The sequence below is a fragment of the Oenanthe melanoleuca genome, chromosome 21 (assembly GCF_029582105.1).
Source record: "Oenanthe melanoleuca isolate GR-GAL-2019-014 chromosome 21, OMel1.0, whole genome shotgun sequence".
Taxonomy (NCBI): Eukaryota; Metazoa; Chordata; class Aves; order Passeriformes; family Muscicapidae; genus Oenanthe; species Oenanthe melanoleuca.
Genome location: NC_079354.1, coordinates 5,333,497 through 5,399,446, shown reverse-complemented (window position 1 = coordinate 5,399,446; position 65,950 = coordinate 5,333,497). Strand labels below are relative to the sequence as shown.

Below are 65,950 nucleotides of genomic sequence, written 5' to 3'. Positions count from 1 at the left end.
GACATTCACTCCATGTGGGCTCTTCTCTTCTGGCAGAGCCCAGCTGGTTTCACCCAGGTGTGGGATGCACAAGGTGATCTTTAAAGGTCCTTTCCAACCCAAACCATTCCATGGTTTTGTACCTCATGGGACAGACAAAGCTCCTGGTTCTGAGCTCAGACCTACGACCCCCAGGTTTGTAATGAGTGCACCAACACCCTGACTATTAGGTTGGCTCATCTTTTTTCTGAGCTCACAAGGATATTTCTTCTGGAATTCTGCCCAGTTCTCTCTTTCAGGCACCTGGGGAATAAGCAACAATCACAACAGCTCTTCAGCAGCGGTTCCCCTCTAAGAATCGTGCATGGTGGATTCATAAATGTTAATCAAATGAGCTTTACAGCACTGCTGGGAATTAGTTGAGTGGCACTTCTGTCACCCTCATTTGTCATCAGGAAAACTGAGGCACAGTGTTCCTGTGAGGTTATGATTTTTTATGGTAGTATATTTTTCACCCCCCTCAAGCATTTTAAGTGGATTTGGTGGATTTGCTCTGCCAGACCTTGGCTGAGACTCAGCCTGCTGGAAATGGGGTGATTTGGATGATGGTCCTGGCTCTGGGTGCAGCTTCCACTGAATATTACAGGCTTTCCTTAATGAATTAACTGATTATTGCAGCTCTGAAAACCAGAGTAGCACTGATAACATGTTTCATGGCAGCATTTCTCTGCCATGGATTGTGTGTGTGTAGGAGCAGGGATAACCTCATTCCTGATTCCCAGATATTCAGTTCAAGACACTCCACTGCACCAGACAGATTTACTGTCCAACTTTACACAAATGCCCAGCCCTGGGGGTTGCTGAATGCTCCAGCATCTCTTCAGGCTGCTTGTCAGGAGCTGCAGTGTCTTGTCTGCATCCTGAGGACTGAGCAGTGGGATGAGGGGTTTCAGTCTCAATTTTGCCTCTATTCAGCACATTCTTTTATTTATTTTTTTTCTTCTCTCCTGCACTCGTTAATTACTTCCTCATGTGCTGATTCCTGTCTGAGGAACACTGGGAGTTTTTGAGGTTTTTGACAGAGAGGACTCTGAAAAAGGTTAAAATCTGGATTAGGGAATGTTTCTCAAATCACAGAAAGATTTGATTGACAGAATTTCTATGAGCAGACACATTACATTTTGTAATAAATAACTTTACTCCTGCAATAAACTCAGGTTTAGATTTAACTCCATATTTCTGCACCAGATCTAGGGCCAGTGAGAGCCAAAGGCTTTACTTCATGCTTGTGCTTTACCAATATTTATGTGATTCAGAGCATTCTTCCTCATGCAAATTCCCACAACATCCCACATCTCTAAAGGTCTGCAGGGGTATTTTTAGGAAGATTCAGAGGAGGAGAGACCTCTGAGCTAAACAAATTGACCATAGGTGACAGCTCCCTTCAAATCCAACTCAAAATGCTTTGTGCCTCAGGGATTATCTGATCATCTCCTTCTGCTCCCTCTAATCCAGTGGGTGATCACATCTGATGACAGCTTTAAAATAATAATCTGAACAAAACAAGCAATTCCCATGGGAAAGCTCAGGGTGGATGTACTTGTAAAGAAAATGCCACTTCCTCCCCTGTAGAACAAGGGAGTATTAACCATCTGTGCAAGCAGTGCACTCCTGGAAAGCTCCAGCCTTTTAATCAGAGCTTTGGATTCCATAGCAGGCATTTAATGGGCTGTGGGAGGGTTTTCAGCCAGGTTATGTAAATGCTGTCAAGAAACCAAATGGCTGAAAGAGATGGATGGAAGGAATGTGCTGGGAGGAAGGCAGAGGGGAGCTGGATTGTTTAGGGGGGTGCAGTTTTATCAACCTGCAGATAAATGGGTGATATCCAGAACCCTTTCACACTGGACACATTGAATCCCACAAACCTGGGTTATTTGAGCTTTCTGTGCTTTTCTGGTACTGAACCCCTGGAGAACACTGCTTTTGATCTGAGGCATTGGAGAAAGGTCTAAATTTGAGTGATGGAGTGAAAATCACAGGTGTGTAGCTAAACAGAAGTGTGTGATTTCACATCATAAAGGGTTTTAAATCTGAGGTTTTATAGTACAGTAATAGGTATGGGATGAGATGGAAGATTTTGGGTGATGTCTCAGTGTTCATCTTCCTTCTTCTCCATGGGTTTCAGGCAGTAATTTCTGGTTGGTCAGTCAGTGTCACACTGAGGGTCATGAGAATTTAACTATTGGGTTAAAAGTATCAATAATATAGGTGTTAATTCTCTATTGGACTGTTTAGCTTTGAGAGACCCTGTAGCAGCTGGGTCTGGCTCCATTTTGCTCACTTCTAGCTGGTAGCTAGAGGTGCTGCAGAACTCTGGACTTTTTGATAAGATTTAATAAACAACCAAGCCTGAACACTAGAAAATCTGTTTCCTTCGTGTATTTTTTAATCCTGGCTCTGAGTGAAGGCAGAAGAGACTGAGACAAGCAAACTCCCACTGCTCTTACATGGACACTCACCCTAAAGGCTTCATGAGGTTTCATAGGGAAACCCACTCTGGGAATCCAGAACAGGCTGAGCAGGGGAGGAGTTTGGGGCAGGAGCACAGAGGATGAGAAATAACAGGCACAAATATTTGGAAGTGCTCTCAAGTGGGCATCTTGATGTGCATGGGTTTGGAGCATGAGGGGAACCAGCACTCCTGGAGCTGCCTGCCCCTCCCCACACAGAAATTCCCAATTAATTTCCTCCAGGAGCAAAAATGCCCTGAAATTTAACCCTTCCTGGGGACAGATCTCATCCTGGTGTCTCCAAGGTTAAAGGGGTGGGAGAGCTGAAACATTCCTGTCTTCCCATAACAAGAAGTGACAGCTTCTAATTAGAATTCATTAGAGGCAGCCCTGGGGAACTGATGGGACCATTTTTCAGGACGTGTTGTTGAAATTATTTTTCATCTGATGATGACACGTTGGCTCAGTGCTCTGAGTTCTCTTCCCCAAGCCTACAGATGTCCTTTGAGTCATCTGTGCTGTGCCTAAAACTGAGGAGATGAGATCCCAGAACCCTTAGCAAATTCTGGGCATGGCCATGATACAAGAGAAGGGGAATGGGGGAGCAAAATGAGGGTTTTTGATTTACAAGGTAAAACTCATTGTCTAGACCAGCATTCCATAGAAACTGGAGCACATGGAGACCCACAATTACTGAATGTCTGGATATTTTGGCAGTTATTTGGTACTTCCCTTAAAATATCAGCTCCCAGGATCAAAGTATTCTGAGAGAAACTCTTTATTCTTAAATTAAAAAAAAAAAAAATTACTCCAAGAATTTACAGTGCAACTATTCCATCTTAGATCCTCTGGAAAAAAAGACCCATCTTGGTCTTTTAGTTCCACCTCATCTTTTACAGTTTGGACTGGGAATCTTCCTTGCTTTTAGTCCTGGAGCAGTTGAGATTTGGGTTCGTTTTTAATCAAAAAGCAATAAAAAATGGTTTCAGAGGGATTAAACCAAAGAAGGAGCCAGGAGCATATTCTGCTTAGAAAATGCATCACAGTACACTCAGAGCCTGTGCCTCCATTGCCTGTTTGCTTTTACTGCTTTTCCAAGGTTCAAACATTTTTATTAGAGCCAAGGAACATTCCAACTTCCAAAGGTAATAAAAATGCAGCGTGCCAGAAAGCAACAGCAAACAATAGCAAAGGGATTTTTTGGTTTGTTGAGGTGCTGCTGGATTTGCTGTTTCTGCCTCTCTCAGGGTTCCAGCTCTACCCCCCTTATAGGACAGACACCTGGTATTCCCAAATTCCTGCCTGGCTTCATGCCTGTGGGGCTCTGAGGGGTTTAATTAATCTTTAATTAAGGATTTTGAGCCCCTGCCCATGAACTGAAGGACCTGGGGGTTCCAGCTGTGTGCTCTGCTCAGCCCTGAAGCATCAGGGAGCCAATCTGTGGTGGCTGGAGCTCCTCCTCTTCCTCTGCATCCTTCAGCCCCAGTGTCAGGGTCAAAGCAGAGATGCCAGGAGGGGGTTTTGCACATGGTTAGAATGGATAAAGCCAAATGGATAAAGGACAGATAAAGCTGTCCATTCCAAAGAAAAACAGGTGGGAAAAGATGGCTGAACTCCTGGCCAGGGGGGAAAAGCTTGGCAGGACTGATCACAGCCATGGGTAAGGGCCTTGCTCACCGTGAGAGTGGAGGAATTTCTCTCTGGGATTTGAGTTTCCTCCTGGCTGGAGAGAAATTGTGCCACAGAAAGACAGAGAACTCTGGCTCCAGCACAAAAATCTTTCTCCCTTCATGACCACTGAGCTTGATGAAGTCCAGTACCCCATCAAAGCATATTCTACAGGACTCTGCTGCCTGGATTCACCTTGCAATAAAATCTGCCTCAGCCCCTCCATCCTGGCTCACCCAGCTCCTCACACTATCACCAGGCAGGGCTCTGGAGGTGCAGACATTTTCCCTGCTGTGGGTGAAGTGCATTTGTCACCGTGGTGTTGTGAGGGGGGATTTCTGGGGAAGAAAAAGAACTTTTTAATTGTTGTTAATCAGGCTGGAGGCTGAGCAGGCAGTGCAGGTGATGGTGGGAGGAGAAGGCAGCAGCAGTGTGGAGTGACACAGAACACTCAGCACAGATCTGCTCTGCTCCCTCCTCCAGGATGTTCTGCTGCTCCCTGTGGCACCTCGGCATGACAGAGATGAGCATTCCTCCCGATCTCACTGCAGTGTTTTTCCAGGGGAAGCTTCATGCCTGCACAAGCATTCTGTGGGATCAGCCAACCTCCTCCCTTGGACACAGGGCTGCTCTGTCTGAGTTTGTGCTCTGCAGATATCCATGACACATCAAGCTGGAAAGATCATTTGTGAGCAACCCCAGCTGGCATTTCTACACATGAGGTGTCAGCCAGGGAGATTTCAGTCTGGTTTTTAATACCCCCATAAGCCAAGAGCTTATGTCATCCCTGCTTTGTCACTGTGTGTTAACTGTAGCCATCGACAGATTTAGGCTGAGATTTTAGACGTTGCTTAATCATTGTTGGTTTTAAATAGAATAGACTTTCCTGAAGCATGCATTTGGGTTCTGAAAATGCCATTCAGCACTTTTCCTGCACATGGGTAATGGGAACACGATCCAAAGGGTTTTGCCAGAGAGATGTGGAGTCTGAGGCTCACATCTGTTTTCAGAAGTGATAAGAGGATCTGGGACTATCTGGGAATCTTCCTAAGGTGGATTCAGCAGCCTCCTTCCAGGGATCCATCTCCAGCTGGCAGGAGTGGATGTCTTTAGTAGCAAGACTTTGATAAGGAGAACAACACAAAGCCATAAAAATGGAAATCAGCTCCTGTTCTGCTAAATTAACCTGTCAGAAATTCTCTCTGTGGCCAAAAATCAAGCTGACAATGAGCTAATTACAAAGAGACCTCTAAACACAAAAAGTATTAGACTGACTGAAGTTGTTACCTCCTGTATTTTCCTGTCTGAGCAGCCCAGGACTCTTGAGGCACAGGGTCGATTTGCCTCCTTGTGCAATCCCAGGGCTGTGTGGGGAGATAAAATCTGCAGGAGGATAAAATCTCCATCCCGTGGCTGGGGGCACAGCAGCCAATTCAGCTGCACAGGAACCCTCCTTCCAGCCAGCACTGCCTGCAAAGTCAGCCTCAAGGAGCTCCAACTCCTTCTTACATAACACTCCACAACAAACCTCGTGGAATATATTATTATTATACCATTTAGACAAGAGAAAAGCCCCTTTAGGGCAAAGTAATTCAAGCCCCACTTGATGGGTAGTGCAGGCTTAGTCCTACAGAGCATTTAAACACCCTGAGCAGCAGAGCACAGCACAATCATGCTGAAATTCCAGCTTTTTCTCCCTGAAACTTTGCCAACTTTCCCCTTTTCCCTTTCTCCTTGTTTACTTGCCATTGGCATGTCCTCCCTGCCTCCAGCTTGGCACAAAGGGACCTGCAGTGTCTCACATTGCAGTTTGCTCCCAGATTGGTGTGTGGATAGAAAATCCAAATTCCTGTGAGGGAATGGCAGTGAATTCCCTTCCCTGGGCACCACAGGACTCTGGTAGGGAATGAGCAGCTTTGCAATATTTGCAATATTTCCTTCCTCAGCATCCTGCAGCAAAGATGGGATGTCCCTCCTTGTGACTGTCCTAGGGCTGCAACAGCACCAGGATTTCATCAGCTGGGTTTTCAGCAGAAGCCAGTGATTGTAAAAATCACCAGACCTGGGCTTGCCAGAATTCATCAAGGACTGGAAGGGTGGGGTTGTCGTGTGCAGGTTCACTTTTAAAAATGAATTCTGATTTAGGACAGGACCTGACTAGAATTATAGCAAGGGCACTGTTCATCAAATCCTTGTGTGTGGTTGCTGTGTGTAGGTTCATTTTTAAAAATGGACTCTGATTTAGGACAGGACCTGACAAGAATTACAGCACAAGCACTATTCATAAAATCCTTGTGTGTGCACCACAGACAGGGAGGCACAAGGACCCAATTCCCCAGGAACAAAGCCAAATATTCATTTACAGCCACACTCAGGTACATGAGTGAGTTGCTTAAATAACTGCAGCAGCAGGGAAAAAAAAATAAAAAAGGAGGATTGGTTTACTTGTGCAGCCTGTGGCTGGGCCCAGGTTCAGGGCTGGTGTAATCCCACTGATTCCAGGATCACTTTGGGATTTTGAAGGCTCTGTTAAAGCAGCAGGGCTTCCCACCATTAGCATTCTGGAATGATAGAAACTCATCCCATCACACAGTGCTGAGAATTTTAAAATAATAGAGAAGCCAAGATGCCTGCTGTGACCACCACCAGCTAATTACAGCAGCATGGACTGGCTTCCATTGCAGAATTCCATATTTTGTGCTCCTCCTGCACAAAAAATAAACCATATTACAGAGGGAGGGCTGAGAAGTAATTTCTGATTTTGAAATCCTCTATGGCCAAAGTCAGAAACACATGAAATAATTGAATGGGAATTTGCCTTTTTTTTTTTTTTTTTTTTTTTTAATATGTGCTTCTGGGTAAGTGGTCAGAGTGCAGGGGCAAAACTTGATATTTAGCAATTTATTATGAGTTTCTTTTCTCTATTAGACTCCTACACAAAACCTCAGGTTTTAGATACACCATCCCAGAATTCAGCCAGTTTTCCTCCTGGCACTGCTGGGACACTCAGCAAAGGCCAGAAGACTGATCAGTTTTCCCAGTTTTTCAGTGATGCTGAGCATTGGAGGGATCCTGCCTTAGATATTGTGTGGAGCAGCCACAGGAGGAAGAGGAGACTCCAAACACCCCTCAAAGAGCAGAACTGCTGGCACAGGAGATTATCCCACTCTGGCTCTGGCACCTGCCTGCTCCTGCTCCCCTGGATTTTTCCTTTTGCTACATTTTCCAGTTGTTTTTCAGTGCTAAAAGCTGCTGGGGGAGGGAATAAAGAGGAATCCCCCACGGGCTTGGATTTTATTAAGCTGTGGTTCCATTTGCTTCAGATGAGAGAGAACTAAATGTGGAACTGAATTTCCTCAAAGTGAATTCCCAAAGCTGGGCACTGGAGGGATGTAGGTCACTTTGCTTTGTTCTGAGGCTGAGCTGGGCTATAAATAACATCAATTTTTCCCTGAAAAGTGGGAGAACACTTTTTCTTGCTGCTTTATCCAGGTCACTGCCTCTGAAGGTAACACCAGTGGCTCCTGCTGCCACTTCCAGCCTCTGCTTTTAAGGACAGGATTCTCCAAATTTTAATTTTTTTTTCTGTATTAAGCATACAAAGCAGCACTTGGGGGGGATTATTTTCCTCTACAAATCCTGAAAACACATTTTTAGCAGCCTGTTTACCCCTCAATCACCAATATATTTTTATCCCACCAAATATATTTATGTACCATGAGATGTTCACCTTCGAAGAACATCAGGAAGGGATCAAGTGGCCCAAGTTCTCCACGTGCCACGATTGGAAGGTGCAAAATATTAAGGAGATTTCTTTTGGGGGAAAAAAAAAAAAAAGGCAGGTTCACAGAGATAAATCCCTGGAGTGGCTTCCATGGCTGACAGAAGCTGCAGAATCCATGAATATTTCTGTGGAACAGCGGCATCCAGTGGGCAAAGAAGGATTCCTGCTCATATCCCTGGAAAATTGGGCTAGGGCCACAGAAAAGCAGAGTTTTCTCCCCAATATTCAGCGCTGTGCAACTCCAGCCCGTTGCAGTAAATGTTGCAATACCCAAATTTTCCTTAACATGCAAGCTGAGTTTTCATTGCTGCATTTTGACCCAATGGTTTTGGGTTGATGATGCCTGAGAAGGTAACTTTTATTTTTAGTCAATTTTATTTTTAGTTTTATTTTTAAAAGAGAGAGCAGCTTGAATTTCTTTTTTTATTTTTTTTTTATTTTAAACAATTTATTTTAATTTTTGTTTTTAAAGAGAGATTAGCTTGAATTTTAATAGTTTTCAATTTAGAAATATTCAGCTTTTAATTTTTATTTTTAAAGAGAGATTAGTGTGAATTTTAAGGTTTTTAAAAGTTTTACAATATTTAGTTCTTATTTTTGTTTTCTTAGAGAGAAATTAGCTTGAAAAAAAACCCCTCAACCTGACATAACTCAACCTGGATGTGCAAGCTCCTGTTTAGAACAAACACTGGCAAAATTAAGGCCTAAATTATCTTGGTATTTATCGAGTGAGGCCAAAACTCTGTGAATGGGTCTTGTAGGACAATTGGTGTTGGCTGCACTCATTTTTATATTTACATTTACATTTTACATTTGTATTTACATTTTTATAACCTGCCTCTAATTAATTTTTATATTTACATTATTATTTGCATTTTTATATTTATATTATATATATGTATATATGTGTATATATATATGTGTATATATATATGTGTATGTGTATATATATGTGTATGTATATATATATGTGTGTGTATGTATATATGTATATGTATATGTATATGTATATGTATATGTATATGTATATGTATATGTATATTTATATTTATATTTATATTTATATTTATATTTATATTTATATTTATATTTATATTTATATTTATTTACACAGTTTAACACTTGTTACCAATCTGCCTGGCAAAAATCAGGCTGAGGGAGGGAACACCAGAGCACGTTCAGACCCACTGGCCACATTCCAAAACATCTCCTAGCACTTGCTTTTCCCCTTGTGGCCCAGGCTGCCATGGAATGCAGCTGTGGGGGAAGCAGGGCAGATCAATTCTCCCATTCTGGGCTCACATGTTCACATTTCCCCCGTCTGTGTGCTCAGCTGGCCTGGCCAACATCACTTTTACGCAACCCAGAGGACAAGGGACACCGAGTCCTGCTGTTTGGCTTTATCAAGTGGCAGTGACAAGCTTGTTTTTGGACAGGTCCTTTGTACCCTGCAGCCACAAAACTCAGGGGAACAGCTGCAGTGCCCTGACACTGTCTCAGAAATTTGCTCTCTTCAGTCTCCACCAGCCACAGGCGATGCTGCCCAATGTCCTTCCTCCCTCTGCTTCAGTTCCAGGGCTGGGCTGGCACCAGGGAGGATTTTGTAACCTTGCTGCCACATCCCTGCAGGGCATTAATGCTGGCAAGGTTTTACGTCACTTAAACCAGAGTTTTCAAGGTGTCTCTGAGCTCAGCAGGGGCAAAGGCAGAGGAGTTTTGTGTGTCCTGCACCTGACAGGAGAGAGCCACATGAACACTGTCACCACTGTCATCATCACAGACATGATGCAAACTCCTGAATGGCCTCTGGAGGCAATTATAAAAGTGGCAGTCCCATGCTTTAGGGTTCAAGGCCAGGCTGGATGGAGCAACCCGGCCCAGTGGAAGGTGCACAACAGGGGGTTGGAGCTGGGTGATCCTTAGGGTCCCCTCCAACCCAACCCATTCCACGGTTCAGGGCTGCAGATTCATGTCTGGTGGCACTTCAGCCACCCACAAACCCATTCCAGGCAGAAGGCTGGGATTCAAAGGAGGATTTCAGAGCCCACCTGCTGAACAGAGACACGAATTTCCTTCATGGAACCACAGTTTGGGCTGGCAGGGATCTTGAGGATCATCCCATTCCACCCCCTGCCATGGGCAGGGACACCCTGCACTCCCCAAGCCCTGGCATTGAACATTTTAGGGATGGGTGATTACACAGAGAGGTTACAGAGTGCCTCACCCCTCACAGCGCAGAACTTCCCCTCAGTATCCAATCCAAACCCTCTCTTATAACATCCAATCCTGCTAAACCCAGGACTTGTTGGACTGAGCCATCCCAAAAACCTCAAATATGAAACCATTTACCCACGAGCATCCCTCCCCATCCCTCCCCATCCCTCCCGCGGGCGGCCCGGCCACACCGAACCCTGTGTGAACCTTCCCCTCAGAACCGAGCCGGGCCGGGCCTGCAGCTCCCTGTGGGTTCTGTTATAAATGAGAAACAAAGTCTCGATGTTCAGCAAGATTTAGATTGGTTTATTTTATACAGACAGAGCAAGCAGCACTGGGGAAACGTGAGGGGTCACAGCCCGAACTTGGTTTGCAGCTCCCTTTTTATAGTCTGGTTTTCCTTGTAGAAATCAATAATTGTTATTGTTTTGTTGTAGTAATTCTGCAAGGTGAGCAGTGGTGGTCAAAGAAACTTCCAAACTTCCGTGGGACAGCTCTTGGGACAATGGGTCATGGAACCATCTGGCCTTGGTAGATAAAAAACAGGAGAAGTGGGAACTTGATCTTGATAGTTTGTGATTGATTACACAAAGGCAGGAGATCTGATTCTGCAAAAAAAAAAACCCTTTCAGACTACGGAAAACATCATAACGCGGATTTAAACAGAGTGGGTTTAATCATATATTTCCCTTTATCTAGGTCCACGTTCTTTCCTTATTTTAAGCACTCTGCTTTACACAAACCCCAAAGCGTCTACGATCAACACGAATCATTTACCAATGATCGCAATTCCCTTCCCCGCGGGCTCCCCGCGGGCTCCCGGGAGTTGTAGTCGCAGCGCCCGGAGCGGAACTACGGCTCCCGGCTGCCCGCGGGAGCGCAGGCGGGGCGGCCGCGGGGCCGAGCTGCGGCTGCGGCAGCGGCGCCGCGGGGACACGGCGCGGCTCCGGGGACGCGGAAAGGCTCCGGGAGCGGGGTTTGCCACAGCCACACCGGGGATAAAGGCGGATCGCAGCCCCGGCGCCCGGCCGAGCCCCTCACCCGCGTTCTCCGCCCGCCCGGGCGCGGCTGTGGGGATGGAGGAGGGCCGGCGGCGAGAGCAGAGCTGGGCTTGTGGCTCTGGGGATCCTCGGCTCTGCCTTCGCGCTGAGGTACGTGCCTGCCTTTTGCTGGGGTTTTCCATCAGTGTGGGGCAGCTGAAGCGGCCGGGGTGGTTCTGGCAGCTTTAGCCGGGGTGATTCGAGCCGCTTTATGGGGGTGATTCCGCTCCCCTCAGCGGGATTGAGGCCGCTTCAGCCGTGGTGGTTCTGGCCCCCTTCAGCGGTAGTGGTTCTGGCCCCTTTAGCCCGGGTGGTTCTGGCCCTTTAGCCGGGGTTGGGGCCCCTTTAGCCCGGGTGGTTCTGGCCCCTTTAGCTGGGATTGAGGCTGCTTCAGCCAGGGTAGTTCTGGCGGCTTCAGCCGGGCTGGTTCCGACACCTTTAGCCGGGATTGAGGCCGCCTTAGCTCGGGTCGTTCTGGCAGTTTTGCTCCGGGTGGTTCCTGCACCTTTAGCCGGGACTGAGGCCTTGAGCCTGGTTGGTTCCGGCAGGTTTAGCCGGGGTGATTCCCACACCTTTGGCAGAGATTGAGGCCCCTTTAGCCTGGCTGGTTCTGGCAGTTTTATCCCGGGTGGTTCTGGCCCTTTAGCCGGGATTGAAGCGCCTTTAGCCCGGCTGGTTCCGGCCCCTTTATCCCGGCTGGTTCTGTATCCCAGGGGGTTCTGGCAGTTTTATCCCGGGTGGTTCCAGCCCTTTGGCCGGGGTTGGGGTCCCTTTATCTCGGCTGGTTCTGCCCCTTTAGCCGGGGTTAGGGCCCCTTCATCCTGGCTGGTTCTGACCCTATATCCCGGCTAGTTCTGCCCCTTTGGCCGGGTCGGGGCCCGCCGGCGCTGCTGCCGCCCCAGCTCGGGTGGTGTTTCCCGGCTGCCCTGCCGGGCGTGAGCCCCGTCCTGTTCCCCAACAGGTACTGCAGGTGCCCGGGCTGGGGCGGTGATTCCTGCCGGGAATTGTCCCTGCAGCCTGTGGGGAAGGAGGCTCCGAGCTGAGGCACATGTGGCTTTTTCTCTCCTGTGTTTCTGTATTTCCAGTCTGCCTGAATGGAGGCAGAAAGGGCCAGACTAACCCCAGAGAAGTTGGTGCAGCTGCACTGGAGGCACTGAAGGTGTTTGCTCTCATTTCACTGCCCGTGCTCAGCTGCAGAATTACTTTCTGAATGTCACAAATTCTGATTTCTACCTCACTGAGAGGCAAGGGAGCCCTGGCTCACCTTCATGGAGGTCACTTGAGCTTGGCTTTACTGCTGAACCTTCTCTCTTTTTGGCTAAGAGCCTCATGACATCCTCTGCACTTTTCTGTCGCTATAGAAGGAGTGTATTTGGCTCAAATGAAATACCATTTTTATTTTTCCTCTGTTTAGCAGCTCCATGATTTCCTGAAACTGCTTGCTGTGAAGAATGATGCAGTTGTGCATCCTTCTAGGCCTTTCCTTCATGCTTGATTACCTGTTGATTTTTTCATTCATGGTTTCAGAATCTGGAGGAGTGAATTGTTGAGGGATGCAGCTCCTGTAAATAACCCACATCCCACATTTTTATGATGGAAGTGATGCTGTGTGACAAGTAGATAATGGAGATGGGAAAGGAAAACTTCCACAGCCAGAGCTGGAGAGGTTCTTGCCCTGTTTTGAGCTTTGCTTTCTGCTCTGAGTTGTAGGTGTCTAAGTTTGTGTCTGGAGCAGGTGACATCTTTGGGGCACACGGTGGTTCCTTTAAAAGTTCTTTTCTAACTTAGAGGGCAGTAGTTTGGTATCAGGTAACTCTCAGTAGTCTCAGCTCTACCACTGGTGTATCCTCAGTACCTTGTACCTGTTTTTCAGACTGATTTAATTCTGTTGTGGAAGGGAAGGGGTTCCTTTAGGGTGCCTGCAGCATTATTAGCAGCTGTCATTTAACAGCCTCACCACAGCTCTGTTTCATTGAAGAGTTATTCCCTTTTTAGGCTTCACAAAGGTAAATGTGTTTCCCATCCCTTCCTCTTTGCACAGCACAGCTCTGTGAGTCACTGCCATGAGAAGGAGCTTCATATTTGTGTGATATTTGGCTCAGCACAATTCTCTGCTTATTCTGATATTGCTGTATGGCATCATATGTTTTGACATTTATTTTGAGTGCATGTTTGGAGCTCTGTGGCTGTGAAAATCCTGTGCCAAATTCGTGTGTGATGAATCTGTTATTCTCCTGCTTTGGTCTGCAATGGCCACTGCTGCGATTGTTTGGAAGAACTGGGATGCCTTTTCCACTAAAACTTTGTCAAATGTCTGGGAAACTGCAAAAAACTGTGGGAGTACTGTAAGTGTGGTGGTTGCAGTTGTCTCCTTCCCTTCTTCTTGGGAAGGGCTGTGTCCATGGCTTTTTAAGCTGCCTTGATCTAGAAGTGGGTGGCTCCAGGAGCACAGGATGCTCAGAGCTGTGGCTGCAGCCTCAGAAACGAGCTCATCTGTGCCTTGTGTTTGTGCACGTTGGATTTTGCTGCTCACACAGGCTGGTCCTGGTTTCTCTGGAGTTGAAGGCTTTCTCTCCAACCTAGTTCAGCTCTCTGAGGTCGTGTTGTCCCTGCCTGTTCCCATCAAATCTGTTTGTCTTGCTCATCATCTCTGCTGCAGGAGTGCTCCTGGGCTCTGGCAGGATCCAGGGCTGTGCTCAGTGTGACTGTGCCAATCACAGCAGCTCTGATCCTGCCCTTTCCCTTCAGTTGCTCTTTTCCAGGGATAGAATGGAGAGTCCTGTTTGAGTCCTGGTTGTTTTTCAAGGATTCTAATTCATGGCTTGTCAAGGGTGTTTTTGGAGGGGCCAGAATTGTAATCCATTGTTCACAGAGGAGATCAGCACATCTTTCCATACACTCTCCCTGGAAGCTCTGATGGGAGAGAGATCACTGAATTCTCCTTAAACGAAGTGGAATCTGTTCTTTCTTGGGAGACTTGCAGAATTAAAATATTTCTTTTCCTTCTGTACTAGTGTTTGAAATTTCCAAGGATCAGTGAAATTACATTGATGTGCTGGCAGGATATTCAGCTGATTGATCACAGACCTTAAGCCACATTCCCTGATGGAATCCCAAGGGAATTCGGGATACATGCTGGATCAGGGCTTGAAACTTCCTGCTTTTCCTTTGACCAGGCTGTGGAGAACAGAACTTGGAGTTGGGATGTGTGAGCTTTGTCCCTGGCTCTGCCACAATCCCCTGTGTACCTATAGTTCCATTTCCCATCTGCAGAGTGCACGTGGATTCTCCAGAGTCCCCAGAGCACAAAGAGAACATCTGGACTTGTAAAATGCACAGAGCTGGAGGTGAATTGATGGACATGCTGACCCTCAAACCTTGGTTGAGTGAGACAAGAGCTCCTCCTCACTTTGCTCTGCTCCCACAGGCCTGCCTGGCCAAAGGCATGTCAGGAGAGATTAGACTTAAACCTTGTGATCTGCTTGCAGAGCACAGAAAGGGCAAATTGCAGGCTGAAAGCAGGCAGGAGTGCAGGGCTGACCCTTCTGGAGGCCTGAAGGGGAATCTCAAGTTGGTAGGATGAGCTATCAAGGCTCATCAGGGATCCAGCAGGTTTTATGCTCCAGCTCCCTCCCTGCCAGGCTGAAGGAGCTGCTTTTGGAAAAATTGAAAGAAGGAGGAAAAATTGTGTTCCTAACTGAGAGGATTTGTTAATCCCTTTGTACCAGCAGTGCTGAGGGTCCTGGAGTCTAAATATCTGTGAGCAGCCCTACCCAGAGCTACAGCTCTGTGTTTCCCCAGCCCCACTGTTCAACCACCTATCAGGACATCAGAGTTTATTCTTAATTCCTCTTGATTTTTTTCACTCCTGCAGTGAATCAGGATTTTGATTCTTGAATGACTTTTGGGGACACTTACTGACTTTATGGACAGGCAAGGCAATCATGCCATTAGATTGGGGTTTTATGAACTTTTAAGTGCTTGAACCCAGGTTTTAATGGTAAATTGGAGTTGATAGCTGGTGTGGGAGAGATGCAGACCTGAGCCTTAGCAGGGCTCCACACCATCAGCTCTGGGCCAGATGGTCTTGCCTCTGAGAAATATATTAGAGCAATGTCAAGGAAGAGCACAGTTGAAATCTGCGGCCAAGACAGATTTCTCACTGTTGGAATATGTTTCTGTCTGATCCTCTATTTCTAGATGATTGAAAATAGTTCTGGAAGGGATTTTGCTGAGGCCACCTAGTCCATCCTTTTCCACAAGGCATGATAAGTGCACTGAAACCCTTCTGATACATCTGTTAAGCTTGTTCTTTAAGCAAGTGGAGATTTTCCAGCTGTCCTGGTGGGTTGTATTTGACTTTATTAGACTTTTTTTTTTTTTTTTTTAAGTATTATTTTAATATTATTTTGTCACTGTTTTGGGCACAGAAACAAGGGATGCTTGTGGTTGATTATTGACCTCTTAGTGCCAAGGGCCAGAAAAGTGATGGTGATTCCTGGCAGGAGAGGGAGAGAAATCACACAATGCAATAATATTGAGTTTTGGTTCATTTTCCACAGAGATCTTCCATGGAAAAGTTAAAATACCATTCTCCCATTTTTTTTTTTCATTCAAACTTAGAAAATAATTGGGTTTTTTTTTTTCCCTTAAACAACATTACCTAGTGGTTGTGTGTGTGGGCAGGGAGTGTTTGTTTTTACTGTAAAGCAATGTAAATTTAACTTGGAGATCTGCTGTTGAGGAAAAAGTGGATTCTCATCAGCTGCTGAGCTTTTTCAAGGCTCCAGGCTCAAATCTGCAAACTGTCAGCTCCAATTAAAGCAAATGGCTGGAGCTGTTTTTTTTCCCTCCTGGAAAGAACACAGTTCATCAAAAGCCAGAAGGAAATTTCATCAGGCTCATGAGCAATTATCTCATGGGATGTAATAAGAGAGATCCACGAGATGCCCAGTGTGAACTTTCACTTGTAATCACTTTTAATTCTCCACTGGGCACACGAGCACTGATCTCAGCAATTTGAAGTTTTCCTGTGGAGTAGAAGCTGGTAGAGGGAACTTGTGTTTTCACAGGGTTTGAGTGATGTTGATGCAGAAATGTGAATTTTGAGAGTCCCTGAGCTGGCAGAAGATATTCCACCTTTCTGTGTAGGGTGGGTTAACCCTGGCAGGCAGCTCCCTTTCAGCCCAGTGGGACAGGGAGCAGGACTGGAGGGGTAAAATTAAACCCTTAAAATTACCCTTAAAAATTAATTAATTAATGAAATTAAGGAATTCCTCAGGTGCAAGAATTGCTTGGGAAGGCATAGAGACTCTAAATATTCTCCTTTCTTATTTCTTCTCCCAGTTTTTATTGCTGAGTACCTGTGGTCACTCAGGGTCAGCTGCCCTGGCTGCTCCCTCCCAGATTCCTGTGCACCCTCAGCCTCAGTGGGAAAAGCAGAAAAGGTTTTGATTGTTCAGCCCCAGCTCCAACCCCCCTGTGCAAAACCAGAGCTGCAGGGAAGGAAATGAGGTGAATCCCAGCCAAACCCAGTGCCCTGTGGTGTGCCACAGCTTCTGGTGGTGGCAGCCTGTGCCAGCTGTTCATTATTTTATTTTATGGTGGTGTTTCCTAAAGATGGTGTTTGCATTTCAGTTCTTTAAAGCAAATATTGACCATTGTGCAATGCAGGTTGGTTCCATGATTTAGTCCTGCAGTTAGCACAGAGCTGATTCATGAAAAACACTGTGCTGTGTCTTTGGGTGGTCACTGTCACTTTCTGTTTAATTAATTTTGTTATTCACTGCTGACAAAAAGCCCTTTTCAATCCACAGCTCTCAGTGACAAAGCCAGTTTGGATTTTGTGCAGATCAGTGTTATGTTTTTGGAGCAGGTTCACTTTTCTGTGCCTGTGGTCATCACAGAGGGGGTTGAAATTTGAGTTAAATTGAAAGTTCAAGGCCAGCTCAGTTCAGTTCTTGTGTCCACTGTAGCTTTTGGGTCCTGCCATACTCACACACAATGAACCCAAAATTTAAGATGTGTAACTTCTCTCTAACTTCTTCAACCTTTAGGTGGAAGATCATTTATTCTGAAGTTGATATCCATTTTTTAGGAAACCAGAATGCTGGAATGAAGTGTTTGCACAAAGCTTCTACTCCTGAATATTAATAAATTTACTGGTGCTTCCTTTAGACCTTCATCCTTTAACAAGATGAAGGAATAGATGGAAAAGCTGAGTTGGGAACCACTCAAATATTGCTGAAAGGGAAAGGAACAACTCAGTGCCAGAACACAACCAGTGTAAAATGCAATGTAAAATTCAGTTTGGACAAAACAGATCAATGGGCTGGCATTTGTAAAGGCCAAGTGTTGATTGCAGAGATAAAATGCTCGGTGGGGACTCTGAGCCTGGCTGGTTATTTTTAGCATTTCCTCCCCTGTGTTTCAGGATGTGCCTGTGCCTGCTTTCATGCTGGAATGACAAGATATTAATCCCTGAGCAAAGGCCTATTAATCACCTGCTTTATTCTGTTTATGTAATACAGTTAAATATACTCTGGGAGCACGTGAGGTTTGGGCCTGGAAATGATTTCACCTCATGCAGACTTTTCTTTTTTTTTTTTTTTTTTCTTGATAGATGGGTTTCACTGCCCCATATCTGATTTTTTGGTTTCAGCTCAGACTGACTTATCAGTAAAATGGCTTATTTTATCTGCTGTTGGTAATTAAGCCACAAAAGCAGCATCTGCTCCTCTCTGCCTCCCTCCCCTGTGCCAGTGATGTCATTTTGCAAAATTTTAGACTGAACAAAATTCCTGACTGCACAAGGAGAAGGGATGAAAAGTGTCATTGAGAATCATGGAGATCCAGACTGGTTTGGGTTGGGTTTGGGTTTTCCATCCTATTTCCACTGTCCCAGGTTGCTCCAAGACCTGGCCTTGGACACTTCAGGGATGGGGCAGCCACAGTTTCTCTGCAGCAAGGCACTGTCCATGGTGGTGGTGGATCAAAAATACTGATTTTCTGTGTGTTTTGCTGGTTTTCTGCTCTGATTTCATCTAATAGTGGTTATATTTGTGTGAATTTAAGGTTTTTGGCATGAATGCTAATTTTGGTAATGAACTTAGCAGCTGTAAACCTTGAGCAGAGGTATTTGATCTTGGTTGTCTGGTATTAAAGAACACAAAATTATTTATTTCTGGCTTGCAGGTAGGAAAACAGGTAGGGAGCAATTCTTGATGGTGCAGGTGAGCTCTGGGCAGGCACTGAGCTGTGAAATTTGTCAGGAAAGGGGGAAAACCTTGCTGAGCCTTTTTTCTGTAGGGAAATGCTCACAGTAGTGGAGAAAATGCTAAGAACTATCAGTTTTTAAGTCAACATGAGCTGGCTTAATTCAGCCTTTACACCAAAATTGTGTCTGTGTTGATATTCTTGATGTGAAGATATGCAAAATTAAGTCCTGAAGTTTTACAGTGGTTGTGGCTGATCAGTCTACACTTTTAATGGCTTGATCAGACTTTATTTAATGGCACTGGAAGAGTCAAAGAGAATGAAAAGAGTAAGAAATGGACAATGTTATTTTCAAAATGTTCAGTGCAGTGCTGGCTGTTTGGGGGCTGATCAGTGGGGGAAGTTGGGAGTTTTGGAGAAGTGTGATCTGCAGTTGCCTGAGGAAGCATCTCCTGCATGGGCAAACCTCTCTGAAGTGGAGCAATTCCTTTCAGAAGACAATTCAAACTGAAAAATATGTGTGAAGGGACGAAAAAAAAAGCTGTTTTTTTGGTTTTAAACACTTCCTCTGTTTACCATGCTGTTCAAATAATGTGATCAGCAGGTTCCAGGCACTGATTTTTGTCAGCTGCTTACAGCACTGGGTTCTGTTTGCTGTGGGGCCAGACCAGCAGCAACCTTTGCCTCCCACGAGGTGGAAATGGGGCTCTCACAGTTGAATATTGCCACAGTTATTGCAGCTAAAATGTTGTGGGATGAAAGCTGGAGTATTTCTCTTTTTTCCAGTTAAGTTTTAGTGGGATTTCCTAAAACTGAGATGTTACATCTAGGCTGCTCTTGCCTGTGTCACAGCAGGCAAGGTCAGAATGTGAGATGAGGATTCAGAAATCTGCTTTTCTTATGATGGATTATTCGTTCATGGTTACTTGAAATTCCCATGGGAAGCTGATGTTTTCTCTGTGAATTATTGCTGGCAGCTCTACCTGTCCTTCCCTGGAATAATTACAGCCCAGGCAGCATCAGGGGAGGAGTATTTGCTTCAGTGAGTGAAACATTTCCACTTAGGAAGTCAATAATGCTGCTCTGGCAAGGCTCAGACCACAAGAGCACCATAATTCAGTTTTTGAACATCCCTTTCCTCCTGCTCTGCATCTCCCCTGCAGAGGAGATGGGAATGCAGGATGCACTTGGTGCCTTCTTGTGTGGAAAATGGAATTATTCACATCAGGAAAGAATCCTCAGATCAGCCAGCAAGGGGCTGCTGGTGCTTTTTGCAGCACTGACAGCTCCTTTAAAAGCATTCAGCATCACAAATGTGCAGCAGCATCCCAGATTTGTGGGAAGGTGCACAGGGCAAGTGTGGGTTTGCCTTTCTGGGGCACAGGGCTGGCTCTGCTGTGGGGATTCTCTTGTCAGGATGTGTCAGTGGCAGCCTGCTCTGCTCTTTGCAGGTAGGGAGGGGTTATCCTTCATTTTATGGGCTTGTGGGACAGCTGGAATTGGTCAATAATTGCTGGAACTGGCATTGCCTTCCTTGGAATACTGAGAGTTCTAAGCCTGTGGTGGTTCATTCATTCCTGGGGAGAGGAAGAAGCCCCAGTGAAATAAATGGCAGAAAACTCTGAGGGCTGGCAAGTGACCCTCCATCCCCTCCCAGAACCCTGTGGAATTTGTTGCTTCCTTCCTTAAGCGTGGAATTCCTTTTCCTTCTGTTAGTACCCACCCCCAGTTGCCTTGGATGAAGCAGGAAGAGGTGGTAATGGTTCTTTTTAGGGAAAAGCCCTATGACAGTAATTGAATTGTGCTTTATTTTGCATTGTTGGATGTTCCCATTTGTTTTCTCTGTTTGACTGCCTTGACTGGCTCATAGCAGCCTTTTAAAAAAAAAACAGTTCTGCCTCTTAGTTGAAGCAATAAATAGTCATTTTATTCATCTCTGATCTGGAGGAAGAGGGAGAAATCTCACTAGGCTCTGACAAGGATATTCTTTGATTCTTGCTCTCATCAAGACAGAAAACACTGGTGCACCTTCAGCTCAGCAATGTTCCATCCACCCCCACAAAAACAAATGAAAGAGTTGCCCTGGGCACTTTGAGTGCTGCTGAGGAGGGAGGATGATGTGAAGTTCAGGAGGACAGCTGGGTTTGATGCTGTTCTCCTGTGGCAGCTGTTGGGATGTCACAGCACCGAGGACAGGGGGAGGCTGAAGCTGCAGGGGTGCTGAGGCTGAGCAGAAATCAGGCTGGAAATGTGGGTTTGCATCAGACAACTCCTCCATGCATTCAGGAGGGGATGTTTGGCTGGAGGATGGGTTTATTTTTAGGGTTTGGTGGTTTCAGGTGCTGTTATTGGTGGGTGGGAGCGTTGACAGCACATCCCAGGGCCCAGAGCTGCTCGTGCTGCTGGGGCTGAGCACATCCCTCAGCTGGACCAGCTCCTCACCCTCTGTCGTGGCACTGGGGGGCTCTGCTTGTGCCATCTCCATTATTCATCCCTTGGCACCCTCTTGAGCCTTCTTCTCAATTTTTGAGAAAATCTGGATGTCATGGATAGCTCAGAAGGAAGAGGGAGACCCAAGGATGCTACAGGAAATTTTCCCAGGCTTTACATGCTGAAAGCCACATTCCTCTTCTCTGTCTTGTTGTGCTGGTAAAGAGAGAAACAAGGATTTGTGAATCTGCTTGATTGAAGAATCCGATTTAATTCAGAATTGAGGATGTGCTGCATCTGTGTGGTGTTCACCTCATTTACCCATTGTCATGGCAACAGTTGGGAAGGCTGTCCCTGTCTCACTGATCCCAGCACTAAATCTGCTGGGTTTATTGCAGATTGAACAACAGCCCTTCCCTGTTCCTGCTCTAGCTCATGGATAAATAACAGGAAAAGGCTGAAATTAATCTGACATTGGCTGTGGTTTTGAAAAACTGCCGTTACCTGGGGGAAACGGACAAACGCTTCTTTCAAGTTTTAAAACTTCCTGTATCCTCAAATCAAAACCAAAACTGCCTTGAAGGGCAAGTGAAACTCAACAGTGCTGTATTCAGATAAGATGCATGTGAGGAGACTTCCTGAAAAATAGGCTAAGATTGACTTTTATTGCTAAAATCGTGCTGCTGCTGGTTTTTTTTTGTCATTTCTTTCCATTTTATTTACTGTGGTGGCTCTTGTGCTTATTCTTGAGTTTGGAATTGAGGGCTGGTAGTGGAATTTTGTAGACTCCTTGCTCAGTTCTTTTCCCTCATGCACAGCTCTCGGGAAGAAATTTTGGGATATTATTATAGATGCTGACGAGCCTTTCAAGCCTGGTCAGTTTTTATATCAGTGCTTAAGCTGTGAGAATCCCAGTTCTGACTAAAACAGATTTATCTCCTCAGCAGGACAGGCATTTTCAGATCATTCTGGGGGGAATTGTGCTGCATGGAGTAAATTGCTGTTGTGTTCCCAGGTGTGCTGACCATGCTGCCCACGACGCCGCCAGCGCTGCCGCTGATCCCGCCCGTCTCCGAGACCCCCGTGGAGGAGGAGCTGTAGGGTTGGCAGTGCAGATCCATGGAGCTGGACCCCCATGCCAGCATGCAGGTCGGGATGAGGGTGGTGCGTGGAGTGGACTGGAAGTGGGGCAGCCAGGACAGCGGCGAGGGCAACGTGGGCACCGTGGTGGAGATCGGCCGGACGGGCAGCCCCACCACCCCCGACAAGACCGTGGTGGTGCAGTGGGACCAGGGCAACAGGACCAACTACCGCACGGGCTTCCAGGGGGCCTACGACCTGCTGCTCTATGACAACGCCCAGATAGGTGAGCAGGGCGGGGACAGCCACTGCAAAGCCACCTCCTGAGCCAGGTCACACCTGCCCCGTGAGCCAGCCTTGGGCACCTTGGCCTGCAGAGCGGTGCTGGGCCTGGTTCGTGGCCAGTATGTTCCTGTTTCATTCTGTGCAAAGCTTGAGCAGGGCCTGGGCAAGGGCACAGCCACAGGCACAGCCATGTCCTGTCCCCGTCCCTTGTGCTGGGACTGCCTTTGATACCACCTGTGCATGGCCAGGATGTTCCTGTTTGCCTATGTTCAAAGGCTCTGCTTGAGCAGGGCCTGGGCAAGGGGACAGCCATGGGCACAGCCACCTCCTGCCCATGTCCCTTGTGCTGGGACAGCCTTTGATACCACCTGTACATGGCCAGGATGTTCCTTTTTCCCATTGTGAAAAGGCTTTGCTTAAGCAGGGCCTGGGCAAGGGCACAGCCACCTCCTGCCCATGTCCCTTGTGCTGGGACAGCCTTTGCATGGCCAGGACATTCCTGTTTCCCTCTGTGCAAAGGCTCTGCTTGAGCAGGGCAAGGGCACAGCCACAGGCACAGCCACCTCCTGTTCCTGTCCCCTGTGTGGGACACCTTTGGCACCTGTGGGCAGAGCACACTCAGCCTGTGCACAGCCAGGACATTCCTGTTTCCCCCTGTGCAAAGGCTCTGCTTTCTTATTTTTTCCATCTATGAGCTGAACACTTTCACTGACTTCATAATGCTGCAGAGAAGCCCTGAAATGGGTATTTCAAATTACACATATCACTTCACATTGTATTATTGCATCACCTACAATACACAATTTTTTCCCCTTTAAAACATGCATTCATCAAATTTCAGTCAAATCTCCTTTACAGTTGTGTGTCCTAATTCTGTAGAGTGTGGATTAGAGGAGTAGGTTCATTCAGAACAGCTGTGCCAGGGTTTTGTAGCCTTTAAATAATTTCTCTTTAGAAACAGAGCTGTGTCACTGCCCAGCACTAAGTGTGGCACTCTCCCATGAGCAGTAAGTGCTGTAATGAGCAGAAATATTTACTTTAGACATGTCTGGGATTAAAAATAGGAATGTTAGAAGCTGTAAAAAAAGGTAAACACAGCACTCACAGGATTTCCAGGTGCATTGTGTTTGTGTGTGAAGCACTCCTGTGAAGTACTTGGCTCAGTGAAAGGTCTTTTTCTGGAAGGGTTTGGCATTCTGCAGTGCTAGGAGGGTGATTCTAAGCTCCTGATTTTCCCTGGAATTTGTGTGGATCTCAAAGGACTTTTCTTGGAAGGGTTTAGCATTCTACAACGCTGGAAGGGTGATTCTAAGAGCCTGGTTTTCCCTAGAATTTGTGTGCATATCGAATATATTTTTCTGGAAGGGTTTGGCATTCTGCAGTGCTAGGAGGGTGATTCTAAAAGCCTGTTTTCCCTGGAATTTCTGTGGATCTCAAGTATCTTTTCCTGGAAGGGTTTGGCATTCTGCAGCTCTGGAAGGGTGGCTCTTAGAGCCTCATTTTCCCTGGAATTTGTGTACATCTCAAAGGTCTTTTTCAGGAAGGGTTTGTCATTCTGCAGCTCTGGAAGGGTGGCTCTTGGAGCCTGATTTTCCCTGGAATTTGTGTACATCTCAAAGGTCTTTTTCAGGAAGGGTTTGGCATTCTGCAGCTCTGGAAGGGTGGCTCTTAGAGCCTCATTTTCCCTGGAATTTCTGTGGATCTCAAGTATCTTTTCCTGGAAGGGTTTGGCATTCTGCAGCTCTGGAAGGGTGGCTCTTGGAGCCTCATTTTCCCTGGAATTTCTGTGGATCTCCCTTTCCCTTTTGCTCCCCCAGGTGTTCGTCACCCCAACATCATCTGTGACTGCTGCAAGAAGCACGGGATCCGAGGCATGAGGTGGAAATGCAAAATGTGCTTTGACTACGACCTGTGCACCCAGTGCTACATGAACAACAAGCACGACCTGTCGCACTCCTTCGAGCGCTACGAGACCGCGCACTCCCAGCCGTGAGTGCTCCCCCAGCTCAGTGGTGGGGCTCAGTTCCACCCTGGGGCTTCCCAAAACCTGCTCTGTGCACCTCAGGGTGTGCAAAATAACCCAGTAGAACCCAACTTTATACATGTCTGTGTGATTTATAAAAAAATTAAATGTATCGGGCAGCTCTCGAGTTTTGCTGATTGGCTTGCTTGACAAATAAGATTTTTCTATAGACTAGTTCCAATTTATGGGGCTCAATTCCTACCTAGGATTCTCCAAAACCTGCTCTGTGCACCTCAGGGTGTGCAAAATAACCCAGTAGAACCCAACTTTATACATGTCTGTGTGATTTATAAAAACATTAAATATATCAGGCAGCTCTCAAGTTTTGCTGATTGGGTTGCACGACCAAAAATGTTTCTTCTATAGAATAATTCCAATTTATGGGGCTCAGTTCCAATACCTAGGATTCCCCAAAATCTGCTGTGAGCATCTCAGGATATGCAAAATAACCCAGTAGAACCCAACTTTATACATGTCTGTGTGATTTATAAAAAAATTAAATATATCAGGCAGTGCTCAAGTTTTGCTGATTGGGTTTTCAAAAATTTGTTCTGTGGAATAATGCTAAGTTTGGTTAAGTTTTATGAAGCTGCTTAAAAAAGAGGCAGCAACCACAAATCTTCAGGGAGTTTTTATAAAGTGACAAAAAAATTATTTCTGCTCTGATTTTTCTCTTCCTCAACCCCCCCACAATTAAATAACATCTCAAATCTGCTTTACTATTTGCTGTTCTCAGGCACAGGGGAGCTGACAGGGATCTTGCACTCCCAAATTGTTAATTTTTTTCTTGGGGTCTGTTCACTGAAGAGCAGCACTTTCTCACTTACTCCTGCTCTGCACATGAAATTTTTTGGAGGTGACTGCTGCACTGATGCCTGTGGAACAGCATCTGTAATTTTATACTCCTCCATGATTTGCCAAAACATGGGAAATCTGTTCTCCTGTCCTGAGGAAGAACTCAAAAATAGTCTCACCAGTACTTTTATTTGCATCTCCTAAAGTGGGCATGGAGATGAATCATGTAATCCTCTTGCCTTCAGGAGAAGGAATAAGAAATCAGCTTATCTCTATCATCTATTTTCTTTTTTTTTTTTTCTTTTTCTTTTTATTTTTTTTGCCTCCTTTGAAAATATCACTGTGCTTTGCATCCATCTGTGGAATGAAAAGTGTAATTACTGTGCTGAAGGCAGTGGGGTGGGATTTGCAGCTGCTTTTCCTGCCATGTGCCTGGAACTGATTTTGCCAGAGTGGTGCCAGCCTTGGTTGAGCCAGAATTCCAATTCCTGGCAGAGGAGGGATGTTGCTGGCCAGAGAATCTCCCCTCTGAGCTCTGAGATTTGTGTTTCTCCACCAGATCAGGGTGTTTCTGGAGCTTGTGTTAATATGAGAAGCCAGCCAGATCTTACTGTGAAATGAGCTTCACAATTTGGTGTATCTATAAAAATAGACACGAGGGGTTTCTTTCTCTTCTATTAATAACAGAATTATCTCCAAGTAGTTACTCAGGGATGCCTGCCTGTGTCTTTTATTTGAGCTTTAAGGTACATCATTTTACTCACATTTAAATTAAAAATAAAAAAGGCACTGCTGCAGAGCAGCCCCAATTTTCTGCCCTGTGCTGAGGATTTCCCAACCCTGCAGGTGGGAAATGCCTTGGCCAGCAGGGCCTGACCCTCCCCAGGAGCACCTGGGTCAAAAAGCAGATTCTAGGTAATTTCTCCCCAGGACTCATCCTCTGCAGAACTTGTTCCTTTTTTTTTTTTCTTTTTTTTTTTTTTTTTTTTTTTTTGAGGAGTCTGAGTGGTGGAAGCTGTAAATAGAGCAATTTTCCCTTCCAAGCCTTGTCTGTGCCTGTGTCCAGGCTCTGCTGGAGTTGGGCAGTGCAGTTCTTGCTGTCAGGGTGAAAAAGGGAGCTTGGAGAGCATCCAGGAGCCCTGCCAGGGCCAGAGCTGTGCTGGGTGAATTGTTTGGCTTGTCCCAGACACTGCAGCACCATTCTGGAAAGTCCTGGAAGCACAGGGGACTCTGTGCAGGTAGAGCAGGATGTGATGTCTGATGGTGCTTTGGTGGCTTTTTGACTGGGTTGGGTTTTTTCCCCCCTAAATTCTTTCACCTTTTAAATTTTTTTTATTTTCTGTAAGTGTGGCTGGTTGAGTGGTTAAAGAAAATGTGATATAAATTAACTTTATTTGACAAAAACAACTCTAGATAAAAGTCAGAGTGCCCTGATACCAAATCTTTATAAAACCAGCACTATTCTGATTTACATTGCTGTGTGTTAGCAGGAATAAGGATCTTCAGAATAACAAGCAGCTGATAAAAAAAAAAAAAAATTTAAAAAAGAAAAGGAGACACAGCATGAGCCTGTCAGGTGTGGCAGTGATTTCTGGGATCCTCAGTAAGGGGCAGGCATAAACCAGCAGTTTAATTGGATCATGGAACACTTTTCCTGCTGTTCCTGCATGGCAGGTATTGATTCCAGCTGAGTTTTGTGATGGAGAGGAATTAGAAATTTTCCAGGAAGAAGCTCCCTGTTGAGGAAAGCTGCAGTTTAAAGCTGAATGAAAGGTTCACGTTGTGCTTCTTGGAAGTCACTCAGCTTTTGGAGCAAACAGGTTGTCAGAAACGGGTTTGGTTTCAGGATTGGACTGAGGGTGCCACAATAACTCAATAATTGTGTGTTTTCTGCAGCTTTCACACAGGGAGCTGGCAGGTGAAATCCCTTTCACTCAGAAATGCCTTGCAGGGCAGGAAGCAGTGGGAGCATCTTTGCTTTAATGCAAATGTGATTTATTGTTCAGAGTTGTGAGAGTGCTGTGCATTAAGGATGGAATGTCCTGTGTGAAACAAAGGGCACAGATCACCTGAACAATGCCATGGAGAGGATTTCTGTGCAAAAGGGGAGCTCTGAGCTCTGGAAATACTTTCCCTTAGGCACTGCAGCATCCTTTTCAAGAACAGAAATTGCCTGCTTATGACTCACTGGGACTATTGCTTATATCACTCATCTCTCTTTTTTCTTTTTTCTCTTTTTATTTTTTTTTTTCTCTTCTAAATAAAGTAGAAGATAAAACCTTTGGCAGTTCCCTAAGGACAAAAAGAGAAAACCAGAGTATTTAAAAAGCTGGTAAATGCTGTTTGTTGTTGAGTCTCCTTTAGAGACCAGGATTCTCCCAGCTCCTTTCTCTGGCAGGGAATGGGGATCCTTTGGTTTTTTACAAATTGCTGCTGCTGCTGCCAGAGCCATCCCTGGCCTCCTGAACCAGGCAGGGCCAACACATCCCTGTTTGTAGCAGGTCACTAATCCCAGGATTTAGGAGGATTTAACCCCAGACAGGCACTGCAGAGGGTTCCCAATCAGTTTTCTAAAGAGGCTTTGAAGACACCTTTACCTGAGAGCTATTTCAGCTCTTCAAATGACCTGAGTTTGAACTTGAGGTGCTGATTTTTTTTAAATTTTGCTATTTGAGGTCATCTCTTCCTGACCTCCTATTTCGGTTTTTTTAATTGGTCTTGTTTAGTTTGAGTTTTATGGCTGTTGTGGGAGAGACTCTCATCCTTGGCTTAGAAGGATGGAGCAGCTCAGTTTTACTGAAGAGCTTTTTTCAGAGTTGTTGTATCCATTTGCTGAATATGTGCTTAGTAATTGGAAGATAAATCAGTGTCTGTGAGCAGGGCAGCAAAGCAAAGCTCATCAAGTTTATATTAGGGCTGGAAAAGTCAGGCAGACTCTGGGGAGTTCTGCAAATAATCAAACCTGAGATAGTCTCATACAAAATATTAATGTTTTATATTCCCATGCAGCACCAACATTTTGCTTGGATCACTTGCTCAGGGCTGGGGCTGAGTTGATTCAGATGTGGTGCATTTTACCCAGGCTATTTTCTAGCCTTTTCTCACCAATAAATCACAACCTCAGTAGTTTTTCACAAGCCCTGTTTTTGTTTGTTTTTTTTTTTCCTGGCAAACAATGGAGCTGGAGGAGCCAGCGAGCTGCACAGGGAAATGTTTTGTATAATCAAGCACAAGAAATACAAATATTTTCTCCCATTGTGTTTTATCCTGTAGTCAAAACAGAAATTGCAGTTATTTTCATCTGTAATTCTTGAACCAGCTCTGTCTGGTGGAGTTACCAGCTGGATTTGGAAATCAGATCCAGGAACAAGTGCGTGCTCTGATTTAGGTCTGTGCAGTGCAGACCCATTCAAGGCAGTTTAATAATCCATCCTCCCATCTGTGGCTGCTTCTGCTGAGAGCTGAGCTGATCCAGCAGCTGAGTGACAACTGCTGGGTGTTTGATTACTGGGCAATAAAGGGCTGCAGGTTTATTTACATGGTAACCTCCTCAACAGGTTTTATTTATGCAGTGGCAGTTGAAGCTAAGAAATTTGGGTGAGGAATATTTGGAATCAAATGAATTTATTAGTATGAATTTGTTATTTTTTTAGCTGTTAATAAATTTTTCTTTAGGAAAAAAACCACCATGATTTGCCAGATAAATTGCCTGTGCCTCCTTGAAAAACCCCAAACGTGAACAGCAAGGTGTAATGTCATATTGGGGCTTCTCTTGTGTAATTTGGGTTATTCTGATTGATTTCTAGAACAGGGATTGTTTCAATGACATATTTTATTTTTATCTTTTCTGGAATTACAAGATCAAAACTGCAAGCAAGAGAAACCTTCACTGAACTAGCTTTAGCCTGGGTTTTGAGCTAATAATGATGTTTGGAGGATGATAATGAGACATTTTCACTCTGTGTGCTCATGGTGTTTCTGCATCTCCTCAGTGCAATATTCTGCCTTGAAATGCTCTGCATGAACATCTCTGAGAGCACAGTTGTGAAAAACTGTCTGCAGGAACCTTTTTAGTGCCCATTTAGTGTCCTTGGTCTGCAACCTTCCCTGCTGTGGTTTTCCAGAGCAGGATTTGATCCGAGTTACTTTGGGGATTACCAAAAAACCACAGCTTTTACTTATAAAGATGTGATACAAAGATACAGCTGCTTTTGTCAAGAACTGGGCATTATCATGGAAGGAGAGGATTGAAAAGGAAAAAAATCTGGGTAAAGACAGTTCCTGAAATAGGTTTGTGTGATCCTGATCCTTCTGCCAGAGTCCTTGTCTTAGTCTGGTTCCTGCTTGAGCAGCCAGCAGCCATCTGTCAGAACTGCCTTCCTTTATCCTTTGCTGGAAGAGCTTCAGGAAAAGCTTTGCTGGGGGGATTAGAAAACCTGGAATTTCTTGCATTGAGGTCATTTTTGCCTGTATTTCCTGCAAAATCTTCGTGTTGGCTTTTCTGGAGATGGATCTTTGTGTGTCCTGGCAGGGATGTGGGTTTGTGTGTCCCATGAGTTGAAAATCAGGTTTAGGGCTGTGCCTTTCTGGAGGGATTCATGTCATAGTTATGACCTGCCACCTTACAGGGTGACCATCCCTTCTGCTCCCCAGTCCCCTTCATTGTGTTGCTTTCTTCAGATAAGAACTTTCAACAGCAGAAAAATCTCACAAAACACATCAGCCATGCCTGGTGTGAAGGAGCTCTGCCTTGCTGCTGTGAATTAAAAGTCATTTTTGTTTCAATTTCTTCAGATCAGTCAGTTTGAATCTCCCATCCTTCTCTTTAAAGCAGGGATGATGCTGCTGTTTCAGATGCTGCAGCAGAGTTCTCAGGGATGTCAAAAGCCAAATAAGCACCTCAGAGAAACTTGAGCACAGGCAGAACATCCCCAGGGAGTGGCTCCCAGCATGCTGGAGAGAGCCATAACTTCATTCTGTGCACTCCATGCTTTCTGTGCTTTCTGGGCTCTGCAGTCATTTAATATCCTTGGAATTTGTAGGGCAGGAATGGCTGCAGCCTTGTGCTGTCATAATTAACTTGTTATTAAAGGCAGTATCCCAGTGGTTAAATTTATCCCAAGGGGATTTTTGCATCACACTGGGTAACTTTGGTTGTTATCCTGTATTTGGAGCAAAACATTGAATTAGGTGAAAACCTTGATAAGGGTCATTGGCTGAGGAGATCTGGTGCTTGCATCACTCTTTGGGGGTGCTGCTCAGCAGTGGTTTAAGGCAGGATTTTGGATTTTGGTGAGGCTGGGGAAGGAGGGCCCCAGTATTTCAGCAGGACAGGAGATGGAGTCTCTCTCATTTTCCTTCTTTAAGGAAACTCAGCTTTCTAAATTGATCAGCTTTGGTTTTTTTGGTCCCCATCCACAAATTTCAGAGGTAGTGGCAGGTTAATGTGAGGGTGCTGAGCTGGGGAATGACTAGTGTTACATGATAATCCAAAAAGGGAACTTCTGCTAAGAATAGAATGAGTGGTGGATATTTTGCTATTTAAATATCTTAAGCTCAGCTCGGTGCTTTGTTTTACTATCACTAAGAATCTTTGCATTGAATCCCATCCCTTATGAGAGAAGGGTTTGGAAGAGAGAATTATATTTTTACCACTTTGTCTAAGGGCTTGGTTCAGACATCTTTGATAAATTATTAGAAAAACATTGAACAAAATGCAGTGGCTGGTTTTTTTTTGAAGCCAGTCTGTAATGCCTGACACAGGGCAGTAAAAAGAATGCTGAGCAGTGGCTCTTTATAGCTGAGCTTTCCCCTCCACTGTCATTATCTTCTTTCATAACAATATCCAGCCTTGATGGTGCTTAAACCACACAAAATCTCAGCCCTCCATATACAGGGCCTTCATCTTCCTCCTGTTGAGCTCCAGCCTGGCTGATTAAAGAACATTCATTCAGTGATGATAAGAGCAAGGCATAAATAATCCCTCCCTCCTTTGAAACACACAGGTTGTAAACCACAGGTGGGAGATCTGGTAACAGGTTAAGAAAAGTAAAAGACTTAAGCAGTTGCTGGATAAGTAAACATTAAGTTCAAGTATAAGCTTTTTATCCTCCTGAGTCTTCACCTTCCCTCTGGAGGTATTAGATGGAAAATAAATGCAGTGCTCTGAGGTCAGCCCTACCCCCAGGGAGATTCCCCTCCCCTTGCCCTGGGCAGCAGCTGCTGAACTTGGGTTGCTCTGTCTGGGCTGGGAGCTGCCAAGAGCCTGTCTGGCTCCAGGGGCATGGACTGGGGCACTTCTGCAGTCACCTAGAAATGGGACTGTGCCCTGGCTGAGTCACCAGGCAGGTCCCTGTGGGTTTTGGGGGCTTGGTGACTGATGAGAAGGCTTTGTGGGACAGCACAGCCAGAGCCAGCAGACAGGCTGCTGTGACATTATGGGAATTGGGAGCTGCTTTAACAGGACATCAGACCCCCTGTTCACTATCACGTAGGTATTTTTCCTTTTCCTGTCTGTGCTGGGGGTGTGGGGTGCAGGGCAGCTGGGACAGCCTGGGAATGCTCAGCCACAGCACTGCTGCTCTGAGCTGCTCTGATTTTCTGCTTACAGAATGTGCTGTGCTCCATCAGTGCCTCCAATAATGTCCATTAAAAGTGAAGGATGGTCCTCATGTGACAGCCCTCAGCTGGAGCACAGCTTTGCCACTGTCTATAACAACAACAAATTCATTTGTTTCCTCTGATTTTGTTTTTGCAGGGTCCTGGTGAGCCCTCGACAGAATCTGACTCGCATCACGTTAAAAGGGACTTTCCAGGGGGCTAAAGTGGTCCGTGGGCCTGACTGGGAGTGGGGGAACCAGGATGGTAAGCAGCTTTTGGATGTCCTGTAAAACACCAATTGATTTAAAAAAAAAAAAAAATTATATATATATAATATTCTTTTATTTTTGCAAATTGCTGGTTAAAAATCCACATGCTGAGCAGCAGCTTCTAGGGCAGTTGTCCAGGTGTTCCAGGTGCCTGTTCTTTAGAGTAATTAATTTTCATTGTTTTCTTTTCTGTGTTTGTTGTTTGTCACATATCTGTGACATAAACCATGTTCAGGGTGTGGGGAGGAAGTTTTGCTGCTCCTCTTTCATAGATTGGAAAACCACTGGTATCCATCCTGGAAGTTCTTGTGTGAAATTGGAACTGCACACCAGTTACAAGAGAGTAAAGACTCCTCACTTCTTGAAAAAGCTTTAATTGATAGTGGAAAGTCTATCTGACTTTGTGTCCAGTATCCATTTTCTTTTGGAGCTCTGTGGATTTTCCTTATTTGGATACTTTTAAGAGAAGTGAGGAGAAACTCTCTCCAAGGAGGGTTTCACGTGGTGCACTAATGAAGGACTCAGTGGTTCCTGCTTTCTGTAGGAATTGAAACCTTCAGGCTGAAATGCAGTGGGACAAAAATGCCCTTTTAAAGCTGCTTTTGGGGTGTAATGCCTGTCCCAGGTTACTGACAGCAATTTCTGTGTGGTGCTCCAGGGCTGAGGGAGCTTTCCTGCAGTTTGTCCCAGAGCCCTGCACACACACTGTGATGTTTACAGCTCCTTTAGCTCCTGAGGAATTAAGTCAAAAGTTCAAAGGTTTCCAAAGTTGACTCTGCCATTTATTGCAGCCCTGGGTTCAGTGCAGGATGTGGATCCTTGCAGGGTCTGAGAGCAAAAGCAGCTTATGCTCAATACAGCTTATCCATCCTTTTGAGATCACAGCAGCATTTACATGTCTGAGACTCATGTTGCTTATGGTGGTGCTGACCTGAAAGCAGCTCCCTGAGCAGCAGCAGTGAGAGGAGCCCTAAATCCACCCCTCAGCTGCTCTCAGGTTTTGGTGGAGCTGCCCCCATCCACAGCCATGGTTTTGTCATTAGTAGAGCTGCCACCAAAACCCAGAATTTGTCTTGTGCTTTTCAGACATGCTGATAAATGAGGAATTCAGCTCCTTCAAGCTGTTTGGTTGCAGGACTTTGCAGACAATCAGAAGTTCCTCAGTGAGACAGATGTTGCTGTCCCCATTTGGGGAAGTGCAGAGTGACTGTGGGGCTGGGAATCTGCAAACCCTTCCCAAGGCTCAGTGGATCAAAGCATGTCCCAGTGCCCAGCCAGCTTCACCTGCACACATCCTGCATTCTTCTGTGTTCAAAGAAAACAAAGTTTATTTGCTGTTCCCCCACATGGATGGTGCTGGGGAGAGATTTAAAGATCCTGGGTGTGTTGTGCAGCACTGCTGAGTTTTTTTTGTTGCCACAGTGTGGTGCCATGACACCACGTGTGCGTTCCCTAGCGAGGCCATGCTCCTGCACACCAGGAATTCCCCACAGAACCATGCCAAAATGGATGGCTCTCTGGATTTCAGCAAATTTAACACAGAGATTCCCTGCTAACTGACCCAAATGAGTTGTCTGATAATCCAGTGGTGCTCTTTTCCCTCTCCAGGGGGTGAGGGTAAGACTGGCCGTGTGGTCGATATCCGGGGCTGGGACGTGGAGACCGGGCGCAGCGTCGCCAGCGTCACCTGGGCAGATGGAACCACCAACGTCTACAGGGTGGGCCACAAGGGAAAGGTGGACCTCAAATGCACTGTGGAGGCTTCTGGGGGCTTCTACTACAAGGAGCACCTCCCAAAATTAGGTAGGTGGAGATGAATCTTTGCTGAGTGAAGTCTTTGTTGAGAGGTTGTGATTGACGCAGCCGTCGGTGCTGAAGCTGTTTTTTGTTTAGGAGACATAAATTCTGAAGTTCCTGCATAAATGCACATCATTTGAGAGAATTTGGTTTATGTGTGAACATACTGCTTGATCTCAGAGTGGTTCATGAAATAGTTTGGCCTTTCAGTGGTAAAACCATCAGATACCCACAGCTGTATCCCAGGGAATACAACCTCTGCTGGAAATGCAGGAAATTCCCACTCTGGTACAGAGAATCCAGCTTTTCTCACTTTTGTTACATTTGTCAGGCCAAAGCTTTTCATTCTTCAGCAAACTGTTCACTGTGCTGTTAGAGAGCAAAAAGTGGGTTCAAAGGGGGAATGTGACCAAAGGGAGATACTTTGGAGAATGGAACAGCCAGAAATTAGAAAAAGTGATGGGAAAAGGTGATGTCTGTACTGGCAACTTGCTGCCATCCCCCTTTCCTCTCAAGTCCAGGGAAACTCCTTGTGCTTTTGGACTTGAAACATTTTTTTACCCTGGTGTAACTTAGTTGTGGGGTTGTTTTTTGTTTAATGGGGTGCAGGGATCATCTTTGGCTCCCCTGAAGGAAAACAGAGGGGTCTGTGCAGCAGCAGAATCAGGGCTTTTATCAGACTTCAGATAAAACTTTTCAGGCAGACTTTTATTAATCTTTCTCAGACTTTTCTCTTCCTGAGCAGCTTGGCAAGAGTGTGGTGGGAGGGAAGGGTTGGATGAGGAGCTTAATTCCAGGGGTATGGCTGCATGGGAAGGGTGGGAGGGTAAGGAACTCCTCAGAGTGAATTCTGAGCCTGCCTGTGGAGAGCAGAACTAATTTTGGGTGCTGTGTGGGCATGTCTGAACAGCAATTGTGGGTGAGTGGATTGCTAAGAACAGTTCCTGAGAGGCCTGAGAGGCATTCCCTGCTCTGCACAGGGACAAAATGTGGCTTTTAGAGCTGCTTGTGTTTTATTAATACCCAGTTAGAGTTAAACCCTACTGATTTCTCTGCTGCCTTATGGAGTGTATAAGGCATGAAAAGGGTTTGCACCATTCTACCCCAATTAATGTGGATTTTCAACCCTTGTTGTTGGGAAGGATAAGGATTTGACAGGAAGGTCTTACAGATGTGTATGTATAACAGAAAGATTTTTTTGTAATGCAAGACTTTGAAGAAGGAATAGAAATGATAGCAAGTTTTGATACAGAAGAAAAGAATTGCTGAGCCAGTCTTACTGGGTAACTAAGAAGCCAAAGTGAGTTGGAAGGGGCTTTTATGACTCTGAGCAAAGGATAAATGTATTTCAAACAAAAGTTGTTTTTACCAAGCAAACAGATTTTCCCAGACAAACAAAAATGCCCTGGTGCAAGTAAAGATCTCAAGAATTTTTCACTGCAAGAAAACTGAGAAACAACTTTTAGTTTAAACTGTAACACACTAACTTTTTGTTATTGGAATATAATAATATGAATATGGTAATGTTAGTAGTTATGAAAGGCTATAGGTAATAGTAAAATGTTGATTGATTGTAATGTATTAAGATGATCTACAATGAAAAGTAAATAATGCATTGGAGCCAGAACTAGAGTGGATTCAGACAAACCCACAGCTGTGGCTGAAAAGGCTGTGGGGTGGGCTCTTGTCACCCACCAGCCCTGAATTGCTGCATCATTTGGATACAATAAACAGCATTTTAAAGAATAAATAAATTGCTGTATCATTTAAATACAACAAACAGCATTTTAAAGAGTTTCACATCCCTCTTTTTGGCTCTTGCACCTTGTGAGGAAGGCAGTGAGGCACCCAGGGTGTGTGAGTGCACCCTGCATGCCTGTGGGTGCTCTCCTTCTGTCCCCAGGGAAACCAGCTGAGCTGCAGAGGAAGGAGAGCACAGACAGACATCCCTTCCAGCACGGGGACAAGGTCAAGTGCCTGCTGGACATCGACATCCTGCGGGAGATGCAGGAGGGCCACGGGGGCTGGAATCCCAAAATGGCTGAGGTAGGTCCCTGAACTCCCCCTGGCTGCAATTCCAGCCTCTCCCTCATTCTGCACCACACCAGAACATCTTTGTGTCACCTTTCAGTTGAACTGAATCACAAATACAGATTTTTTTAGTGATAGCACGCTGGAGTCAGTTATTTTTAGGCTCTGCTGGATGAGAATGGCCTTGTGGATCCCTGCAAAAGTCTTGGAAGAAAAAAATAAATAATGGCTGGTTTGTTAGTTTTTAAATGAGCCACAGATCTTTACTTTGGTGTTCTGGATCCATTCCTTGTTTGGCTTCTTTTGTGCTGTGCATTGCTGGTAATTAAAGTTTTGTGTTTTGTCAACACTGGGCTCTGGCCTTGGCCAGGGCTAAAATTTCTCAGCCCATATCATATTTTTGGAGCTTAGTCTTAACTTTAAATTGAAGAACCATCAGTCTGCTATCACCTCTTTTTTTAAAAAACCCTAGAGAGTAGAGGAAATAAAGATGGAAATGGCACCTATTACTGTAAAGAGCATGAATAAATGCTATAAAACTACCAAGATATGTTAAATATCTATCCTGGCCCAACCTGCCCTATAGGTGAGCAGACTGTTTGAAATCAGGCTTTAAAATGTCAAGGCAAACACTCTCATTTCAGTTTCAAATCTCTTAACTGAGCATCAGCCTCTTTTTTATTTTTGGGGTTTTTTGCAGCCTGACAGGCAAGGACTTGGCATCTTCTGATGAGCTTTAACAAAGCTGCAAGTGTAGCCATGAGTTTTTTAATTCCAGCCTAGGAATACACCCCTAAAGCTGCAGATTTTGGTTGTTGCTTTGTCTGCTGTTAGTTGTTAAACCTCTGTGCTCCTGAATAGGATCAATAGGAAAACACAGAATTTGTGACTTGTGGGAGTTTGGAAGTGCTGGGATTAATGGGAAAAACTGAATTTAGGACTGGGAAATGATGGGATTAACAGGAAAATACAGAATTTATGAGTCACAGGGGTTTAGGACTGGGAAATGATGGGATTAACAGGAAATGCAGAATTTAGGATTGGGAAATGATGGGATTAACAGGAAAATACAGAATTTATGTCTCACAGGAGTTTAGGACTGGGAAATGATGGGATTAACAGGAAATGCAGAATTTAGGACTGGGAAATTCTGGACTTAGTAGGAAAATACAGAATAAAGATCTGGGAGCAGAGTGGATGGGAAATGCTGGGTGCTTTAGCCATCCATACCTTGGGTAGCTTCTTTCCCCACTATGAAACAAGCTGCTTTATTGAGGAGCTTTCCCTGTGTTTTTGTGTTTCTGCCAAAGTTCATTGGGCAGACAGGCACCGTGCACAGGATCACGGACAGAGGGGACGTGCGGGTGCAGTTCAACAGCGAGACCCGCTGGACTTTCCACCCTGGAGCCCTCACCAAGGTGGGTGCTGGGAATGCTGCAGGGAAATCCTGGAACACCCATTCTAAACACAATTTCCCTCTTTTATCAACTTTTGCATTTGCAAGTCTTTAAGGTAAACTCCATTTCTAAATTTCAGCTTCCTTCTGCAGCTGCCTTGCCCTTGTGATGAACCTTTTTTCCCCCACATAATTTTCCTTCGATTTTTTTTTTTTTTTGTTCTTCCTTGTTTTGTGTCTCTCTGTGTTGTTCTTCTTTGTCTCACTTCTCTCTAATTTCTTCTTTAATCCAGCTCTTCTAATTTTGTGGCTGCATTTCTAAAGCTCACAGCTCTGGCCTTCCCCAGAGGTTTGAGCACTTTGAGAAGTGCATGATTAGAAGTAGAGGTAATTAGATATAGAGGAAGCTGCTGGAAGACCACAGAATTCTGAACAAGGTCAAATTACTAAAAACTCCCAATACCAGTGGAAAATGCATTGTCAGATTGTTTTGCACAAAATTATTCTGCTCTGAAAAGTGTGTTTTGACACTGCTTAGTGAGCAGAGGGAGCATCTGGCAAATTACCAGCAGAGATAAACCCTGGATTCCCTTTTCTCTTTTAAATAACAAACAGATTTAACTTCCTTATTAGAGTGAATTAAAATCTCCAGTGCCAAGCCAGGTGTAGAGAGGAGATGGACCAAGAAAATTTCCTTGCTATATCTGGTATTAATTACAAATTATTTGAGCAAAAGAAGTTAGGAAATTGCCTGTTCCAAATTATTTCCCTACTTAAATGTGTACTTGGTTTAAAAGAGAATTGGACTGTGTTGATTTTGTAGCTTTCTTGGTAGTTGCCTTTATGTTTTGCAATGCTGTTTTTGACTCTGTGGGTGTCTTGTTTGTTGGGATTTTGGGAGTGGGGACAGAGGGTGCTGATCACTATTAATTTTTTGTCTCTTTGTGTGTGTGTGGCTTCATCCCCCAAAAGCTTATGACTTTTTTTTTCTTGTAGCTCAACACCTTTTGGGTTGGTGATGTGGTCCGGGTGATAGATGATATGGAAACAGTGAAGCGGTTCCAACCTGGTCATGGGGAGTGGACAGATGAGATGGCACCTGTGAGTGCACACCAGTTCCAGTTCCAGGACAGCCCAGTAACCCCTGAGCTCCCCCAGGCCCTCTGCACTTGCACTGGGGCTTGTGTCCCCCCAGAATTCCTGCTGGGAGCTCCCTGCCCAGCCCCTGCTGCTGGTGGCTCTTGGTGACCACGGCACCCAAACGGGACAAGGGCAAATCTGACAAAAAGGATTTGGCTGCCACCAGCTCATGGGAGAGGTTTCCATCACCAGAGCCCTCTCTGCCCTCCTTGATTCTCTGGAATGAGGCAGAGAAGTGGAGAAATCAGCCCAGTGTGGCTAAAATTGGGATGCAAGTTCCTCCAGGAGCAGTTAAAGCCCAGAGGAAACTGAACCCAGTCCCAGTTTGATCAGTTCTTACCAGCACCTCCCTCCCCAGCACTTCCAGTGTGACTGGGAAAACCCTTCCATGGCAAACCAGTGAAACAGAAACTGGTGAGAACCCTCTGTCCTTGAAGTGGGAGCTGTCTGTGAGTGTGTCACTTGTCCAGTGCTTCTTTTCACACAGCAGGAGCTGCAGCTTTATGAAAAACAAAACAAAAACAAAAACAAAACAAAAGAAAAAACAAACCCTCTACTTTGAGTCTGGAAACTGCAGCTTTGGGGGGAAAAAAAATCCTGTTTTTTTCCTTGCAGACCCTGGGGCACATTGGGAAGGTGATCAAGGTCTATGGGGATGGAGATCTGCGGGTGTCAGTGGGGGGACAGTCCTGGACCTTCAACCCTGCCTGCCTGACAGCCTACCAGAGAGAGGAGGAGGCCAACCTGATGACCACAGAGAGTGCCAAGGAACCCAAAAGTGAGAGACAAACCTGCTCCCCCAGGGGCTGGCAGCTCTTGGATCCAGATCTTTGGATGGGGGCAAAATCCAGATGTTCTTCCCTGCGTGGAGAGCTAAAGTCTGGCTGTGCTTTATTGGGCAAGCAAAGCTGGGCCTTAGGAAAGTGCAGGATTTAGGGCTTGGGAATGCTGGGGTTAATGGGAAAATGCAGAGTTTAGGATTGGGAAATGCTGGGATTAACAGGAACATGCAGAATTTATGACTCACAGGAGTTTAGGATTTGGGAATGCTGGAATTAACAGGAAAATAGAGAATAAAACTTTGCTGTGCCTTACTGGGCAAGAAAAGCTGTCTCTAGTAGGAAAATTCAGGATTTAGGACATGGAAATGCTGGGATTAATGGGGAAATACAAAATAAAACCCAGCTGTGCCTTACTGGGCAGGAAAAGCTATCTTTAATAGGAAAATACAGAATTTTGGACTGGGAAGTTCAGAGCTTAATGGGAAAATGCAGAATTTAGGACTGGGAAATGTTTGGCTTAACGGGAAAATACAGAATAAAACCCAGCTGTGCCTTACTGGGCAAGCAAAGCTGGGCCTTGACAGGAAAATACAGAATTTAGGACTCAGAGTTGCTAGAGCTCTGCCCTAGGTTCAATATTTGCCTCATCCTTGTGTCTCAGTTTCCTGTTCCATCCTGTTTCCTGTACAAGGACACTGATTCTTGAGACCTTGTGAAATAGTCCCAGGTCTGTGCATGGAACTGTTGTGAAATCAACAATTGTTTTGCCTAAATCTGCCCTGAAATAGAGTTTGGGATCACATGGTGCGTGGAGGGGATTTTTTTTTGGTGCTCTGCACATCTGCTCAGAAATTTTTTTGTGGCCTGACCATCCTTATTTCCTCTGGGTGTCAGGATCATGTGGGAGGCAGCACAGACTTGCCAGGATTTTTTTGTTTTCCTGATGTGGATGGATCTGGAACTGTTTGCTCAAGTCAGACTTGAGGCAGAACTTGCAGAATTTTTGCCTTTGCACTGCTGGGGAGCTGTGACACCTCTGTCCCCTCAAAAACTGGGAGATGTGTGGTGATAGGTCTATTTTTATCTCTTTTTCAGGTACTTTGGTGACTGTCCTGGAGAAGCTGCTGTCCCAGAGGACAGAGTCAGAGCATGCAGGGTGCCTGGTCATTTGTGCAGCCCTCAACAACGCAGCCAAAGTCCGGGAGCTCCTCCAGAAATACCCAGACAAGGCAAGTTTGGGAGACAAAAAAGGTTATTCTTCCTTTGTTTCTGCTCTTTAAAACACTGCCATAAAATTTTGTAGTCAAGCAGGGGAAAGGATGTGAGAAAAACAATGGATTTGTCAGGCTCAGTGATATTTCCTAACAGTTGCAATATTATTTTGCTGCAATTTAGGATTAAATTTATAAGTTAAATATGCATATTTTATACCTCTAGTTTGTAAATAAATTTGAACTAAAGTCCTTAGAGCCCATTTCCCAAGCTGGCTTTTCCCAGATTTCCTGTAGAATGAGGTGGGGAGAGGGGTTTATCTATAGGAAAACAGGAGCAGGTATCAGAGGATCTGCTGGAAAAGAAAGGCATGGGCTGTGTCTGCTCTGCCTGTCCTTAGAGGACCTTGTAAAATCACATTGTTGGAATCAGGAGGGAGAAAAGCTGCCCAGATCTGTGCAGTGTCTTATCTCATGTCTGACTGGAGCAGGGAACTGGGCTGGACTTGTTGCTGGACAATTTTTGTTCTTGCAAAGTGCCAAACTGTCAGGATCATATCTGAAACCTCCTCTAGGGAGGGGCTCAGGCTTTAGGAACAGGGGAAAAAAAAAGAACCACCAAAAATCTTTCAGTGGTGTGTCCTTGGAAACCATGGGTAACAAACAGAGGTTTTGTTGGGGCTGTGACCCAGCATCAGCTCTGAAGGAGCCCCTGTGAAGCTGATTTAGTGGTTATTTGTCTGGTATTTATTAGACTTCTTTATAAATAAACTTAATGGGGCTTCTGGGAAGGACACACAAATACCTGCAATTCTCAGATAGGAAAGTCCCAAGAGTAAGAAATCCATTATATGATCAGTTATTTTTATTAGGCTTCTATTTCTACTCTAATATTTATATTAATAAATCAGCTATTTCTTTTAGAGTCCTATAGAGAGATCAGGCTGGATTTGAGGCTCACTTAGAGCAAGTTGGGATTGCTTGGCAGGGTTTTTCCAGCTTATCAGCACTGTTTGCCTCATTTAAAGAACAGCCCTGACCTCCAGTTCCTCTTTGTCCAAGGGACTCACCCATGATTTTGAGCCTGTCCAGGGAAGAGCTGCCTCCTCTGTGCTCTGACTGCTGCATAAAATCAGCTGCAGAGAAAAAACCTTGCTTATTAACTTGTTCTCCTTGCCAGTCTGCTGAGGTTTTGTGCCTCCTTCTCCTCTCCTTAACCTCCCACTGCTTTCAGTAGCTGCTTTGCTTTTTTTTTTACCTCTTGTTCTTCAGTGCCTTTAATTCTCCAATACTCTCACTGCAGCACTTGAGTCCTGAGATCTCCCCTGCAGCCAGTGCACCCACTGAAGTACCTGCAGCAGCACAGCACAGCAGGGACTTGGCACCTCCAGAGCCTTATGCAAAGCTAATTTGATTTCCTCACACATTTTCCTCTGGGGAAGGGAATTGTTGGCAGAGATATCAAGGAGTGTTGTGCTCAAAGGCACAGAGCAATTTGGCAGCAGGGTTCTGCAATTACAGAGCTCCCAGCTCTGTTCTGTCACTTCTCCCCTCCTGTCTAAATGTGCTGTCCCCTTCCAAAATATTCTGGGACAAGGTCAGCAGGGAGCTGCTGGCCAGGGAGAGGAGCCTATGGGATTCCTGGGCTCTTCCCACCCTGCTCCAGGCGCAGCACGAGCTCATCCCTGAATTTCTGTGTCTCTGGCCTTCCCAAAGGTGGATGCCAAGAACCAGGGCAGGACTGCCCTGCAGATTGCCTCCTACCAGGGGCACCTGGAGGTGGTGAGGACACTGCTGCAGGCTCATGCCAGCATCGACCTGCGGGACGACGAGGGGGACACGGCGCTGCACTACGCAGCTTTTGGGTAGGGCTCTGTTCCTTCTTAGTGAGCTCTTCTCTTACTGCCCACATGAATGGTTTGGTCCAAATTCTACCCTCCCACCCACCCTGAATTCCCTGTCAATCCTGCCTTGTGCCAACCCCCTGCTTGCCATTCCCCTTGGGAATTTAATCCCTAAAACTGGACATGTCATTAGTCCATGTGACCCAGTTTCCTCCCCTACCTCCCTCATTGGTTGATACTTTTGTGGAAATCTCTAAAATCAGAGGGTTTGGGGAAAGCTGAAAAAAAGCAGGGCTCAGAGACAGCAGAACTGCAATTATAGCTAAGTGGTAGCCATAAGATTTGGCAGTAGAAAAGTTCTGTGAGGTAGAAAGCAAGGACAAATAGAACAATGGTCTGTGTATTAAAGCTTGGCTAAAATAACTCCCTAAGTTGCAGAAAAGTATATCTAGCAAGATATTAGGAAAAAAATTGTTAAAGAGATTTTAGTGATGAAATTTTTTTCAAAGGGATGAGGGAGGTGATTTAGTGAGTTGAGATCAAATTGTTTGGTTGTTTTCTCTAAGTTTGTGTGTTTCCAGAGCAGGATGAGATTTAGAATTGTATCATCAGTTACCAGGGAAGAATTCATCATTAAGAGTGGGGATTCCTGTTGATTTAGAGCAGAGAGAACAAATCAGGAAGCTTTTATGGTGTTTTTTTAACACTGAGAAGAAGTGGGGTGTGGCTGAAAGGATACAAACCCTGAGTTCTGTTGCTTTGCAAAGAGAAAAAATTTCCTGTGAGCACTGAATTGACCCTAACCTGCTTTTGCCCTTGCTTTAAACCAGAAACCAAGCTGAGGTTGCCCGTGTGCTGCTGGCCAAAGGAGCCAGTGCAGACCTGCTGAACAATGCCAAGTGCACAGCCCTGTACATTGCTGTCAGCCAGGGCTTCACCGAGGTGGTGAGAGCCCTCTGTGAGCTCAACTGTGATGTCAACCTCCCAGTAAGTTTGGGGCTGCAGGGATTTGGGGCAGGGAGGTGTTTGAGGATTTTTTGAGGTGCTTTTTTATGTCTCACATCATTTGTGGCTTTAAAGAATTCAAAAGTTGTCCTCTGAAAATGTGCTGGGAAATGTTCCTGAATTTCAGTACTCTGAAATTCCAGGTTTGTGTCTGTCCCTTCTCCATCACATCACATTCTCTGATGGACTCTAGAATCCAGGGAGGGCTGAGCTGCTGTTCCTGTGTGTTTTAGCCACACTCCTGTTCCCAGCAACAGGATTTTAAAGATTTTTAAGGCAGGCAGTGATGATGACTTGGACCCAGCCCATTTTTAGGGTTTGCTGTTGTGCTGGTGGGGCTGTTCTGTGCTGGGTCAGACTCTCAAAGCTCACAGGGGTTTCCTTGGAGTTTCTGAGGTTGGTAACCTGTGTTTGCTTTGGTATCCATGTGTAGGATTCCCAGGGAGACACCCCCCTGCATTATGCTATCACTCTGGACTACAAAGTCGTGATTGAGATTCTCACTGAAGTTCCCAACATAGATTTCACTGTCCAGAACTGTCAAGGCTTCAACCTACTCCACTATTCTGCCCTGAAAGGCAACAAGCTGTAAGTGTCCTTTCTTTTTTTTCTATTTTTATGTCTTTTGCAGATGTTAATTTGTGCTGGCTGTCTATGAAGATGGCAGGTGTGGTTCTGGATAGTTGGTTAAACTTTTTTAGGGTTTGGATATGGCTGGATAGGGCTGTTGGCCTCCTTTAGGTCTTCACAGGAAGCTCCTGCCTGCTTTTCCCATCCCATTTTTCTCATGCTTCCCTAGGCTAGGAAATCTCTGTTTCTGGACAGTGTCAGATGTTTGGCTTCACACATGGAAGGACAGGAGAAGGTCTCAGGAAAGACTGGAAGCCTCTGGAACTGTTCCAAAGATAAATCTGCTCATTATTTTCAAAGCAATGTGACTTTTCCGTGCTTTATAAAATGATAATTGAAGGGTTTTGCTGCATTCTTGTAATTAATTTTGTGGGTTTAAGGGAGTGCTCTTCGTTGCTGGTGTCAGCACCAGCTGGTAAAACATGGACATTGCTAACTGCTGAGCAGGAGAGGCAGAAATCAATTCTTCCATCTCTAATAACCTGTCCAACTCTCTAGAGCCATCAAGAAGATTCTGGCCAGGGCTCGGCAGCTGGTGGACTCCAAAAAGGAAGATGGATTCACTGCCCTGCACCTTGCTGCTCTCAACAACCACATGGAAGTGGCTGAAATCCTCATCAAAGAGGTAAGAGATCACTCAAAACCACCAGCCAGAAAACCTGTCCCACTCCCAAGCCTCACAGCTACCCCTGAGTTGACACTGGGACCCACAGGGGTGTCCCTGTCCCTTTGAAGAGCTGGCATTGTTTGCCAGGCTGAAAAACAGGGGTTGTCCTGGGGGATTTTCCTGTGACACTGGCAGGGAAGAGATGAGGATGTATTACCTGGAATAGAGACTAGAGAGAGTAAAATGGATAAAATAGGAATTTATTGAAAGGATCCACCTTGGGCAGTGCAAGAGCCTGGCCAGGGCTACACCCAAATCAAATCCAAGCTGGTCATGAGTCTTTACACCTTTGTGAGTTTTGGTTCATCATGGAGTCAATTATCCAAGTGGAGTCTCAGCTCCTGGCTTGCCCCCTTCCCTTAGCCATTGTTTCTGCTTTTGGGTACTAGTTGTCCTTGATTCTCTGTCTAGAAAGGAATTGTTCTAACTCCCCTGTGAAGAGACCTTACTAACACCTCACATGAAGTTTCAGAGTTACACACCAAGCAGCAGAGATTCTGAAAAATACAAAAGCTAAAACTCAAGGGATCAGCTAAGAACAAAATGGGTTGGAAATGAAATGCTCAATGAAGATAAAATGGGATTTGGGAGCTCCAGGCCCCACACTCTCAATTGTGCAGCCACATCTCCAGTGATGCCATTCCTGCTTTTCCAGGATGGGATTTGGGAACTCCAGGCCCCACACTCTCAGTTCTGCAGCCACATCTCCCTGTGATGCTTTTCCACTCCTGCTTTTCCAGGGTGGGATTTTGGGAACTCCCAGGCCCCACACTCAGTTCTGCAGCCACATCTCCAGTGATGCCATTCCTGCTTTTCCAGGGTGGGATTTGGGAACTCCCAGGCCCCACACTCAGTTCTGCAGCCACATCTCCCTGTGATGCTTTTCCACTCCTGCTTTTCCAGGGTGGGATTTTGGGAACTCCAGGCCCTACACTCGCAGTTCTGCAGCCACATCTCCCTGTGATGTTTTTCCACTCCTGCTTTTCCAGGGTGGGATTTGGGAACTCCAGGCCCCACACTCAGTTCTGCAGCCACATCTCCCTCTGATGTTTTTCCACTCCTGCTTTTCCAGGGTGGGATTTTAGGAACTCCCAGGCCCCACACTCAGTTCTGCAGCCACATCTCCCTGTGATGTTTTTCCATTCCTGCTTTTCCAGGGTGGGATTTTGGGAACTCCAGGCCCCACACTCAGTTCTGCAGCCACATCTCCCTGTGATGCTTTTCCACTCCTGCTTTTCCAGGGTGGGATTTTGGGAACTCCAGGCCCCACACTCAGTTCTGCAGCCACATCTCCCTGTGATGCTTTTCCACTCCTGCTTTTCCAGGGTGGGATTTTGGGAACTCCCAGGCCCCACTCTCAGTTCTGCAGCCACATCTCCCTGTGATGTTTTTCCACTCCTGCTTTTCCAGGGTGGGATTTGGGAACTCCAGGCCCCACACTCAGTTCTGCAGCCACATCTCCCTGTGATGTTTTTCCACTCCTGCTTTTCCAGGATGGGATTTGGGAACTCCAGGCCCCACACTCAGTTCTGCAGCCACATCTCCCTCTGATGTTTTTCCACTCCTGCTTTTCCAGGGTCGCTGTGACGTGAACGTGAAGAACAACAGGAACCAGAGCCCCCTGCACCTGGCTGTGATCCAGGGCCACGTGGGGATGGTGCAGCTGCTGGTGAGCCAGGGCAGTGATGTCAATGCTGAGGATGAGGATGGGGACACAGCCATGCACATCGCCCTGGAGCGCCAGCAGCTGATGGCCCTGGCCATGGAGAAACGGGAGGGGGAGATGGGAGCAGCTCTCCTGTCCAAGGTCAGCACAATTCCAGCAGGAAAATGCTCTGTGTTACAGCATCAGCAGGCTCTGGGCTCTGAGTGTGTGTTCCCCTGGCTTCCCTGAATGCTTCTAGAACCCCTGGCAGGGGTCTCAGAGGTCCTGGCATGGTACCCAGGGGTCCTGTGGGCTGGACTTAAGTCCCTGGAGAAATCTGCCAACATTGCAGGAAGAAATACAAGCCACAAAAATAAGTAGAGTATAAATTAAACTGTTAGAAGGTAGAAAAGGTGGATTTCTAGGAATGTTTATATTAGGGGGTTCGTGGCTAACATGGAGGATTTTGGGTGTGGTACTTTGTTTCCTCCTTCTTCATGCCATCCATGTTGAATGCCAGCCTGGCATTCTTTGGTTGGTCTGAGATAGATTGGACAGTGTAATAAAATTGTTGTGTATTGGAAAATAATTGTAAATATTAGGTACTTAATTTAGGGTATATAAGATAAGCCCTGCCCAGGGCTGAGGCATTCTGCCCTGGACTTCAAGCTGAACAGACTGCTGTCAGCTAGAGAAAGAATTTCTTAGATAAGGAGCAATAAACAACCTTGAGAACCTCTGAGAACAGCCTCCTCCAGTCTCTCTGGCTGCCAGGGGAAAACCTGAATTTCAAACCACCTTTATGTCCTCCTGAGGGGATCTCAGATCAGGAGACCCCTCAGGCAGTGACACTGAGGGGTTGAAGGAAGGCAGCTCTGAGTTCCCCTCATGCAGTCCAGATGGGGAGTGTAGAAACCAGCCTTGCTTGTGGGAAAGCAGGAATAGATCCTGCTGAATTTATAGCATGGAGCTTGACATAGGCAGACAACAATTCTGAGCTGTCTCTGATATTTTTATGAGCATTGTGCACTTCTTTCCTGACATGGGAAAGGTCATGAATCCAGAGCCAAGAGACTCCTGGGTTTAATTCATGCCCCAGAACCACAGCAATTCATTTCTGTCTGATGGCATGGAAAATATGAGGAGAGCTGACCACAGACACCCCAGTTATCTGCACATGTGCAGCAGGGGGAGAGGGGAGATGGAGCAGCCTGGAGGGGGAAGCTGTTACAAAGCCTGAACTGGATTTCTCTGTGCTGCTCTGTATCCATGGATATAAAGATCTAAAAATCACTGCAGGATAGGCCAAAGGTGCAGGGATAATTTAATTCACTGGAAAATCCAGCACAGATTTTAAAAAATTATTAAATTTGAAATGACCAGAATAAGTGAAGCCACCATTCCTCCTTTTTAGCTGTTGGTGCATGGAAAAGCCCAGTGCACTGCCCTTCCATCCTGCTCCTCACCAAACCACCAGGAGATGATGGCTCAAAGTCCTGGAAGTCCTAAAGAGAGACCTGTGCATGTCATTCCCAGTATTATTTACAGTAACATCATCTCTAAATGCTGTAGATTCCTTCACATCTAATTTTACTTGCCTTGACTGACATGCTTTGGTCGTTTAAGTCAGTGGAATATGTGACTTGACTTCAAATTATTTGGAATCATGCACATCAAAATTTGGCTCTTTAAATAGCTGTTGCTTATGGTCCCTGCAGCAGCTGCTCTGTGGGGCCTTCAACTTCTTCCTTTTCACTCCCTGGAGAAGTGAATGCCCATTTCTGTGATTTGTAGGGATTATCACCAGGTAGGATCAGTCTGAGGCACTCTTGGCCCTGGAATGTAAAATTTGAACCCATTATTTACATAAAGGCAAAAAGAGTCTTTGTTTGCTTCCAAAAAGTTGCACTTCTAACTTTTAAGTACAAGGTTTAAGACTTTTATTTAGATTTTGATGCAAATCAGAGCAGAGCCTCAGAAGCTGCTTCTGTTGACAGAGTGTGTTTCTCAATTTTAGCTGCAGGCTTCTGGCTTCCTGGGAAATGTGGAGCTGAATGTTGGGACTGCCATTGCCTGCTACTTAGCACAAGAAGGAGCAGATATTAATTATGCAAATCATCGAGGAAAGTCTCCTTTGGACCTCATTACAGATGGAAGGATTGTCCAGATCGTCAAAGACTTCTCAAAAAAATTCAGGTAATGAGCAAAGCAGAGTCTTCTCCAGCCCTGGGGTCTCAGGAGGGATGGAGAATCTCTGAGACCCTCTGGATGTCACCCTGAGCACGTCCTGTTTGTCTGGAGGGGTGATGTGGGGGTGTGTGCTGACTTTGGGAGGAGCAGATTAATGAGGCTCTGTGCAAACTCGGCCTCTTGGCAACATGAGGAGCCTCTGAGGCCAAGAGCAGCTTTGCAGAATAATCCTTGGTTCTGTTTTACTTTCATTTGACTCCTCATTGACAGATATTTAAAGAGAGTGCAAGAGAAGAGTGGGCACCAAAACCCACAGGATTTATTCCAGGGCCAGATAAACACTTGTTTTGAAGGTGATAAGAGAAATAGCTGAGAAAATGCCAAGGGGAGAGTAGAGCAAGTCAAAGCTGGCTTTATTTGGATTTGGACTTTGCAAACATGAAAGCAGAATTCTGTTTGATCTGAGGGCACAGGCTTGAGGAGGAGCCACCCAGCAGTGCTGTCATTGGTCACTGCAAATGAGAGGTGAAAAACACCTTCCCCAGGAGCTCTGTCAGTACAGTATGTGTTGGACTGAGGTTTTTTCCTTAAAAATGTCATTTCTGTCAGGCTGACATTTCTCATTATTGCTTTCAGCAGATGGTTGTGCTGTTAGCTTGGTGTTACCTCCAAAGGAGCAGTTTCCATTTGTGTAAATATTAGAGATCCCTGCTCTTGTTTTTGGACACAGCTGGTCAGGATCCCAGCTGAGCTTGTCCCAGCAGGGCAGGGAAGGTTCCCAGGTTTATCTAGCTGAGCCTGTGCTGCTGTGTCTCCCTGTGGATATGAATTACCCCAGGGATAACTCACTGCTGAAGGAGCTTGTGGCTCACATTTCCTGCTGGCTGCTGCTTGCAGGGAACAGCAGATTTCTTCTGAGAGCTCAACCATCACCTGCAGCCTTCGCCGTGTGCACACCACGCCCAACACCATGACCAACCTCAGTGTGTCCAGCGTGGCAGTGCCCACAGAGTGCCTGGTCTGCTCAGAGCTGGCCTTGCTCATCCATTTCTTCCCATGCCAGCACAGTATTGTTTGTGAAGGTGAGTCCACACTGATTTTTTTCCCCCTTTTTTAAAATGTTTTTTTTTTTCTCTGTTTCCCCATCCAAGCCTCCCTCTTTGCCCTGTCAGAAATCCAGCCCTGCTTAGACACAGAGCTTTTGTTCTGTTTGTGTCCTGAAGCAACCCCAGCATGATTTCAGCATCTCAGACAGCCAGAGTTATCTCTGAAAAACACAGCATGTTCTGCCCACCTGCTGCTTGGGACTCCAGGCAGCTTTGCTTGGGCTTAGAGATGCCTGGGTAATTCAGAGGGAAGGCCAGTTCTGGCTGTCAGTGCTTTATCCCCCAGAAACCTCCTGAGAAGGATTTCCCTCTCCCCTGGCTTTCACAACTCCTCATTCTTCAGGATTTCAGCTGATTTAAGGGCAGCCTGCTCAGACTTGTCAGCAAGTTCATCTCACAAGGCACAGTGTGACCACAGGGAGTTTGGTCAGAACTCTGTGCCGGAGCTTCATCCTCTTCCCCCAGAGCTGCAGCAGCTGCAGGGGCAGAGCAGGGAGGATTTAAAGGTGTTGTGTTTGCTCTGACCTGGGAAAGATTAAACAAGAGAGTAGGGCACAGCTCAGAAAGCAGGTGGTGACCCCATTCCATACAGAGCAATCCCTTAATCACCCAGGGAGGCCTCAGGTTGTTCAAATCTGATGTTCTTGAGTCTGTTGTGGGTTTCATTGGCATCTCTCCTTGTGTCACCATGGCAGAATGCTCCAGGAGGATGAAGAAGTGCATCAAATGTCAAGTGACAATAACCAAAAAGCTGAAACAAGGTATGTCCTGGCTCTTCCTGCTGATCAGGGCTGTGGGGAGGGTCCTGCACAGGGTTGGTTTGAGGGGCATCAGTGATTTTCAGTGAAATAAGAAGAGTTTGTTTATTTTGGCTTTGTGTGTGTGTGTGCCTGTGGCATGATCTAGCTTTAGAGAGAAAAAAAAGTAGATTTTAATAGATTTTCTCAGGTGTCCTAGGCCAAGCTCAAGCTGCATAGACAGGACAGAACATTTAAGGGAGTTTTACCTGGGCCTGGCTGATTTTGTGTATTGAAAGCAAACACCAGGTTCCTTAGTCTGGTTTCACATGGGATGATTTAACAGTGAAAATTCATGAGGGAGGAAAAACTACATCTTGTGCAAGCCTGCCTTCTCCCTTGGCTGAGGAATCAGTGTCTGTGCAGGGCTGGCAGGACCCAGCTATCCAGAAATCTCAAGAGTAGAGTATTTCAATGAAACTCTTCAGCCCAGTTTCAGACAGATTTGTCTCCTGCCCACGTTCCCCAGTGTCAGGAGGAGCTGTGATGTCAGCAAGGCAGCAGCAGGGTTTGCTTTTGCCATGGGATTGCTGCAAGTGGCCACTGAAGCTTTTTCCAGAGTGGTTTTGAGGGCTGAGATCACTCCCAGGGCACGTGAGGATTTAATTGCATGTCCTGCTGCTCATGACTGAGCATTCTGGGCTTTTTTTGGAGTCAGGCTCAAGCCTTGTGATTTGATGCCTGGCAAAAAAGCAGGAATCAGTCCCATGGTGTTGGACATGCACAGCTGGCAGAGCCAGAGCTCCTCTTTGAAACTCCATCATGCCAAAAATATCACTTTTGACCTGACAAGTGGACAGGAGCATTTGTCTCTGCTGCAGACTGGCAGCAAAATAATGATGGGAATTCCAAATAAGACATTTGCAGGCAAATTGCCAGTGGAGGAGGAGCATCAAGGTCTGAAATACCAGCAGGATTTCCCTGGCAGTGATGTCTTCAGTGCTTGCCTTTGACAAACTCACTGTCCCCAAGGACAGGATTTGAAAGTACTTCTTGCACTGATATGCAGCTAATTCCAGAACACTGAGGGAAGGGACAGCTGTAGTGAAGTGTAAAGCTGCCTAATCAGTGATGCAGGAGCAGAAGATGAGCAGTGAGAGCTGCACTGAGCTGAAACCAGGAGAATATTTACCCAAAGTACAGTTATCCAGCATTTGGGATTCTTTTATTTCACAGAGTCAACCAAATGACCAATTTATGTAGAAATCAACACAAGTGATTCAGATAATTTCTTCTTGTGTGACCATGTGTGTCCTGAAAGACACACACACACATTCCTTAGACATTTCTTAGCCAGAAATTGGAGTCCCAAGTGTCTGCAGGAGGTTGAGAGAACACAGTGCCCTGTAAGGATTCCTGGATTAGCAAGGCAGAATATCACCACCAGCTTTGGATATTTTCACTCGAAGGGAGCAGCATATTCCAGAGCACCAAGGCAGGAATCTCAGACAGGATTTAAAAAACCACCAAACCATCCCAAGCACACACAAACCACCGAGCAAATAAGCAGAGGGAAGTGTGTAAAGAAGGATTTTGGTGTGGGGCTGGGTGCAGAGCGTGCAGTGTGGGTGGGATGGTGCTGCTGAGCCGTGGCTGAGCCCGCTGTGCCCACAGACAGCACGGAGGTGGAGTGCAGCCCCAGCACCGAGGGCACGGAGCAGAGGAAGCTGATGGAGGAGCTGCAGAGCCGCTACCGGCAGATGGAGGAGAGGATCACCTGCCCCATCTGCATCGACGACCAGATCAAGCTGGTGTTCCAGTGCGGGCACGGCTCGTGCCCCGACTGCAGCACGGCCCTGACCGTGTGCCCCATCTGCCGGCAGGCCATCCGCGAGAGGATCCCCATCTTCGTCTGAGGGTAACCCACAGGGGATCCATCTTCGTGTGAGGGGAACCCACAGGGGATCCATCTTCGTGTGAGGGGAACCCACAGGGGATCCATCTTCGTCTGAGGGGAACCCACAGGGGATCCATCTTCGTGTGAGGGGAACCCACAGGGGATCCATCTTCGTCTGAGGGGAACCCACAGGGGATCCATCTTCGTGTGAGGGGAACCCACAGGGGATCCATCTTCGTCTGAGGGAACCCACAGGGGATCCATCTTTGTGTGAGGGGAACCCACAGGGGATCCATCTTTGTGTGAGGGGAACCCACAGGGGATCCATCTTCGTCTGAGGGGAACCCACAGGGGATCCATCTTCGTGTGAGGGGAACCCACAGGGGATCCATCTTCGTCTGAGGGGAACCCACAGGGGATCCATCTTCGTGTGAGGGGAACCCACAGGGGATCCATCTTCGTGTGAGGGGAACCCACAGGGGATCCATCTTCGTGTGAGGGGAACCCACAGGGGATCCATCTTCGTGTGAGGGGAACCCACAGGGGATCCATCTTCGTCTGAGGGGAACCCACAGGGGATCCATCTTCGTGTGAGGGGAACCCACAGGGGATCCCATCTTCGTGTGAGGGGAACCCACAGGGGATCCATCTTCGTGTGAGGGGAACCCACAGGGGATCCATCTTCGTGTGAGGGGAACCCACAGGGGATCCATCTTCGTGTGAGGGGAACCCACAGGGGATCCATCTTCGTGTGAGGGGAACCCACAGGGGATCCATCTTCGTGTGAGGGGAACCCACAGGGGATCCCATCTTCGTGTGAGGGAAACCCACAGGGGATCCCATCTTCGTGTGAGGGGAACCCACAGGGGATCCATCTTTGTGTGAGGGGAACCAGGGGATCCCATCTTCGTGTGAGGGGAACCAGGGGATCCATCTTCGTGTGAGGGGAACCAGGGGATCCATCTTCGTGTGAGGGGAACCCACAGGGGATCCCATCTTCGTGTGAGGGGAACCAGGGGATCCCATCTTCGTGTGAGGGGAACCCACAGGGGATCCATCTTTGTGTGAGGGGAACCAGGGGATCCCATCTTCGTGTGAGGGGAACCAGGGGATCCCATCTTCGTGTGAGGGGAACCAGGGGATCCCATCTTCGTGTGAGGGTAACCCACAGGGGATCCCATCTTCGTGTGAGGGTAACCCACAGGGGATCCCATCTTCTGTGAGGGGAACCCACAGGGGATTGTGTGAGGGTAACCCACAGGGGATTGTGTGAGGGTAACCAGGGGATCCCCATCTTTGTGTGAGGGTAACACAGGGAATTGTATGAGGGTAACCACAGGGGATCCCCATCTTTGTGTGAGGGTAACACAGGGACCCTCATCTTTGTGTGAGGGTAACACAGGGGATCTCCATCTTCTGTGAGGGTAACACAGGGAATTGTGTGAGGATAACCACAAGGGATCCCCATCTTCTGTGAGGGTAACCCAGAGAGGATCCCCATCTTTGTGTGAGGGTATGGAACCCCAGAAAGGATCCCCATCTTCGTCTGAGGATGCCTCACTCCCTGACAGGATCCTGATCTTTGTTCTGGGAATGCTTCACGCCCCGAGGGGATCCCCATCTTCATCTGGCACTGCTTCATCCCCTGAGAAGATCCTGATCTTTGAGGATGCTCCACTCCCTGACAGGATCCTGATCTTCATCTGAGGATGCTTCACCTCCCTACAGGATCCTGATCTTCACCTGAGGATTCTTCACTTCCCTACAGGATCCTGATCTTCATCTGAGGATGCTTCACCTCCCTACAGGATCCTGATCTTCACCTGAGGATTCTTCACTTCCCTACAGGATCCTGATCTTCACCTGAGGATGCTTCACCTCCCTACAGGATCCTGAACTTCATCCGAGGATGCTTCGCTCCCTGAGAAGATCCCGATCTTTGTCTGCTCCCCCCCAGCCCCATCCCTCCTGTGCTTCCCTTCCCTGGAGTGTTTGACTCTCTGAAAGAAGGAAGGGAGCACAGAGGGATGTGCCAGGGGAGGAAGAGGATGAGGAAGAGGAGGAGACCCCTCTGGGGTGTCCCAGGGCAGGGACAGCCCCTCCCTCACCTGCACTGCTCATCCACCACCACCACTGAACAGCCCACACTTCAGAGCAGCAGAACAGACCCTGGGCTGCTCCAGAGGCATCCAGGACTCCATTCCCAGGAGATCCTGGGGACCAGCTCTGCCACGTGTCAGGGACAGAGAGCTGGTGTCCCCAACAGCCCCTCTGACCCTTGGGGCTCAACAGCAGCAAACCTGGATGCCAGGAGCTCCTAAAGACAGAGCGTGTGCCTTAGAGAAAAAGTAGTGAACACTGATTGGAGAAAATCTGTTACAACAAATATTTCTGACCTCTAAGTGACACTCTTCTTCTTCTTCCATATTTTTTTTTTTTTTTTTTGGCAGAGCCGTGTGTTCAGAGACTCCTGAGCTTTCTATCCATAATGCCAAAGGCAGGTGTTAAATACTCCAATCAAAGTGTAAAGAAAATAAATAGTAATAATTAAGATAGGAGGGGGAGGAGAAAAAAAAAAAAAAAAAAGGGATTCCATTTTTGTTTCTTTGTTTTGCAGCAAAACTTAATAATAAAAATATATATTTTCCTGAGCATTAAAAATGAATGTACAAACAGTAGCTGCACTATGGATCCAGCTGTATTGTTTTCCAGCTGAGTGAAGAATTATTATCCACTGAATCATCCTGTAAAGTACATTTTGGTGGAAGTGTGGCTGTTTGTCTGGGGGGTGATGATGCCCAAACCTCCTGTTTGTTACGTATTGGAAGCAATATTTAAACAAACAAAAGAAAACAAAATTCCCGTGTTCCTCTGCTCCCTTTGTTCGTTAGCAAAGAGCTGGCAAATCTTTCAAAGAAATGTTCAACTGTGTGGAATGTGTGGTGGTTATGGGAATATTTATAATTTATGGTGTATTGAGTTATTTCAGCAGTCTTGACTTCTAGAGATAGTATTTATCAAAATACTCAAGCTTGCTACAGTTTCAATAGTTTTGGTTTTTTTTAAGTGGATCAGGTTTAACCCATGAATTATTTGTTTGGCTCATACTCAACACCCAAATAACCTAAAGCTGAATTTCAGAATCAGAGGTGCAGATTCTCATTATTTCCTAGAAGTCCATGCTGATGGGAATCCCTTTGGAATAATCCAGAAATTTCCCCAAAATCTTTGCTGAGGCAGCAAAACAAAAGTGTTTAAAAGTACAAATCTGAGCCAGCTTTATCCTGTAAGAGCTGCTTTCATTGACCACTTTTTGGTGCAAGAGAATAATTTTGCAGGCTGTTTATTACCCCAGCCTCATGATAAGCTTTTAAAAAAAATAATTTGTTCACAAGCCTCTCCATAAATCCAGAATGCTGAAGGTTATTTCACCATGTGTTGTATTTGTGCTGGCACTGGGGAGAGGGGACAGAGGTGACCAAATGTTCCATATCTGTTGTGTAATTCTCATCTCTTATTCCAAAGGTGTCCTTTTATTCAGGAAAAACAACATGGAGCATCTGCTTAATTTTTTTTAAATAGTTTCTTTGGGTGCTGAATGAAGAGAGGCTTCCAAGTGATTATTTTCCCTAAAGGGAAAAAAAAAAATGCAGGAAGAGTGCAGCCTTTGACTTCCAAGCTGTGCAGCTGTTGCAGAAAACTGAAGTTGTTTAAAAATTATTTTTTTTTCTTTCCTGGCTAATGAAAAGAGATTTTGAAGGGAAGGAAGAGCTCCTCTCAAATTTTATGTTTTATCTTTCTTGAATTCAAGAGGTGGCAGAAGGCAGCAAGTGCCCCTTTGTGCCAAGAATGTTTTTGGCAGGTTTTGCCCCCCATGCCAGGCTCAGCTCAGGCTTTGGAAGAGGGAAGAAAGTTCTGGTTTATCTTTTTTTATCTTCCTTGGTAAACCTGCATCAAATCTGCTGCAAGATCCTGAGACAGGAGAGCTGGGGAAAGAAGATTTTCCTCCCCTTTTTGCCCTTTTCTGCCCTTTTGCTGTTGGATTTCTTGCTGGTTTTTGGATTTCTTGCTGGTTATAGAACAGGTGAGCTGTTCCTGCTGCAGCAGGCAGGGAAGGAGATGCCAGAGCAGGGGGAAATACTCCTTTACAGGTAAATATCATCATTTTTTAATTGGTGTGGATAATGAGCAGCTTCCTGCTGGTGTTTGTGACCAGCTGGGCTCCCAACAATGAGATTTGGATGGGTCCTCTGCAAAGGAGCTCCTGGGCCTTCTGCCCTCTCCTGGGTGCAGCTCTGGGCCTTAAAAATTCCCTGTTTTTTCTGGTGTACAACTTCAGTTTTAACACATTAGCTCATCTCAGACTTGGTACAAAAGGTTTCTAAACCTTTGGATTTGTGGCCAAAACTCTGTTTTACAGACAATGTAAGACTGAGGTAGAAAAGAGATTTTTCTTGCAAAGCAGAGTCAGGTGAAGAACCCATCTCTCCTTTGTGTTCCCACTAATCTGTGCTGTTCCCAGGATTTCAAGAGGATTGTCCCACCCACAAATGGATTAATAATATTAAAAATAGGTTATTAATACATCCCACCAGAGAGCAGTGACAAAAATATCCCACCCAGAGAAGCAATTCTTAGTTCTGTGTGGATTCACTTTGTTATCTGTGTTTTGGGAAACCTTTCTCCCTCATTTCATCCCCAAATTTCTGCTCTCCATGGTCAGGAGTGCAGGGCTGAGCTCCTGCCTGGGTCAGGCCAGTGCAGCACTTCTGTGAGCAGCAGCTCAAACTGACAGTTAAGCAAAATATTCCTTTTTCTCTGCCAGCTGGAGCAGTTTTCAGCTCATTTGTTATTCATCAGACCATGGATCTTTTCTAGGAACATCAGCAGATGCTGATCACGAGGGGCTGCAGGGTAGAAAATGGGGGAATTCTCTTTAGGCCCCAAACATTCCTGTCCTCCCCCTCCCTGGGGAGCACTGCTCCCTCTTAGAGCACTCAAATACTTTTTTTTTTTTTCAGCCCATGACCCACAGAAAAAGCACAAATTTTCAGTGCCATTCCCACAGGAACCATGCAGGAATGTTGGGTTGTTGCTTTTATTTTCTTTTCCCCCCAAGTTAGGAGCTGAAGGCTGAAATCTTTAATTGCTTTTTAAAGCAAAGGCTGTGTGAGGGTTTCCTGATTCCTTTCACATGGGCCAAGGAGGAGCTGAGCTGTGGTAAATCACATTCCTGCAGATGAATCCTGATCCTGCTGCCTTGAGCCATCAAATTTTGGTCCTTCTCCTTTCCCCAAATCACAACAGGGGGAAGCTGATGGGGCTGTTTTGTTCCAAGGATGAATTATTGGCTCTTCTCCCTGAAAAAAATGAGATTTCATGAGAGGTGAAACACTCAGCTCCACTCCCAGCACTGATGGTTGTTCTCTGTGTATCATCTCTTAGAACAGGTTTTGCTGTAATATTTGTTGTCATAGATTGTTTTTGTGTTATTTTGGGGACTGGGATGAAGCAGTGCCAGCATCCTGAGAAATGGAGCAGAGATACTGGAAATTGTGCTGAAAATAACATTTAATGGAGGCTGAGCAAAGGGAAGGAGAGAAATGCTAAGAATAATCCAGAGGTGAAAAATATGTATTTTTGAGCTAAAGGCTGCCCTGGGGAAGGGAACCATGTGTTGTGTGTTATGCACAGTTATGCTTTAAACCAAATATTTCAGCAGCTGAGTGAGAAGAGCAAAGGTGAGGTGATGGAAAGGGGAGTGCAGTGATCCCACTGTGGGGTTTTCAGCTCTCTGCCCCATTTTTCCCTCCCTGCCCTGCTCCCCTTTCACCTCAGAGCACATGGATTCCCTCAGTGCCATGAGTTCCACTGCTCTGAGACACCAGCCAGTGCCAGGAATGTTTCTGCTGCCCAAATACAGATCCAGGACAGATCCTGCCTGGAGTCCAAACCAAATCTCTGCACTCTAGAACCTCTCAAATTCAGCAGAGCTCCTGGTGAGGTGTGGGGAATATTTCCAGCTGTGTCCCCGAGGGTTCTGTGCCCTGTGGCTCCAGAGGGATTTTATCACAGCAGGGAGTTCTGAGCTCCATGGGCTCTGTCTGGGAGTTCTGAGTGCTCTCCTCATCTGACTCTCATTGCCCTAAAAACCGAGGTTTGTCTTGGCCTCAGTGCTGAGCTGGTTTCTCAGCAAATATTTGCCTTCAGCTGTAATCATTTTGAAAGCTCTCTGCAGCCAGGGGTTTGGTGGGGCTGGATGTGCTGAATTCTCCTGTAGATGGGCACAGTGCATGTGGAGAGAGAAAGCAAAGTGCTTTCCAAGAAACCCTGCTGTCCCTTCTGATCCACCCAGGGAAAACCTGACAGGATCCTAAAATGTCACAGAGGTCGTGAATCATCTCTGCAGCCCGAGATTCCCATTCAGCCAGCACAAGATAAAATAGATCATGTGCAGCACTGTCTCTTCCCATTCAGAATGGTTCTGTGACTCATGGAAAAGGGTTTTCTTGGCTGTGCTAACCCTTAGTAGCTGCATGGAGAAGTATTCAGGAGCAGTGAGGTCCTAAAATTGCACTTTACTAAAGCTCTGTGCACTCAGCTGTGCTGAGATGGATTTAAAAAATATGCAAAAACTTTTACCTTCTTTACATTATGAAGTTCTTTGTACCCTCAAGCTGTGCTTGTGTGAGTCCCAAATCTCTGCTGTAAAGAGATTGAAAGGTTCTTCTGCTTCCCTTCACAAAATGAGTGAGTGCCACACAAATAAGGCACTGAGTGGGTGCTTGGGGGGTTTCAGGTTCGTGTTCTGCCAGATTCCACGCCAATCTCACCTGCCCAGAGCTGGGGTGTGAGCTGCCTGAGGAGCAGGACACTGAGCTGGGGCACATTGAAACGGCCCGAGGGAGCGAGCTGGGTGTGCAGGGCATCAATTAAAATCTCCCTGCAGCACTGCCGGCTCCTCCTGGCTCGGGGAGAGGCTCTTCGAGCTGTTCCGTGACTGAAACTCAGTGTTCTTCCAGCTCGGGGTTTGATAACAATATTTTTCTTTCAAGCCAGTGCTGCCTTTGCTGGAGAAGAGCTCTTGGCTGGAGGTCTGGAGCCCCATCCCCAGCAGGATTTTCCTTCAAGACTCCTCTCTCAACCAGCCTTTCTGTTCTCATCTGCAGCTCTAAAAGAATCTCTGAGAACTCGAGGCATAGATGAGTTGAGTTTCTCCCTTCGTGCTGTGATTGCAGCTCAACCCACAGCCAGGGCTGCATTTGCATCTCTTTGGAGCTCCTAATGCAGGATTTTTTCAATCATGCACAGGCACGTGGGAAGGAGGAACCATCCCTAGAAAGCTGCAGCCAATTCCACAGCAGGGAGAGCCCTGGACCTGCCTTTGTGCTCTTCCTCCTGCTCCCAGCTTCCCTTTGTAATTCTAGCCATTGTTTCCTTGCCTGTTAATCCTCATCCCCTCCTTTTCCTGGGGTCTGAACCACTGCTTCGTGGTGGTTTTTCTTGGTGAGAATTGGAAAGGAAAATGTTCATGAAATTGTACACCCAGACTCGCTGGCCTGATTTATCCTGAGTTGTTTAAAAGCTCCAGGCCAGCTCTAGGCTGAAAATATATGAAACTAATAAAATGTTGCAGGCATGATTATGAACTAGGGTGGAAAAAATTCCAATTAAAGCATTTTTCATTATTAAAATTACAAGGCTTTTCTGAAACCTTTTGAATGCCTCAGATGCCCCCAAGGAATTTTTGCATGACCTTCCCCCTCCCTGGCATTTGCTGGTGGAACTGGGAGCTTGCAGAACTGGGGTTGAGTTCACCCCACTTTAGGAACAGACAGAAAAATGCAGCTATCTCTGAAAAGCTGAGAATTTCTGAGTGAGCTTTTTCAAAAAGTGCTGAATTGATTCGTGTCTGGAGCCTGGAGATGCCTCAAAGAACCTCCCAGCTGAGGAGAAGCTGACAAACCCCCAGACCAAGTGGGGACCCAACCCAGTGCGATCTGAAAACTCCCTAACCCAAAGAACACCCGAAACTGGCAGATCCCAGCCGAGTTTGATGGAAGAGGGGCCGGTGTTTACTTTCGTGTGAGTTTGTTTCCCAAGCAGACAGCCCAGCCTGCTTCCCCAAATCTCATTTTTCACCCGAGGACAGCCCGTGACAAATGACGTGCAGCATCCCCAGCGACACATTCCAAGGGGGTGATGCTGCCCTTCTGGATTCCTTTGCTGCCCCCTCCCCCGGGGTTTTTTTGGGTTTTTTTAAAATTACATAAAGCTGACAACTGCAGATTTGCCCTCTGTTGCTCACACAGTTAAAGAGAAGAGTTCATGTCCACCCCAGCTTGTTTCACTTTGCTGCTGTTCCTCAGCCAGCCCAAATTTCAGCTGCAGTAACACGATCCCACTTGGCAGAGCCTGAGAGAATCTTTGGCACATTGGAGAGAGGCTTAATGTAAAGTCTACTTTTTTTTTTTTCCCCTTTCTTTTTAATTTTTTTAGAATTTTTTTTTAGAGCTTTTTGAAACTCCTCTGGTTGTGCACAGCTCTGGCAGTAGCTGCAGGGCTGCTCACAAACGCTCCAAATGTGAGCTCAAGGATTACAGATGTGTTCTGTGCAGGGAATGTCTTGAGTGCCTGTCCCAAAAACTCCTCCAAAAACTCCTCGGGAACGACATGGATCAGGCTGAACAGCTCTCTGCAGGCAGAAGGAAAAGCTCCCTGTCCTTGGACAAGAAGAGCAGTGGCTGGAGAGCCACACTGGGGGTTTTGTGTCTGTTCCCTGTGCTGGCTTTGCTGGCAGTTCTGGAATATCCAGCTGGAGCTGCAGTTCAGGAAATTCAGGTGAGGAAAAAGGATCTGATCCTCAAATGCCTGGGAGGGGGGTGTCAAAGAGAGGTGCAGGTGTGTTCTGGTTAGAGGCAGAAATCTAAATATCTAAATATCTGAATGTCTAAATAGATAAAATCTAACCTAAATAGACAAATATATCTAATAGGTCTATAGATAAACAGATCTAAATGAATAAGTATCTAACTAGATAAATGTCTGAATATCTAAATAAATAAATATATCTAATAGGTCTGTAGATAAATAGATCCAAGTAGTTAAATAGATCTCAATAGACCTACAGACATATAGATCTAAGTAGATAAATATCTAACTAGATAAATGTCTAAATACCTAATCTAAAGAGATCTCAGTAGTAAAGAGATCTGTGGATAAAAAAAATTCTCTAAATAGCTAAATCTCTAAATAGCTAAATCTCTAAATGGCTAATCTAACTAGATAAATTGATATAAAGAAATCTATAAATAAATCTAGCTAGAGCACTGGGTCTATAGATAAAAAAGCTCTAAATAGTTGAACATCTGTAAAGCCAAGATGTGTTCAGGGTGGTTTGAGCCCCTTTTTGTGAAGGATCCCACAGGATGATTGTGCACCCCAGTGGAGCTGGGAGGCTGGAGCTGAGCTGAGTGAGAGGCAAGCAGAGAGCTCTCAGGAGTTTGGGGATTTTTCCCTGGGAGCTCTCAGGAGTTTGGGGAGTTTTCCCTGGGAGCTCTCAGGAGTTTGGGGAGTTTTCCCTGGGAGCTCTCAGGAGTTTGGGGAGTTTTCCCTGGGAGTTTTTGGCTGTTCCTGGGGATTTTCTGCTTTCCCAGCCTGGCTCAGGATTTCTGGGGCTGGGCTGAGCTTCCCAGTGGTGTCCCAAACTGGGACCTGCATGGCAGGAAAATGAACCCACGAACACCAGAGGTTTGTGTCCAAAAAGGAGACAGAGGAGTCCTTTTGCTTTATTCCAATAAAGGGAGAGGCCATGGGACATTCCCCTGGGGTCTCTCAGATTTTTGGAGGACTCACCTCCCTTTTTATCCCAATTTCCCTCTCTCTGTCCCCATGGGCTGAGGTACTTGAGAGGCACAGACTTCCCAAACACCTGATACCTGAGATTCCTCTCTAATGCACAACCCTCCCTTTAAATTTTAATTCTGAGTTCATGGCTTTTCCCCATTGCTTCTTTCATCTTCCAATATCCAATTTCATTTACCAGCAAACCTGGAGTTTGTTTGAAAAGGCAGATTTACAATTTTTTTTCCATTTATCAATCAGTGGAATCCATCCCATTGTTTTTTTATCTCTGAGTGCTGGTTTGATCCACCAGCAGAGCCACAGCTGGTTTGTAAAGACAAATCTGTCAAATTGTACTAATTTATCTTTACAAATCCCTCTCTTGCAGGAATCTCAGCTGCCTCTCATGGGCTCCAGCCCCCCCTGGCCACTGAACCCAGGGGCAGAGCTCTGGCACTGCCTCAGCTTTCTCCTTTAATTTGAATTTTATCCAAAAGAACCTTTAGAACCTCCTCTCCTGGGTTCTGTGTGTGTGAACATCCTGACACTTCCCCCTGGTTTGCATCACATGCTCAGGTTTTTGTTAATTGGTGCTGCTTGACTGGAGGAAGAAGGGAATTAATTACAGTAATTACTGCTCAGTGAAGTAAATTACTGCAGGTCTGAGTGCACTGGGGGAACAACTCAGGGCAGGGATCTCCCTTCATATATATAAATATTTTAAAATTATTTATTTCTATATAAAATTTATATTATTTTTATATATAATTTATATTATTATATACATAAATCATATTTACAGACTATATATTATATAACAGTATATAATATATAAATAAATATAAATGTGAAATAGTATTATTTATTATATTTATAATAACATATAATATAGATTATATATAAATATTATACATTATATAATATTATATAATACATAATATACATTATATCTATTTCTATTTATTGAAATATAAAATTAACATTATTTTTTACATAATTTGTTATTTCATATGGTATTTATATTATATATAACATTTATGTTATATACATATAATTTCTATATTTCTATATATAAAATTTATATATATGTTTGTGTATATTTATATGTTGTTGTTTAAAATTTTCAGTTCCTTGTATCCCCAAGATCTTGGATCTTTGGCATCCAGACAGATCCTTTGATCCAAACTGTGCTGTGGATTTTTGACTGGCTCAGAACTCCCCACCTTTGGGTGCTTCCCACCCTTCCCCAATTCATTTTTTCAACTTTTTGTTAATTAAAAGCATCTTTGGGCTGGAGGTTTGAGCAGAGCTCCACCCTCTGCAGTGATTGATGCTCCCACAGCCTGGCTTGCATTTTGAGAAGTGACACATTATTTTATTTTTTTCCTTTTTCTGCTCATCACTATTGCTTTAAGCTTTTATTCTCAGCAGTTACAGAAAGTCCAGTCATTTTCCAATCCTTTTTCTCCCCTGGGGCTGCAGTTTTCCTTGCAGGAGGAGAAGCCAGCAGCTCTTCTGGCTGGAATTCTCTGCTAGTGCCCAGGGGGCTGGGAGAGCTCAGGATTCCCCATTGCTGGAATTGAACATCCAGAGGAGCCAGAGTGATCCCTGAGCTCAGAAATGGGAATGGCAGCAGCTGGGGGTGGATTGTGGAGGCTGGAAAGCAAATCCAGAGTGTCCTGTTTGCCAGAAATCCTGAGTTTAACACCTTGCTCAGCCCAGGGGGAAGGGGACACTCCTGAGCCAGACAGAATCCCCTGAATGCTGCTGCCAGGACAGATGGAGGGACGTGTGACCAGCCCCAGTCCTGGGATCCTGGAGAAAACAACAAAGGCAGGAAGGATTGGCATCATTCTCCTTGACCTGAAAGATCTGTGAGAAAAAAAAAAAAAAAGGAAAAAAATCTGATTATCCTGTAATTCTGAGCTCATCTTCTCCAGGCTCCTCTTGCAGCTCCAGCAGATCTTCCACCTTGCCTGTGCTGCTCAAAAGGAGGAAAAATTTTCCTTTTTTATCCAGGGAAAATGGCACTGTCAGAGTGAAATTAGAGCTAAAACCACTGGGGGTAAAGGGAGAGGGAGGCTCAGCCAGAAATGTGACCCCAAACCTCAGCCAGCAGGGAGGTGCTGGCTCCCAGCTCTGTCACAGGGATGTCCCAGCGTGGTCCTACAGAGGAACCAGCAAACACCAAAATCCATCCCTGTGGGGAGGAAGGAGGGGATGGGGTCAGGGTGCCAGACAAGGGCAGGAGAAAGTTGCAGCCTGTCCAAGCTGTGGAAAGCTGCTTGTGCTCCAGGCAGGACCCAGAGCTGTCACCTCAGGCTCCTGTGACACAAGGGATGTGGCTTTTGGCTCTCAGGCCTCATTTCTTCCATCAGGAAGCTGCAGAGCTCCTGCTGCAGCTCCTGCACCTTGGCCACTGTCCCTGGCTCTGGGGAAGTGCCTTGGTGCCTCTGGAGCTCGGGGATTTTCAGTGTCTGAGCCCCAGAAAGGGCAAACAGAGCTGGAAAACTTCCAAAAACCCCCCTTGGGTCACATTCATTTCCCTGCAGGCACTAAGAGGCTTTTCCAGCTCAGTCAGACGTGTCACAACATCCCATGGCTTTTGCTGTTCCATGCCTTAAAGGCACTCCAGGCTTTCCAGGGCTTCTGTTTACTTTGAAGGCATTTCAGAGCTCTCTGAAAGAGCTCCCTGCACAAAGACTTGCCTGTTTTAGTCATTTCTCCAGATTTCCATTTCTGCTGTGGCGAGGCTGGGGAGTGATGCTGAGGGGAGGAGGAAATGAAAACTTTCCAGGCAGAGCTGCAGCACTTGCTGTGGCCAGGAGGCTCCTGAGGCCTCATTTCTGCTCTCCAGGAGGAGAGGAGCTGTTCTGGGATGGAGCAGGACTGGTTTCATCTCCTCAGGCAGAGCCCCCAGTGTCCTTTTCCATGGAATTTTTATTCTACATGTGATGCCTTGGAGTGGCTGCCTAGAGCAGAGGATGGATAAGGTTAAGAGAATAAAATGGGGATTTATTAAAGGCCTTCAATAGATCCACCTTGGGCAGTGAAAACTCAAGATGGACAAAAACCCAATTGTGTGGTCACGAGTTTTTCACACAACTCTAAATTTGGTTCATTTACCTATTCTATTGCCAGGGGTTAGTCCTCCAATTACAGCTTCAGGTAATGAAGTCATATTCCCCCAGCTCTCCCCCCACAATTCACTTCTGTTTATCCTTTTTGGGGCCTGGGGCTGTAGGGTGTCCTTGGATCTATTTTGTCTGACAAAATGTGACGACCCTAGCTAACACTTTATTATGGAGTTTGGATTTATGCACTAATGCAGTGAAATAATACAGGATTTGACAAATAGAAAGGCTAAAATCTCAAGGCATCAGCTGTGCTGGAGTGTCTCCCACCTCCTCCAAGCCCTGTTTTGTTTTTAAGGCAGATGTGCCAGGCCCAGCTGTGCTGCCCCCGGCGCGGAGCCGGCGCTACACCATCACCCCCGGCCACCTCAAGTGGGACCACTTCAACCTCACCTACAAGTAAGGCCTGGGACAGCCCCAGAACTCATCCTGGGGGTTGGATTTTCCTGCTGTACCCAATGGCTTTGGCTCCTGGCCCTGTGGATTTGCTGAGCCTGTGCCAGGGCTGGGGCACCTCTCGCTGCTCAGGGCACTCCCACTGCAGGGATCCCCAGAGCATTGTGACTGAGGAGCAATTCTGTGTCCTGGTGGGTTTTTAAAGAGGTCTGTATGAACCTAAATCAGCACCAAGGGAAATGTGATCTCTCAGGATTTCTGTGGTTTTAGCAATCTCTGTCCCTTTCTCTTTGGGAAAAGGCTACTGCCAAATAAACAGTAGAAAGCCCTTGGTGACAATCCTGTGGTGAGGGAAGGCTCTGCTCCCTCCCTTCCTGCTCATCCCAAAGAGGCTCAGCTCATCAGAGCCTTCAGTCCAGCTTTGCCCTCATGCACAGCCTGGCTTGATCCAAAACCGTCTCCCTTTGGGGTGTGCTGGGACGAGGGGAGAACATAACCAGCATAGCTAAAAACCATAAAAAACATCCCCAGGGGCAGAGAATGTGCCCAGCTTCTCCCAATTGCTCCACTTGAGGCAATTCCCTGAATGCAGAACCAGGTGAGTTCC

General features: G+C 46.0%; 2 protein-coding genes across 3 annotated transcripts in view; both read left to right on the top strand.

Annotated features, from left to right (window-relative positions):
- The first annotated feature begins 11,217 nt into the window (after positions 1-11,217).
- On the top strand, positions 11,218-54,648 carry MIB2 (MIB E3 ubiquitin protein ligase 2). 2 transcript variants are annotated; one of them, XM_056508090.1, is made up of 20 exons: positions 11,218-11,306; positions 21,856-22,206; positions 24,023-24,194; positions 31,781-31,887; positions 33,501-33,695; positions 35,593-35,735; positions 37,031-37,138; positions 38,113-38,217; positions 38,872-39,034; positions 40,134-40,267; positions 41,966-42,114; positions 42,924-43,080; positions 43,532-43,686; positions 44,227-44,353; positions 45,972-46,202; positions 48,058-48,236; positions 49,128-49,312; positions 50,032-50,097; positions 51,748-51,991; positions 53,659-54,648. In XM_056508090.1, exons 2-19 carry the CDS (start codon positions 21,960-21,962, stop codon positions 51,987-51,989), a joined length of 2,865 nt encoding a protein of 954 aa, XP_056364065.1. In that variant the 5' UTR covers positions 11,218-11,306; positions 21,856-21,959; the 3' UTR covers positions 51,990-51,991; positions 53,659-54,648. The 2 variants fall into 2 exon arrangements, with proteins under 2 accessions (XP_056364065.1, XP_056364064.1); XM_056508089.1 differs by having other exon boundaries at positions 53,542-54,648.
- A 5,549-nt stretch (positions 54,649-60,197) lies between these two features.
- Positions 60,198-65,950, top strand: part of MMP23B (matrix metallopeptidase 23B) — an 11,423-nt gene continuing 5,670 nt past the window's right edge. The window contains exons 1-2 of the mRNA XM_056508109.1: positions 60,198-60,811; positions 65,246-65,346. Coding sequence (XP_056364084.1) covers positions 60,644-60,811; positions 65,246-65,346 — 269 coding nt within the window. The 5' untranslated portion in view covers positions 60,198-60,643. The remainder of the gene's footprint in view (positions 60,812-65,245; positions 65,347-65,950) is intronic.

Bases quoted from the DNA above. Each gene is read 5' to 3' on its own strand.
- MIB2 (XM_056508090.1), top strand. From the start codon at position 21,960: ATGGAGCTGGACCCCCATGCCAGCATGCAGGTCGGGATGAGGGTGGTG. The intron at 43,081-43,531 runs GTAAGTTTGGGG...ATCCATGTGTAG, and splicing joins ACTGTGATGTCAACCTCCCA to GATTCCCAGGGAGACACCCC. The intron at 49,313-50,031 runs GTGAGTCCACAC...TCACCATGGCAG, and splicing joins GCACAGTATTGTTTGTGAAG to AATGCTCCAGGAGGATGAAG.